Raw genomic sequence first — 67,783 nt, 5'->3', positions numbered from 1 at the left:
ATGGTGTAGGACTTGTGATGTGAGTGATGCATGTTGCATTGCCTCATCTTCCAGTGCCTGTCCTTTCTTTTTTTTCTTACAGTGATGATTGGCGCGTGTTCCGTCTTGTTCTTCGACAGTCCGTTGTAGATCAGCCATTATTCAGTCTTCTGCTGTGCCATTTAGGTTCAGTCCAATACAGATCAGCACGTGTTGAGAGATGGTGTCGGGTTCTTCCATATTGGCGTGGTTGTCGTTGTGAATCTTGGATGACTTGTGGGTGCCTTCTCTGTCACCTATAGCAATCTTGGATGTGCATCCTTCCTTTGGAGAAAAGTACGTCCGAGTTGTTTTATCCTGCCTAGCAATATCGAATCTTGGTTCGAGGGTTGCAACCTCGAGTTCCACTGGGTTCTTTGCTGTCGTGCTGAATGATTTCCTTTGCTATCTTTGTCGAATTCATCAGATCTTGTATTCTATTGTAATCTCAATGTACTTTTGATGAAATGAAAAAATAGTCCTTTCTGCTCTGTGACCGAGTTGTTTATTGATGTGGCTGAGCTCTTTTGTATGTTTGTACTGTGGTGTATTGTCATGACTGACTTGTTGCATCCTTCTTCCCTGGTTGCTTTCTTGTGAATGTGTTAATTCGTCATGTATCCGTTATAGTCTGAATGGACCGTTGCCTTTTCGTTTTGTGTGCACGGTAATTGTGGAACGGTAACTTTGAAGGGCCTCTTCAGGCAATCCGCGTGATTTTGGGCCTCGGGGGCCGCGTATTTTTCTTGTATAAAGATAACTGCTCTGTTACTGTTGGCTTAACTTGCCTTTGCAGTAAAAAATTCCCCAATCTCAGCCAAAACCCTAGCTCCACTGTGCCTTCGATCTCCTGCTATTTCCGTCCAAATCTTGTCTTTATTTTTCTGAGATGGTGGTGAAGAACAAGAGCAAGAATAAGGGCAAGTCTATCGACGAGGAGGCGGTGCTCAAGGTGATCGAGAACACCGAATTTGTTGCGATGCGGAAAATGCAGAGGCAACTCCCCAAGCCGTCAACTTCGGAGGTGGAGTTGGATCTGCTTGTTGCTCATGGCCTTCTTCAGGTGAAATGTCTCTCTAATTTCTCTGGTCCTGGTGAGCACGATGTCCCTTCTCCCACTCTGAATCAATCTGTTCTTTTTGTTCCTATTGTGCGGGCGGGGCTCTGTTATCCCCCGTCCGATTTCTTGCTTGAGTTTCTTGGATCCTATGGGATTCAAATCCATCATCTTACCCCTAACGGGGTTCTTTTTCTTTCTACCTTCATGCATTTTTGCGAGGTTTTCGTTGGAATTCCTCCAAATCTTCTTCTTTTTCGTCATTTTTTCCGTGTGCATTTGTCAGATGGAAAGAATACTCCTTTTCTCGGCTGCTGCCTTATCCAATCCCGTCAGGGAGTTTCTTTCCCTTCTCTTACCCTTTCTGATTCTGTCAAGAATTGGGCGAAGAAGTGGTTTTATATTTCAAAACCTGCTCTTTCCTTTTCTCATGATCTTTCTATTCTTGCCGTTCCCCTCTCTATCTGGAAAGATAAAATCTCTTCTGCTAAGCGTGCTGCTTTGAAGCCTGTACTCGCTCGGGTTGCAGTGCTTAAACAGGCAAGCTTAAATGGTAATTGTATAGTTGCCAGTTTCTTGCGTCGTCGGGTGCAACCTCTTATGCAGAGGGTGCATTACGGCTTTGAATATACTGGGCCCTCAGATCCTTCCTGACTTGTTCCTGATGTTGAGTTGCCTGAGGAGGTCATTCTTGAATGCCTGGGGCGTATTCTGGGTGGTGTCTCTGTGATGCCTGCTCATGTTGAAGAATATGATGCTGCTCATCCTCCTCCTAAGGTAAGTGGTAAGCTCCTCCGAGTTCTTTTGGGTTCTTGTGATTCGTATTCTGTTTTTGACTTCTTTCTTCTTCTCTTGCAGGGTTTTGGTCGGGCTTTTAAGCTTGAGATAGCTGTTGCTGGTGGTGGCGGGGCTGTTGTTGAAGAGCCCGCTAAAGAAGGAGATGAAGATGATGATGCTGCTGCCGGTCCTGTGGTAGTTGCTGCCACCGGGCCAGGTTCTTCTTCTGCCAGGTTGATTACTGGCTTGTTTCAAGGTCACCACTCCTACGTTGAGTATGTTCCTGATCCTCGAATTGCTCAATATATCTTGTCATCTCGGAAGCGGAAGTCAGAGGTTGCTGCTAAGCATATTTTACCCAAGAGGCAACGTTCAATTCGTCAGATTGCCTCAACAGGTAATGTTCTCGTAGGTGAGCTTGTGCTTTCTCCTGTGTTGTTTTTGCCAGTTTCTTTTGGTTTGCTTTGTTTTACTGATCCTAGCTTTTGTTGTCTTGATAGAAGGCCGGTCTGTTGTCTTGAACGAGGTGGAGACTGAGGATGAGGTCCCCTTGATCACTCGACCGTAAGTCTTCTGCTATAAATTTTCTTGTGCTTGTCTTTTTGCTCTTTTCCTAAATAACTGAATTGCTTTTTTCAATATAGTCATAAACCGGCACCTTGTGCCCCTTCTGTGACAGTTGTATCTGCTTCTGTCCTGGAGGCCCTCCTAATCCCCTCCTTTGAGGTGGTTGAGGATGATTTGTTCGATGTGCCTCTCCCGAATCTTGGCTTCTCAGGGGTAGCTAGAAACTTTAAGAAGGTTATCAAGTAAGTATATTTATCTTGTCTTCTGATTCGCCATTTTTGCTTTTGTCTCTGACTGGTCCGAGCTCTTTTTTCAAATGTAGGCCTTCGGAGGATACTTCTTCTTCCCTGGCTCTTGATGCTGGTGGACCTCTACAAGAGTTTACTGCTGGTAAGTTATTTTCCCGTTTATGCTTGCTTTCTTGGTTTTTTCTTTTCTGTCTGACGGGTTGTTTTCTTTGTAGCTTCTCTTCCACGTGTTGCCTCTCCTGCTCCGCGTGTTGAGGAGGAGGCTATTGGAACTCCGGTGCCTCCTCCAATGGAGCACCGAGTTGAAGTGAACTTAGGTAGCCCTTTTGCTGCTCCTATTCTGCCGACCGGGTTGTCCCTGTTGGACAACCTCGAAGCAGCTGCTTGGGAGGATGCAGTGAATGGGGAGCCGGCTGATAATAATCCTTCGTCTGCTGCTGCTGGTGCTTCTAGTGCCGGCCAGCCTTCGACTTCTACTCCAAGTACTCTCTTGTTAACTCAGGGTGGGGAGGAGTTGGTCCAACTCGGTTGTGTTGAGCGGCTGTCCGAGTTGGTTTCTTTGTGGGAGAATTTCTCGGGCGCGTATGGCGCCAAACTCAAGGTATTCGAGTTCTTTTTGACTTTCGATATTGGTTTTTTCTGCTGCTGTCTCACATATTTTTGCTTTGCAGTCTTTATTTCAAGATTAGGATGTCTTGTTCGGTCCTCATGAGGCGCAATTTACTGCCATTGCTGAAGCCAATTTGAAAAGAAAGGAAGATGAGCTGGCTCGGACTGAAGTTGTCCTGACTTATGAGAAGGCGCAGCGTGCTCTGATGGAGTCCACCCTCAATGCTAAGGTGCTTGATGCTGAGAAGGTGCGCGACTCATCTTTGCAGGCTGTTGCTGCTGCTCAGAATGAGGTCTCCGCATTGAAGAAAGAGAAAGCTGGTGGGTTCTCCTTTCTTTGCATACTTGCTTTTTCTGCCTTGTTTTTTCTTTCTTTCTTTGAGTTCGTTGCTTTCTTTTCAGCTCTTGTTAAGGATAAGGAGAGTTGGCAAAAAGAACGAGAGGAGATGGTCAATACCCTCCGTACTTCTCAAAATCAAGCCGAGTCTGTAAGTTCTTCTTCTGATATCAAATTGAAAGAGGCCCAAGATTTATTTGCTCAGGCCAAGCTAATTAGATCTGGAGCTGACCGTGACCTTGTTTAGGCTTTGAAGTCAGTGCAAGATTTGCAGGAGAAGTTAACAGCTGCCCATGATCAATTCTGGGCTCTCCAAACTAAGCTGACAGGTGCCTAAGATCAATTCCAGGCTCTTTATGAAGCTGTGAAGCCTATTATTGCTGCGGTTTGTCGCCAAGAGGACTTCGCTCAAGGGTTGAGAGGCATTATCCTGGTGTTGTCAACTCGATTTTTTGAGTTTGTCAAGGGTGGTTTTTACCGTTGTGTAAACAATGTTATATCCTTCATCCGGGTTGCCACTCCTGATGCTCCGCTTCAGCAGATTGTAGATCCTTCCATGACTGCAGAGTTTGCACAACGATGGGATGAGGCGAAGGTAGAGCTTGGTGGTCTTACAGACCAAATCTTGGAACAGATGGATGTGCTTCCTGCTGTGCCTCCATCTCCTTAGATGTTTTGTGTAATGAACTTGTGGTTTCTTGTAATATATACTTGTCTCTGAAAATATGATCAGGCTTTGCCCTGCTTTTGAATTTGTCTTTGACTGCAATGAGCAGGCTTCGTCTTGTCTTTCTTTTTCTTCTGAGATGTCTTTGAATAATATGGAAAAGTTTTGCCCTGTCTTTCCTTATGGCTTTTTCGTGCTTTGCCATAGCTTGTTTCTTCTTGGTGATGTAGTAGAGTTGAAGGAATTGATTATATTTTTCTTGGGGTAATCAACCGATTTGTACTGTAGATCTGCGTCATTCGCTCTTGGGGTAGGCGACCAAGTTGTTGGAGTGTTTGTGCCCCTCCTTGGGCGACGTAGTCCATCGTACCGCTCTTGTTGTAGGCGATCAAGTTGTTGGAGTGTTTGTGCCGCTCCTTGGGTGAGGTATTCGATCTTACCACTCTTGGGGTAGGTGACCGAGTTGTTGGAGTGCTTGTGCCCCTCTCTGGTCGAAGTAGTCGATCGTACCGCTCTTGGGGTAGGCGACCGAGTTGTTGGAGTGATTGTGCCGCTCTTTTGGCGAAGTAGTCGATTGTACCGCTCTTGGGGTAGACGATCGAGTTGTTGGAATGTTTGTGCCACTCCTTGGGCGAAGTATTCAATCGTACCACTCTTGGGGTAGGCGACCGGACCCGTATAGCACAACCGTTTCCGGGTTGGCTGTTTGTAGGGTAAGTAATCAATCGTACCAGCTCTTGGGGTAAGCGATTGCGCCCGTATAGCAACAACCGTTTCCGGGTTGAGCTATTTGCAGGGCTGCCCCTTTTTCCCCAACCTAATTATAGGTTGGTTCTGTCCGTTGGACAGGGCTGTCAGTCGTTCCATCTCATTTATGGTAGAGTGACAAATGCTAGCTTGGGTCTCCTTACCCAAGAAGCTATTTGGCCATTGGCCGTCAGTCAGACCATCTCCATATGGTTGAGTGACAAGATTGCCCATGTAGCGCAACCGTTTCCGGGTTGGCTGTTAACAGGGAAGCCCCTTTTTCCCCAACCTGATTACGGGTTGGTTCTGTCCGTTGGATAGGGCTCATATTTGAAGTTGTTCTTCTTGAATAATCTCTATTTTATTTCTCTTGAAACTTGAGTACAATCTGTTGTACTTAATTGTAGAATCTTTTGAGTTGGCTGATATGCCAAGTGTTCTTTACAGGTATTTCATCTGGAGTCATCAACTCGTATGTGCCGGGTCCTGTTGCTATCTTCACGATGAAGGGTCCTTCCCATGGACTGAGTAGTTTGTGTCGTCCATCTTTCTTCTGGATTAGTCGTAGTACTGAGTCCCCTGGCTTTAGTGATCGGGGTTGAGTACTTTTGTCATAATGTCTTCGTAACCCTTGCTGATATCTTGCATTTTGTATGATTGCACTGTCTCTTATTTCTTCTATTGAATCAATTTCTAACCGCCTTGTTTCTTCTGCTTTGCCTTCTTCATATTGTTCTATTTTTTGGAGATAGCCATATCAAGTCGGCTGGTAGTACTGCCTCTGATCCGTAGACCAGAAAGAACGGTGAGTATCCAGTTGCTCTGCTGATCTGGGTTCTTAGACCCCATACTACTTTTGGTAATTCGTCGATCCATTTTCCACCATAATCTTTCAAATCTTCATATAATCTTGGTTTTAAACCTTGTAATATGAGTCCATTTGCTCTTTCGACTTGTCCATTGGCCTACGGGTGTGCTACTGATGCAAAGTCGATTTCTATCCCACAATCTCTTGCATAGTATTGGAATTCTCTTGCTATAAATGGTGAACCAAGATCTGTGATTAATCTGTTGGGCATGCCGAACCTATGCATGATGTCTTGTATGCATTCCACTGCCTTTTCTGCGCTGTATTTGACCAAAGGTTTGTATTCAATCCACTTTGTAAATTTGTCGATTGCCACAAATATGTATTCGAAGCCTCCTTTTGCTTTTTTGAGTAGTCCGACTTGATCCAGCCCCCAGCATGAGAACGGCCAAGCCGGTGGTATGCATATTAAGTTGTGAGCCGGCACATGTGATTGCCTAGCAAACATTTGGCAATTCTTGCATGTTCTGACGAGTTCTTCTGCATCTTTGAGTGCTGTTGGCCAATAAAAACCGGTTCTGAATGCTTTGCCAACTAGTGTCCTAGAGGCTGCATGATTTCCACAGCATCCTAAGTGGATTTCGTCCAAGATTTCCTTTCCTTTATCTGTTGGAACACATTTAAGCAGTACTCCTGATGATGCTGCTCTTTTGTATAGTTTATCCCCCACCAGAATGTAGTTTTTGCTTCTTCGTACAACCCGGGTTGCTTCTGCTTTGTCTTCGGGTAGTTTCTTCTCTTTGATAAAATCAATGTATGTTTGTCTCCAATCACTTTGTATGACCATGATTTGTCTTGACTGGTCTGGTTCTTCTGCTTGATCTATTTCCATTGGATCTGTTGTCGCCTTCTCTTTTTCTATGTTTCTGAGTTGTTTGATGGATGGGGCTGTGAGTTCTTCCACAAATATACTGGGTGGTACTTTTGCTCTATCTGATCCTAATTTGGCTAGCACATCTGGTGCAACGTTGGAATCTCTTAGTACATGATGGATTTCGAGCCCTTGGAAAATTTTCTCCAATTTTCTGACTTCTGCACATTACGCGTCCATATTATCTTTTGTACAATCCCAATCCTTATTGACTTGATTGATTACTACAGCTGAATCACCGTAGACAAGTAGTCTTTTGATCCCAAGCGAGCTTGCAACTCTTAGACCGTGTATTAATGCTTCGTATTCTGCCTCATTGTTAGTTGCCTGCCAAAGTATTTGTAGCACATATTTTAACTGTCTCCCTTCTGGTGATATGAATAGTACTCCTGCTCCAGCTCCTCCTAACTTTAGGGAACCGTTAAAATACATTTTCCAATGATCAAGTATTGGTTCGGGTTCTTTTTGACTAATTTCTGTCCATTCAACAATGAAGTCGGATAATGCTTGAGACTTGATTGCTGTTCTTGGTTTGAAGTCTAGGTTGAGAGCACCGAGTTCTACTACCCATTTTGATATCCGACCTATTGCATCTTTGTTGCGTAGAATGTCTTGAAGTGGAAAATTGGTTACCACTGTAATCTTGTGTTCATGGAAATAATGTCTCAGCTTTCTTGATGATATCAACACTGCATAAAGTAGTTTTTGCACGTGTGGGTATCTCACTTTTGATTCTGTTAGTACTTCCCTTATGTAATAGACTGGTCTTTGCATTTTGTATGCGTGTCCAGGTTCTTCTCTCTCAACCACAATTGCTGTGCTGACAACGTTCTTGGTTGCTGTACTGTATAGCATCATGTCCTCTTTGTCTTTTGGTGGTGTCATTACTGGTGATGATGCCAAGTATTCTTTTAATTTTTGGAATGCTTCTTTTGCCTCTTCTGTCCATTCAAAATTTCCTGCCTTTTTCAATAATTTGAAAAAAGGTAGCCCTTTTTCTCCTAGTCGGGAGATGAATCTGTTGAGTGCTGCCATGCATCCTGTAAGTTTCTGTATGTCTTTAACTTTCTTTGGAGGTTTCATATCCATGATGGCTTTAACCTGCTTTGTACTTGCTTCAATTCCTCGGTTGCTGACTAGAAATCCGAGTAGTTGTCCTGATGGGACCCTAAAAACACACTTTGTGGGGTTTAGCTTCCACTGCCATGCTTTTAGATTCTTGAAAGTCTCCTCGAGGTCTTCTATCAATGATCTGGGTTCTTTTGTCTTGATTACTACATCATCAATGTATGCTTCTGCATTTCTTCCGACTTGACTCCCCAAACAAGTTTGAATTGCTCTTTGATATGTTGCCCCTGCATTTTTTAGCCCAAAAGGCATTGATTTATAGCAATATGCCCCAAAGGGTGTAATGAACGATGTCTTGCTTTGGTCTTCTTCTCTTAACGATATTTGATGATAGCCTGAATAGCAATCTAGAAAGGATAACAGAGCTGATCCTGCTGTTGAGTCGATGATTTGATCAATCCTTGGTGGGACATATGGATCTTTTGAGCAATGTTTGTTGAGGTCTGTGTAGTCGATGCACATGCGCCATTCTTTTGAATTCTTCTTCTCTACTAGGACCGGGTTGGCAAGCCAATCCGGGTTGACTATTTCTCTGATGAATCCTGCTGCCCTGAGTTTGGTGATCTCTTTTTTGATTGCTGCTTTTCTGTCTGGAGCGAATCTTCGTAGCTTCTGCTTAACGGGTTTGGACCCTTTGTTCACATCAATTATGTGCTCAGCCAACTCTCTTGGGACCCCTGGCATGTCAGCTGGCTTCCAAGCAAAAATATCTTGAGACTTTTCCCTGTGTGCCATTATAAAAGATCACAATTCCCTGTGTGCCCCTAAAAAGTTCAGCGGTCTTCAGCGCCACTACTCCAACTTTTTCGGGTCCTCCATGCCACTTCCGTCAGTTTAGGCTTTAACGCCGTCAAACTGCAGGTGTGAAAAGACGAAAATACCCTTAAGTCTAAATATGTTATTAATTTTTTGAGCATCTTAACGACTTCTAATGAAAAAACTCAAAACTAGAAAGTTGTAGATCTCGTCGAGATCTATAATTTTCATATAAAAATTATTTTTCATTTAATTCCGCAAAAAAATATGATTTGATATGATAAATATATCTTAGAAAATTCATCATTTTTTTGTGGAATTAAATGAAAAATAATTTTTATATGAAAATTATAGATCTCGACGAGATCTACAACTTTCTAGTTTTGAGTTTTTTCATTTGAAGTCGTTAAGATGCTTAAAAAAATTAATAACATATTTAGACTTAAGGGTATTTTCGTCTTTTCACACCTGCAGTTTGACGGCGTTAGAGTCTAAACTGATGGAAGTGGCATGGAGGACCCGAAAAAGTTGGAGTAGTGGCGCTGAAGACCGCTGAACTTTTTCAGGGGCACATAGGGAATTACGATCTTTTATAAGGGCACATAGGGAAAAGTCTCAAATCTTTGTTGTCCTGAAGCAAGTTGGTGAGCGCGAGTTCCTATTTGGGGTCGAGATTTGCATTGATGATTGCCGTCTTGTCCGGGTCACCAGTTAATAAGTCAATAGTCTTGGTAGCGGCTTCTTTTGGTGGTGTGAAGTTGCTTGGCTTCTTAGCCGGTATCTGAATCTCATCTGGGTTCATTTCGTTGGCTAGCGTTGCAATCTCCTTTCCTTCATTTATGTCTTGTAATCTTTCGGATATTTGTACTGCTTGTATGTCGCAATCATGTGCTTTCTTTAGATCTCCTTTCAATGATAATACGCCCTTTGTTGTTGGCATCTTGAGTAGTAGGTATGGATAATGTGGTATTGCCATGTATTTTGTTAAAGCTGGTCTCCCAAGTATTGCGTGGTAGCATGATTCAAAGTCTGCAACTTTGAATTTCATGAACTCCGTCCGGTATTTGTCTGGTGTGCCAAAGGTGACGGGTAGGGTTATCTATCCGAGGGGCATAGCTGCTCTGCCGGGTACTATTCCATAGAATGGTGTGCTTGTGGGTGTCATTAGACCTTCACAATCCAGATTCATCCTTTTAAGAGTATCTGTGAAAATTATGTTAAGCCCGGCTCCTCCATCGATGAGTACTTTAGTTACTGCCACTCCTGCGATAGTTGGACCTAGTACCAGCGGGTAGCATCCTGTGTTTGATGTACTGGTCCATTGGTCTTCTCTTGTGAAGTGGATGGGGTACTCTGACCAATCTAAATACTTTGGGATGGCTGGTTCAGCTGCCATGATGGCTCTGTGAGCTAGTTTCTCTTGCCTTTTGCTTCGTGTGTTATGAACACCTGAAAATATCACCGCTAATTGGCGTTGGGGTTCTTGATAATCTCCTTCAGCTCTCTTTTCCTCCTTCTTGGATTCTTCTTGCTTTGGCTTCGAGTTGTTTTGATTCTTGTTTTCTCTCTTCATGAACTACTGCTGAAAAGTGTTGCATTCAACTAACTTGTGTCTGGCCCCTGGGTGTATGTGACACGGCATGTTTTCTATGTTTTCCGACGCTCTTCCTCGGTAGTTGTTACTCTGATAGTTGCTATTACTGTTGTAACCGCTGTTGTTACGGTTGTTGCTATTGTTGTAGTTGCCATTGTGATTGCTACCATTGCTATCATTGTCGTTGCCATTGTATCTTCTTTTGTTGTCTGTGGTTGCCACCATATTGTCCTGCCTTGGTCTTTTGTCTTGCTGTCTGTAATCGGGTCTTCTATTCTCTGGGTTGTCCCTAGCAAATCGGTGCCGGGTTCTTTCTTCTGACGAAATTAGCTTTTCAACAACTCTCTTGAAGTCTTCATTTGTTCTTGGGTTTTCATTGAAATAGTCCTTGTATTGCCAATTTGCCCAGATTCCTTCCGCAAAGGCCTCTATTACCTCCCTATCAGTAATGTCGTGGACTTGAGCCCTGAATTCTCCAAATCTCCTATAGTATTCCCTTAGACTTTCTCCTCTTTTTTGCTTTACTCCTTTCAACTCGGCTGCAGTCATTGGATGGGTAATAATGCCTGCGAAGTTGTTGCATAAAGCTTCTTGCAAGTCTTCCCAATACCTGATTGATCTTGGCCTCAATTTGTCAAACCATTGTAGCGGCATTGCTTCGAGGGCCATTGGGAAGAATAGAGCCTTGATGTCGTCGTCTCCTCCAGCTAATTCAATAGATTGGGAGTAAACCCTTAGCCATTGTCTTGGTTCGACTTTGCCGTCATACTTGGAATGATTTGCTGATTTAAATTTGTGCGGTAGCTTCAATGTTTGTAGTCTTCCTACGAAACAAGGGAATCTGTCGTATGGTTCCGTTCTTCCGTAATCTGGCGATCTTGCCCTTCTGTAATAAGACCTGTCTTCTTTTAACTCGGACTCTCCATAGTCATCTTCTTTGTCAAATCTTCTTGATATTTCCTGGTAGCATTGGCTCAATTCTGGTTTGCCCCTTTCTTGTTGCTTTGAGTAGTGTTCAACACTCTCTACTAGTCCTATCCTTTGAAAAATTGATTTTTTGGGTGGTTGCTCCCCTTGTGGCTCCTGCGGAACTTCTTTGCCGGGTTGTTTTTCTGATCCCCTGACTTCTTTCCTCTGGTCTTCCTTTGCTTTCCCGTTATTCGTGAGAGTGTACAACTCCTTTGTTAATTCTTCAATTCTTTCCCTTTTTGTACTTTTTGCGGCTTCTCTTTCTGCCTTCTTTCTGTTGTATTCCGTTAGCTCCGCTTTGTATTTATTCTAGATTTGCTTCCTTTGTTTAGAATGGTTCCTCCTTCTAGCTTTCAGTTTGTTCTTCTTTAGTCTTGCTAGTCTTTGCTCATCATTTTCGTTAATGTCGCTTTTCTCATCTTGCGAGATGTTGCCTTCTGATTCGTCTGAAGATTTTATATCTGGTATCTGTGGTGGTTCCAAAGGTTGTTCTAACTGCTCCGCCATGTATACAGTATACCTCTTCTGAGCTCTTCTTGTACGGTATTCCATCCTTCGTTTGGTTGAGCTGTCTGTGGCTTTTGAGCTGGATCCGAGTTCTTTTCCCTCTTGATAAGGTAGTTCTTCAACGTTTGTGCCAGTCTGGGCTCTGCTCGAGGTGAAAGAACCTAGCCAATGCACCACACAATCTCGTGGGGTAACTGTCATGATCATCCCTTCTTGTGCTCCCTCTAGGAGTATTCTTCTTGCTGAGTTCATCTTGTCTTGGGTAAAGTGTTGATAGATTGACGCCGTGTTACATAGTCCGTAAGTTCCCAAGTTCTTCTTTGAGTTGTACGGGTCGTATTCCTTCACGATCGTTGTTGTGTCTCCGAGTCCAATTAGGCTTGGCTCTCGTGTTGCGAAGATTGTCTTGGAATCGGGTTGTATTTCTTTCTCAGAGTCAGTTTCGTATCCATCGGATCCAAAGTTGAAAATTTCGTCATCTTCTTAGCGAGTTCGTTTTTAACTTCGTCATCGAATTCTTTTTCTTCTCGGAGACGGGTACGAAGCTTGCCGTCGCCGTCAGCCTTGCAGATCCAGGATCCGAAGACGAAGGTTGTTCCCGCCGAAAAGGTCATCTTGAGGTTGAGGTCCGCCGAACTCTCGAGAAAAAAATTCGTCGAAAGCCCCTACCTGGCACGCCAGCTGTCGATGTTTTACCACCGATAGCCTGCCACGGGGGTACCCGGGACAGTTGTTCGGGCTTCGGTGAATAGCGGAATTCGGCGGTTATGCAAAGAGACTCACGATTTATACTGGTTCAGGCCCTCGACTTGGTCGAGTAATAACCTTACGTCCAGTTTTGGCGTTAGCCAGTTTGCGTTGTATTGCTTTCAGTATCGAGTATGCGTTCTTCTTCTCTTTACAATGGGTACCCTCACCAGCCCTTTATAGTCTAGATGCTGAGAGGCGTTGTTTGTGTCTTACTCGGATACAAGGTCAGAGTCCTAAGCTACGCTTCGGGCGCCTTTCCTTATATAGTTTGAGTTGGAGTTTCGGTCTTGCACGTTGCTTTGCTCTATGTTCTTCTTGGCGATTGGGCTGTGGGCCTTGTTATCAAGACCCACCACCCTGTAGTATGGTCTATGGGGGGGCCGTAGGGTTCCCCATCGACAGCAACCAAAAATACTTCAGTCTAACAGCAAATCGTCACTATTGTTCGTATCGCAGCTGATGGCTTATTTGAACAACAAACCAGATGATAATCCATATTGACAGAACAAAGAAATGAGGGAAAGAAGTCAGGTACCTACGGCATCGAGCTTGCAGTAGTGGCGGAGGCAGTGGCACTGGCGTTGGTGCCTAGCAGCGGCAACCCTAGCCCGGTAGCGGCGAGCCTGGAGCGGTGGCGGGGCACCCAACAGTGGCATCCCAGTAGGCGAAGAGGTCGTGGTCGGGAGGGCTTGAGGAGGGGACGCTGGACCTCCACCGGTCGGGTCAGTTCACCTCCTCACTAGGTCAGGTCACCTCCTCGCCAGATCTGACCTCCTCGGTAGACGGCGTCGGAGACTGAGGCTAGAGGATGGCGGCGGATGGCATTGGAGACGGAGGCGGGCGGATGGTGGCACGTGGATGCGGCGGCAGCTTGAAACCCTAGAATGGTGATGGCGGTGGTGGGATGTGGCGACGACGGCGGTGAACGGCGGGCGAAGGTGGATGCGGCGGATACGGGGCAGCGGTGGAACCCTAGAATCGCCCTCAGTGGCTGGTCAGGTCGCCTCCTCGCCAGATCTAACCTCCTCGGTGCACGGCGTCAGAGACTGTGGCTGGAGGATGGTGGCGGATGGCGTTGGAGACGGAGGCGGGCTGATGGTGGCGCGCAGATGTGGCAGTGGCTTCAAACCCTAGAATGGTGATGGCGGTGGTGGGATGCGGCGACGGCGGTGAACGGTGGGCAGCGGTGGATGCGGGGCAGCGGTGGAATCCAAGAATCACCCTCGGCGGTGGATGCGTGGACTTGGCAAAAAAATGTGGACGGTTGTCAGTCAGGCCTTACGAAAAAGGGTGCGCAAAAAGAAAAAGGATGAAGACGCGTCTATAATAAGAAAAAAATGAGCAAAAAAATTGTCCCACCGTATGATTGAACCTGAGACCTCCATCTTAGCAAATTCCTTTATTACCATTGCGCTAAGTTCATGAGTTCGAACAAGGCGCCGATTAAATTGATTAAATTGAACACGTTCGGAATCGTGCCTCCCCTGCCCGTTTCTGTTGAAAGGGAGCCAGCTCCCGCCCCTCCCGCTTGACGTCGGCTCGTCCTCCCCCTCTGCCCCGGCCAGAACTTTCTATGTCGCAGTCGCAGTGGGCCGAGTCCTCTCGTGGGAGCAGGTCAACGAGGATGCTGCAACAAGGGCGAAGCTCCATGGTCACGGATCTCGAGCCGGTTCCAGTGGGGAAAGAAACGGGCTTTCCTTTGATCCCGTGTCAGGATTGTGGATTGGCCTGTGTCATCGAGCTACGGTCGAAGAAGGAGATGTTCTCGAGGGAGACTAGCAACCTGGGTCGGGTTTTCTTCAAGTGCCCTAGAAATGGGGTTAGTGCTTTTGAGTTGTTCGAGTTTCATGTTCTTGGCATTTTAGGGTTTAACATTGTGTGCATTTGTTGTAGTTTCCGAAGTTGTGTCATTACTACAGATTCCGGAGGGAGTATTTTGAGGAATTGAAGAGCAAGAACATCATCTAGGTGAGGATTGAGCAGCTTCTGGATATGGAGGAAGAAGGGGAAGAAGCAATGATGGCCACCAACATCCCTAGCAGAGATGAGGGGAAGAATGAGTTGGAACTGAAGATGGAGAAGCTGATGTGGAAATTGAACTTGTTCATTGTGTGTTTTGCAACTCTTGTATTTGGAATTGTAGTGAGATATGCTGTAATGCATTGATGTAAGAATGTGTTACATGTAGCAATGAACTTGATGTCTTTTGCAATGAAACTGTGTACTGTAATTTTCTTGGTGCAATGAAAATGATGGATGTTGCAGAGATGTTGCAATCACAGGACAATGACAGAAATGCTCAGATTTGACAGAAACATATAAGGGCTGATTGTGGCCATAATTTATCACATAAACATAATATTGCCAGTACATAAGGTAGTTTTTGACAGAAACATCCAAGGGCTAATTCTGGCCATAGTTTTGACCATTAGTACACACAGAAGTTCATAAATTAGGCCACAACAGTTACAAAATAAAGTTTTTGGCCACTGCATTCCATAGCTAGGCCTATTCCACAGAAATAATCAAAAGCGGCTTCCAATAGTTGGCACTTGCATCAGTTGCCCTTTCCTCCTTTTGTTTTCTTCACTTTGCTTGCCGGTTGTTTCTTCCTCGGTGTCATATTCTTGGCAGGCTGCACAACACTTGCCTGTGCATCTTCAGGCACCACAAATAAGGTCCTGTGGAACATGAACAAGGCATCAGTCATCATTTTTGGCACATTTTGTGAAGAAATGAATGATGAAACAACCACATATCCAGATTACCTTCTAGCAGGTGTGGTTGGTTCTGAGAGCTGCACCTCCAGAGCCATTATATCCAGGACATCATCCTGTGTGCTGCTACCTGCCATCTGGACCAACTCATTTCCTGCAGCCTCCCTTGCTGCTGCCTATAGAGCTTCCCTAGCTGCTTGTGCCTTCTGCTCAGCTTCTTCAGCTTCCCTCCTTGCCTTTGCTGCTACTTCCCTTGCCAAATCTGCCTTGGATCTAGGAGTTGAAGTTTTAGCTTCAGTTCCCTTGGACTTCTTTCTTCCAACCATCACATTGTTCTTCTTGGTCCTCTTCCTGTACCAGTTATGGAATTAGTTCACATATTATGCAATAAAATATAGCAATGGTAAAACAAAAAAATATTTGAGTACTTACCTTTTCTTAGTTCCAGTGAGGGAACATTTCTAGGTACCTTGACAAAAGCTGGAGGTTCTGGTCTTGGCATGTCTGAAATTGGCCAATTTGCTGCACCTTTAATTGGTTGTAACACATTCTGTGCTTTGCCTTGGGCACCAACTCCTTGACTGCCTTCAGCAAACCCTGCATAAATTCATCAGTACATGTTAGTCACAATTAACACAAGTTATCAGTAAGAGATGAGCAACCATCTGTGTGATGATCAACCAGACCTGACATGAAGCATCATCTAATAGCAGCACCAGTACATCCCTAATTCCATCCTAGGCTTCAACCAATACAGCCGCAAGATACTTTGAGATAAAATGATCACGTAGATATGACAACTTATCCATATCAAAATATGACAACTTGTCCACAAACAACAGAATCATATATTAAACATAATCATACAACACAATCATATGTCCATACAATTTACATGGTCCATACACAACATTAAACACAATCATGCAACACAGTCATACACATCCATTTATTCGAAAGGGAGGTTTAAGCATTGAATATCTATGACCTATTAAACAAACCATTAGCTATTTCATCACGGAGTGCATTCATGTCATGATCTTCCTCCTCTTCTTGGGCATTCGCCACATTCCATTGAGAAGTCGATGGTTCGTACATTGGAGCGAAGTTTTCATCATGATTACCATCTCAAAGTCTCTATCCCCAAGAGCACTCTCTCGAATGAACTTATGAAGTTCCATGCATGCCAGAATTATTAAGCTTTGCTTTGGCATCGGATAACTTGGCAATTCCAACAAAATCCTCCACTTCATCTTCAATACTCCAAAGCACCGCTTGATGATATTTCTAAGGGAAGAATGTGCGAAATTAAATGTCTCTTTTTTACCATTTTGCCATTGGGCCGTTTTGAAACTTCGGGAGATAGTACTTTGTACCCTTGTATGGTGCAAGATAACCTGGATGGTTAGGGTACCCCGAGTTGACTAGGTAAAACTTCCCTACAAATTAAGAAATTTTTGTCAAATACATGACTTGGTACATATAAGTGCAAACAATGAACATAGAGAGAGTAGTGTACCTGGAGGTGGATGTGGAAACTTATCACCATATTTCCATAGATCATCTTTGAACACCCTCATATCATGTACCGATCCAGACCATCCCGCAATAGCAAAAGTAATCCTCATGTCGAAGTCACAAATAACCATCACATTTTGAGTGGTATATCCATGTCTCCCCGTATGTTGTACCACATTTGTAGCTGGCACCACAACTGGTATATGCGTCCCGTCTATTGCTCCAATGCAATTGTTGAAGAATGGAGAAAACCGAGGACCTTGTACTCTTTGGTGCACCGTCCTAAATTCAGGATCTAGTGGCCTAATGATATATGCTGCTAGCTTGTTCAAAGCAGCCAAAACTATGTCAAATTTGTGACTGACTGTCTCTTTTGATCTCACTAAACGATCTTTAGCTTGTCGACAAGACTGGGGTGCACCAACTATCCACAGAAACATCCCTAAAGCCTTTACTGATGACATTTTGCTTGTTGACTTCAACCCATAGGACTCCACCAGCAAATTATGAAGTCAATCAAACAATGGTCTACTCATCCGAAACATGTTATAGCAAGATGTTCTATTTGCAAGTGTTTTTTGTACCCATTCTAAGCCACTCTCTGTGGGTTTCCTCCTCTTAGCTTTGTGAAAGAAAGAGTCATAGTAGTACATACCAAACATCATTGTCATATTAATAAACTCCTCATTCCACCTCTGATGAGCCAATATCATATCCAGTGTTTCATCCTCCTCACTTGATGAATTTTCAGCCTAAAAAACAAGTAGAATTCATGTCAACATCATAAATTAATTAGGATCACATCACAAACATTAGATAACTAGGATCACATCACCAACATTAATTACCTAGGATCACATCATCACATCACCAACCTCAATTAACTAGGATCACTAGGATCACATCACCAACATAAATTAACTAGGATCACATCATAAACATAAATTAACTAGGATCACATCACAAACATCAGATAACTATGATCTCATCAGAAACATCGTTGCAGTAGGATCACATCACAAACATAAATTAACTAGGTTCACATCAAAGTAGATACAAAGGTTCACATCACAAACATAAATTAACTAGGTTCACATCAAAGTAGATACAAAGGTTCACATCACAAACTACAGCCAAAGTAGCCTTGCACTACATTGACATCACAAACTATACATAATTTTCATCTGGCACCATCTATTCAACCAAACTAGCCTTGCTTCATGTGTGGGGATGTTACAGAAGAACACCCAGTTTTAGCTTTTTTAAACATCATTCCACCAACAAAGTACTCAACGCTGTCCGGAGCTGCATCCTCTGAGTGGCTTCATTGCTAGCAGTCCATCTCTCCAAGATTGACTCCATTATCTTAACCATTGGGCTTAGTGGCGAAGCTACGTTCACGCGTCGGGGTCTGGCGACACCGACGACTTTGCCGTTTCACCTTATACAGAGTAATTTTGACAGGCTTGGACCCCAGCAAAATTTACGTGAGACCCCAATGGCCCTGCAGGTGGCAGCCTAACAGCAACAGTCCAAAGCCCATCAATCTGCTTCTGCTCGGCCCATCCGATCCATCAATCCCATATGCCCACAACTCCACATACGTGAGTCGGTGAATGCTAACATGCTGCAGATACGGAGAGTACTTGATAGCCCAGAAGACCGAACGTCGCTTAGCTTCGTACCCGACGCATCCCAAATCTTCCTGGCGGGCGTCGCCCCTGCCCGGCGGCCGGCGCTCAGCAGCCGCTCCTCATGGCTCAGTTCGTTCTCAATCTGACGATCTTGTGTTCTCCTGCTGTCAACTCTCAATCTAGATGAGGTACAGCCGTACAGGTACCCCACACAGCAAATACCCAATTATGCAATTTGTCATTAAATTAACGATCATCTGAACATTGAGGTCTCAGGGTTTTTATTTTTTTCCAGCTATACAATCTGAAATCAGATTCTCAGAAAGAAGTATGTAACTTGCGTTCAAGCAATGAAGTGAAGAACATTCTCTTTCATTCCATCCAGCAAGATGCCAGGTATCGATCTAGTAGTGACTTCTATGAGGATGATCTCAACCAGTTGGCTCAACGGTCAATTGGGCCCTTGATCCGCGCCCTGACCGGGGGTGCTCAGCCGGTTCTCCTGGCTGATGAGCCATCGTCGCGCAGCGCCATAAAAGGACGGTGGGGGCTGAGGCACAAGACAAGAGGTTCACAGCAGCCGCCAGCGTCTCACCGAAGTTCCTAGCCCTAGTCCGATCTAGAAGGACGCGCTGTAAGCGACGGGAAGCCCACACCGTCTTCACCATCGCCATTGGTCTGCGCCTACACTGCCGCTACAGTCGACGACCTAGCGGGCGACTGCACGGCTTCTCCTACTTCGACACGTCGCGGCCACCGTGTCGGCGACACTATGGCAGCGACTGCATGTGGCGAGGTATATCACCAAGCCTATCTAAGTTAAGCAATTTACCCATTGATCTGCACCTAGAGGTTCCAGTAAATTCTATCAACTTTTACATTATACGCATAGTTGCTATCTACTTTAGTTTTTTAACCACAATTCCAATGAAACAAGTGATAATTCGCTTTCATAAGATGGAGGATCATAGTCGTAGAGAGAAAATGTAAGAGGTAACTACTGTTGCGAAACCTTATTTTGTCATAATATGCCGTTGCTATTTTATCAATGTCAAGTTATGCATGGTAGTATATTATCGGGGTCTATAAATCAGCAATTAATACTGCTGGGCAAAGCCTGCTATAAATTTATGGTGGTACACTACTAAGAGGACATACTCCTACATAATTTGGTAGAAATACATGGTGAAAGTTTGTCTAGTTAGTGGAATTCTTTCCCCTTGCCGTGGTGCATTGGCATCAGGCAAGCTCAATGTAGCTTCGCTCCTGGTACTCTGAGTACCGACCCCGACAACCATTTCTCCTGGCTTCGCCCCTGCATTGGGCTCTTGGTCTTCCTTTCTGGACTTGTAGCTGTGGTACTCGTACTACTTGCCCTCTTGTGGCTGTTGGTACTCATGGGGCTTTGACCAATGTCATCATCTTCCTGTTCAAAAGCACTTTCCTCTTCCTCTGGTTCAGCTTCTCCAGGGATACAGGAGGATCCATCCACAGCCACACCTTGAAACATTTCTTCAAGTTGATCTAGATACTCTGGAGGACCATGCTAAAGTTTCCTTAATTCAGGTTTGCCCTGTAAGGAACAAAAAAAATTGAAATTAGACATATCAAAAGGGCAAACAGTCCGGCAAACATTAATAATTTACATAATAAACAAGACATAGAAATAGTGTACTTCTGTGTGCTTGTCCCAGAATGCAGGAGAGGCAACAACTGTCCCATTAGCACGGCCTAAACCAGCATGAAGCCCGAAGAGGACGGCGGCGGCCACGGATGCGCCGGGCGGCAGCAGCAGCAGCAGGTGGAGCCATTCGCGCTGCACCACCACCACGAGGCGTCCACCCTGTTCGAGGCCTTGCCGGCGCCGTCGCTCTCCGACATCCTCGGTCCGTCGCCGTCCGCGTCGCCGCACGGGACCGGTTCCAGCGCCTCGGGCCTCCCGGGCGCCTAGGAGGAGGACCTCGCGCGCCGCACGCTGCGGGGCAGGGAGCGCTGGGTGTGCTGCTCCTCTCCGGCGGCTACAGCCACCGCCACCGCCACCACGTCGTCGTCGTCGCCGTGCTCGTCCGCCGCCAGCACGGGCGCGTCGGCGCGCTCGCTGCTGCTCAAGCTCGACTACGAGGAGATCCTCGCGGCCTGGGCGGACCGGGGGTCGCTCTACATCGGCGCCGGCGCCGCCGCGGGCGGCGGCGACTCGTCGGACCTGCAGCTCGACGCCGTAAGCCACATCCGCTCCCCGTAGAGGTTCTTGGTCCGCGCGAGTCTTGGTGACACGGCTGTGACCACGGTGCCGCCGCCGTCTGTGCATGTGCATGTGCATGTGCAGGTGTTGGTGGAGGTGGAGCCGTCCGAGCACGCCGTGGCCGCTGTTCAAGGTGACGAATTGACAACATCACTTTTTCTGTTGATATGATGCTATCGCTGATGTCTCAAGTTGGCACGACAATATGACATGAGCTGCTCTGATCTCATTCATACATCTCCTTATTAATTACTGATGGGCCAAGGCATGAATTTGTTATGATCCTAGTACTACAAACACTGCTCTGAATCCATACTCTGAACTACAAATTGATTTGGTTTGGAGTTTTTGGGATTTTGGATGCATTATTATGTCTTTATGCATGCATGCATGCATATATCTGCAGCTCTAACCTGATGCTTGACATTTTGCTATTTCGTTAAACAACTGCATAACTCTGGGTTTTTCTTGCAAATTACCAGTTTACCACATAAATTCACTGTGCCCAAAGCATTTGAGTTGCTGGTACCTTTTATCCAAATTTCCTGAACAGAGCATCTGTTTGTTTGCAAATGAATACTCAAATCATGTTCCACTTTGTCTGTCAGGAGAAAAAAAGAAAAGATTGTCCATCATTGACATTCCAGATGTGTGATGACCGAACCCACAAACATAATAATCCTGCCCAGTTCTAATGCTGAATATGTTCTCGCATACATGAACCAGATGAAAACTCTCACCTTCCTCTAAGAAGAACCTCAGCATGCCCTACGTTGTCTCTATCTCACCGACCAACGCCACTTATTTTATATTGGATCTGTTATGCTTAGGGAATCATATGTTGTCGGTAAGGAGAATTCATGAACTAGTGTAAATCCTCCTTCATCCAAGAAATGAAAATCGATCAGAAATACTTGTCTACTGCCCTGCAAATACACCAGTAATGTCTGTTATTGGAGCATACTATTTTGGACCACATGCTTCACCTTTTGTTACTAGTTATGTTGTCATCAAACCTTGCATCACTTTACCACAAATGCAGCCCCGTTTTTAGGGTCAACCCACTGGGGATTGGGGGCTGGGGGCTGGGGTCTGGATATCCCCACCTGAGTAGATTGCATTAGGATTTTTGAAAGATCTTTTTTTTTTAAAGATCAACATTAGACTTTTTGGCAAGATGGAAAAAGTAGCTGTGACAAATGTGGGTTCAGTAACTTTGAAAAGCAAAGCAAAATATTTTCTGATCATGCTTTACACTCAATGCAGGGCCGCTTCATAAAGGAGCACGAGGAAAGCGAGCTCCGGCCTACATAGCCTCCTTTGCTTCTTCCATCGCCACAAGGATAGCCCGTGTATATATACGGTTAGTCGCCTTGCTGCCTCATCCCAGTTCAGTCGCTGTACCATCTACCCAGGGCAAGTTCCAAGCTTCAGGTGTAGAATCAGTAGATGCAAAGTTATGTTTCGTAGGATGGAAATAATAGAACATGGAGTGAAAAAAAAGGCAGGTGATGAATTTTGAACTGTTGTGGTTTCAAGATCCATTGGTTCGGACTTGCTAGTTTGCAAACTGTGCACAAGGGCAATGTTCAGTTAGCAACAATTCGACTCAGGGAGGACTTGAGAATTTTTCTGGCTTCACCGGCTTTGGCTTCACCGGTGAAGCCGTTTTGGATGAGCCGTGCCAAAGGGGCCTCCGCCTCTCCTCCCCGCGGAGCGGCACCTCGGCCTGGGCGGCCGCCACGCCGACCTAGGGTTTCGGCGCGGAACCGGCCTTGGCCCGGGCTCAGCGGCGCACCGACGCGGGTGGGGCCTGCTCGAGGAGGTGGAGTGCCGCGAACACGCCGAGGAGGTGAGTTCATCTGTAGATCGATCTCGTCTCCCCGTCCCACTGCTACCGGCTCCCAACTCCAGGGACGTCTCTACCTCTCCTCTTCCTGCTCCTCAATCCTCTTCTTGATCCAGGCGTGGAGGACCGGAGGTCGATTCCGGCGAGTGGAAGATCAGCTCGGTGATGGAGGTGCCGATTAGGGTGGCCATCAGTGTGATGCGTCCCACTTAATCGAGGTATTCCTTGATTTCTATACAACTCTTCTTATAGAATAAGTATCTGTTATTATGTTTTTAAATAATGAGTTACGAGTCATGTTTCGTTCTTTATTCCAAATCTTGTAGACTATTTCTTAAGAATGATCCCATCAGAGAAAAAGGCAGATGAACACGCAGAGCAATAATCTTACAATGGCTGCGAGGCGCTTGACTACATCACCAGGTAGTGGATACTAATAGAATAATGCAATAGTTATTTTCCAATCATTGTTTTCATTTGATTAGTGACTTAGTCTATTGAGGATGCATGTACTAAAACCGTCTACAGATTTTGCAGGCTCTTAGACGAGATTGAAATTTCAAAGATAAAGCACGTAATGGCGAGCACAGAAATTGATGCTCCTATTATAGCCTCGATAGATTCCAGGTTTCTTACATGTACACCTTTCCGCTGTTTGCTTCTTTGGTACATAGTTCTAATTGTAGAATTGGTTCTCTTGCCATTTCCTGAATAGGTTTCAGGTTTTTACATGCTCTCCATTTTTTGGTTCAGCAATATATATTTGACCGTGACTCATGGACACAAGAGAAAGATATGTCATTTTGGGACTGCCAAAGTGTTCGGTGAGTAAATTCTTTCAGCTACAGATTATCAGAGTGGTCCTAACTTCCTATTTAAATTTCAGCTTCATCTTATAAATTTTACAGGTTTATATGAGTGGTCCATCACACATATTTAGGTATCTCCTGAGTGGATTCTATATTTTATACACATTCAAGCTTCTGCAAAGGAAAGGTGTGTTTTCATAGTGCTATGGTAACCTCCCTATTATTATGTTATCCAGGGCTTTATATTTACCACATAGATTATGCAGGGTGATGCAATTAACCTTTTCCCGCTCAGTCATGCCAGAAAATATAACATTCAATAGTAGAATTGGTGTCAATTTTTCAGCCTTTGCCTTCTTGAGTCATAGAGTCAGGATGATGATAAGGATATTGAAAATTGCCTGCTGCAGTCTAGGCTGTGTACCAACATGGAAAAACTTAATTAGTTAGCCTTCAAATTACTTAGCTAGATGCTGCACATGCATACACATGTAGAAGGAACTTGGTGGCCCCATTTTACAATATGTACAAATGATCCTAGCTTATCCAAAAATATAAACTGCTACACGTAACAAATTCTATTATCAATGTTTATCCATGGTTCCTGTTTGATACATGTCACATGCATGGACTCACTACCGTATGATATTAATTTTTTCCTAAGTGTAGTCATGGTTCCAAGTTGCATCATTTTTCTTCCTTCAAGAATTCTAGCTATAGCCCCTGCTCCCAGCCTCCTTAATGGTAAATAATTATTGGAATGCGTGGACCTCCATCGTTTATGTTTCGACCATCACAATTCTTCTGAAATATTAGAGGGAGCTCCACCATTAAAGTTTCGTATGTTATTGTTCCTAAACATCGCCTTTTCTGTCAAAATTATTAAATCCTAATGACTTATCGTTACATGCAGCCCTAAAATCTGTAGCCAATTTCATTTTAAAATAGCTTTTGTGGGGTGTTATTACAGCTGTATCTTTTTTTTACACGTTGGAGTCTGCTGCAGCTTTGTTAAGTCTACTTGCTGTCAAAGCACTAATCAGCGTGCTACGTTTCATAATAGTTCTGTTAACAGCCAGGATTTCATGTTTCTGCTGTTGTTTAGATCAGCAGCTCGTGCTTTCACCCTCCTTCATATTTTTCTGGTCTTTATTCACTACAGGAACCGCTGGATTCCCCGAGTGCCGGTTGCACTCGGGGAAGGCCCGGTTGCACTCGGGGAAGCCTTCCCCGAGTGCAACACTCGGGGAAGAGCCTCCGGCTAATCCTCTCACGGGAAAGTCGCCTTCCCCGAGTGTCAAAAATCGTGCACTCGGGGAAGGCTTTGCCGAGTGCCGTGCTGGCACTCGGGGAAGACTTGACGCCGTTGGCCGGCGGCCGACGTTGTTTTTTTTTTTGATTTTCTTCCCCGAGTGCAACACTCGGGAAAGATTTTTGAATTTTTTTTTTTAAAATACTCTTTGCCGAGTGCCGAAGTTCAGGCACTCGGGGAAGAAATTTGTTTTTTTTTATAAAAATCCCTCTTCCCCGAGTGCCACAGCACAGGCACTCGGGGAAGCCACCTCTAAAATTCTTTTTTTTTTGTTTTTTGCTTTTCCATGTAAACAACAAAGCATATATATATATATATATATATATATATATATCACAAACCAAACCACAAATCAACAACAATATGTCACAAACCACATTTATATATCACAAACGACCAAATTTGTCCGAAATCCACAATATATTACAAACCACACGTTCAAAAGTACACACTATTCCAAGTTCACAAGTTCAATACAAAAAAACGACTCCGAAGGCGGCTCACGGCGACTGTGAGGGGTGGGACGCCCCAGCGTGCGATCCCGGCGACGGTCCAGGTGGGGATGGCCCGACGTGCGATGCCGGCGACCCTTCGACATGGTTCGACGCCCCACCCGATTGATGCTGCAAAAAAGAGAGGAGATTGCACGTGAGTGACAAGATAAAAATATAAGGAGTGTAAAGAAAAGTTGAAAATCTCGGCAGCACCTCCCCTGCACGGGGAGGTTTCCAAAACCTGCAAGAAAAACGTCGGCACGAAGGCCGACAACCACATTTCCAGCACGAAGGCCGACACATCAACAAATCCGGCACGAATGCCGACACATCAACAAATCCGGCACGAAGGCCATCACTAGGTTTGACACTAAGCATGAGCAAAGAAAGTAAAACATCCGTACTCATACTCACCGGAGTAGACTCTCGACGATATGGTGGTGGTGGTGGTGCAAGCAGCTCTGCTGGGATCTCCCAACCTTGTTTCTGCCCAAGTTGTTGCACGAACTTGAGCAAACCATCTTGCTGGGCCTCCAAAGCTTGTACCCTCTGACGCTCGGACTCCCGCTCGGCCCGCTCAGCCTCCCTCTCAACCAGCAAACTCGTCTGCTGAGCCCGAAGTTGCTGCAGCTCGGCCTGCAACATTTGACCCCAATGTTTCAATAATGCAGAGCTAAGGAACGTAAAAGTGAAAGAACGACGAATGAAACTGGAATACTTACCTGGATTGAAGCCACCGCTGTCGGCCGTTGGCTTATGGGCACGCTAGAGCTCGTGCTCGCTGCTCGTAGGCGGTTGAGAGGAGGAGTACAGCCCGTCTCGAGGATGCCGTCGCCCATGTAAAACCGCCCATGCTTCTTGCCTTGCCCAATCCTCATCACTAGCTCAGGATCAAGGCGCTCCTCGGTCCTCGGATCGTAGTCCGACCCGTGGACTAACCTTGATGCCTCCGTGTACGAACTGAGGCGGGTGTGGATGCTGGAGTTGGTGTACGCCTCTGGGCCTGCATCCGGGTTGTACTCGATGTTGGACTTTGCCGGGCCCATGTGGGCCAGAGCATACGCCGTGAGTTGGCCAATTGGCTGGCCACCGTGCGCCGCCTCCTGCGAGAAAGACAACAACATGTGGTTAGGAATCATGCAGAATTGAGCGCGGCTAGATTAGACAAGTGGTGGAGACTTACATATGTCTTTTTGTATTTGCTGAGGGTGGCGCTGCCCTGATGGTGAGGTACACCTGGCATCAGCATACGGTGCTCGCTTTTCTCTTGGTGCGCCTTCTGCCAGTCCGCGCCCAACCATCTGTCCACTATAGCAGCCCAGCAATCGGGAAAGGTGGCGCACCAGCTCGGAATCACCTACAAGCCATCAAAAGATCAAATTAGGCATAGTTAATCTAAAAAGAGATCAATAGGAGATGTTTTCTATTTACCTGTAGGTACTGCTCCCTTGTCAGAATCTCTATCTCTCTTCTTGCCTGAGTTCTGTTCATTCTTCTATTACGGTAGGTGACGTTGTAGTCAATGTGCGCCTGGAGGCGGGACTCGTGATACAAGTCCGAGACACACCTTCTACAGGAAGCGGCAGCCACCTCATGCGCCCTTAACTCCTGTCCCGGCTGGCATCTGAAGAAGTCCTGCATAAAGACACGAGGTATCCATTATTTTATTTCAAGAATGTCCAATGAATGCAATGAATTGAGGGTCGTAGAGCGAGAAAGGCTTACCCACAACTCTGTAAGCACCTGATCTGCCAAGTTTAGGTGCCCAGCGGCGGGGAAGAGGGCGTAGTGGTCGAACGAGGGTATCTCTGGGTCCTCATCCTCCGACGTCCACACCAGGCCAGGGAAGTGTTCCCTGCACAGAAGTCCTAGGATCCCATTGACATTGCGAGCCGGGACCCCCTCCTCCACAAGCATCCAGTTCCTGCACAAGTGGTTAACAATAGTTATTATTAGCTCTTATTATGATTTTTCAACATATCAAATGAAGAACATATGAAGTTACTTACCTATCCCCCTCGGGTGCAATCAGTGTGCGGCGGTCAACAAGAATCGGTCGCTTCGGGAGCTGGCTGGGACCTCGCTTATAGGGTTTCGAGGCTGCAGAGGAAGTCGAACCCCCTGCCCCCTCCTCGGACGTGTGCGGAACCCCCTCCTCGGACGTGTGCGGAATAGCGTCGTCGTACATCTGTGGAATGGCGTCCTCACCCACCGTGGGTAGAGGTACGTCGTCAGCCCTAGCAGAGCGCGAGGAGCCGAGGTCGTGGTCAGTCGGCGGCGGGGCCCCCCGCCTGGGCCTGCCCCTCGGACGCCTCTGCCTCTCTGACGGCTCCATCTCCGTCTCCTCAGCCGCTGACGTGTCCCTCGGTCTCGAGTAAGTCGAGGGACAGCTCCTCCTAGTGGGTCCCATCACCTGCAATTAAAAAGAATAAACCATTATTAGTCATGATAAACGAGAAATACTTAGCAAGGGATGCAAAATAAAGAAAATGTAATTACAAAATAACATAGTATTACATGTATTTCTAATATTCTTCATGATCGGGATTATCTGGACGATAGGTATCGTCATCACTATCAAGAGCCTCCAAATCGTCAACAGCCTCATCCTCATCGCTGTCTAGTTGTAGTCCGTCAAGCATTTTCAAGTCTCTCGGATCATGCACCTCATCTGTAGCTTGCTCGTCAACAACCCATTCCTCGTCTACTTCCATTTCAATCTCCCCGGTTAAGTCTATCTCAAGCATCCCTGGTAGTCCCTCGTCTTGTTGATAGAACTCCCCGTCATGCGTGGGTGGGTTCAAGTTGTAATCATCATCGTTTGGGCGAGGTAATTTACCATGTGGTGATACCTTGTGCACAATATACCAACCCTGAAGACGTGGGTCGGTTTTGCACGCATATGGACAATAATAAACTTGCCTAGCTTGTTGAGCCACAATATAGACATCATCTCCTTCATAGAAGGAATCCTGTCTAGTTTCTACTATTCCAAGTTTAGGGGACTTTCTCTATACTGCAGGTTTAAACCACTGGCATTTGAATACGACAAGCTTAGGTGCATTTTCACCATGGTATTCGAGCTCGTATATTTCTTCAACTGTGCCATAATAGTCCTCCTGATCAGCGTCGGGCGTAACTACTCTGGGCATAAATACTCCGGTTTTCGTGGTCCTTGCATTGGCCCGATTCTTCTCGTAGCCTGTTGTGTGAAAGCGATATCCATTCACGTCATAAGCGTTAAATGACGAGACCTTACAGTAAAAGCCTTTGGCCACTTGTTGTAATTCGGCACTTATAGACAAATCACTTTGGCACTACAAGATCAAGCAGGAGAGAAATGAAATTAGGCAACTAGGAACGCCAAACTTGGAACGAGCTAAGTTGGTCAGAAGGTACCTTTCTTTGGAACCATGTAATGAAATCAACCTTGAAATCAGGCGAACCATGTTGAAGAAGGGTATCTCATTCATGGTCAGAAGGTGGACTTGGATGATGCCAGTATTGATTAAAAAATTCTCTGCACCGACAAGCAACAAGGTTGTTGGATGCAGAAAATTTACGGAGTATGTAACAAGTTCGTTGAGAACTTACCCCTGATACTTGTCGACTTCCTCAAGGTTCGTCAACACGTAGAGCATGATCTTGCGCCACTCTTCATTGGTCAATATCTTTTTGGACGCTCCACTTGATCTCCCACGTTGCCCTTTGAATAGGCTGAGGGTCGATTCATTTTCGTCCTCGTTGTAACGAGGGGGTGGATTATGCACGCTTGGAAGGTTCTCACTATAGTATGATGTTGTGAAGTTTGACACCTCCTCACGAATGAATGCCTCTGCTATGGAAGCCTCAATCCTGCCTTTGTTTCCACATTTCTGGCGAACAGTCTTTAGACATCTCTCTATTGGATAGCACCAACGGTTCTGCACGGGCCCCCCATTCGTACCTCATTTGGGAGGTGCAAAATCAAATGTTGCATCGACAAGAAAAAGCCAGGTGGAAAAATCTTCTCCAACTTACAGAGCAACTCGGGTGCCATTTTTTCCAACTCCTCAACCACTCTCAGAGATATCTCCTTGGCACAGAGCTGGCGGAAGAAAAAGCTCAACTCTGCCAGCACCTTCCAGACATGCTCAGGGACGTAGCCTCGAACCATCGACAGAAGAAGCCGCTCAATCCATATGTGAAAGTCATGACTCTTCATCCCTAAGACTTTGCCAGTTTCTGGGTTCGCTCCCCTCCTCAGATTCGCTGCAAACCCATCAGGGAAACTTAACGTCTGCATCCATTCTATCACTTCCGTCCTGTGCTTCTTTTCCAAGATGTAATCAGCCTTAGGCCTTTTCCATGGTTTGTTGTCTCTTGGAGGCAACATCTGTAGCTTAGGTCTATCGCATAGTGTTGCCATGTCTACTCTAGCCTTAGGGTTGTCCTTTGTCTTGTCAGGAATGTCCATGAGTGTTGCCCAAAGTGCTTCGGCGACATTCTTCTCAGTGTGCATTACATCTATGTTATGTGGAAGGAGAAGGTCATCAAAATAGGGAAGCCTCTCCAATCCTGGCTTATGAGTCCACATATGTTCCACACCATAGCCCACAAAGCGATCTTTCTTTGGCTTATCTTTCTTTGGATTACCTTTCTTTCTTTTACCCTTCTTTGGATTATCTTCCTGCGCTGGGACCACGAGAGCATCTATCTGAGCATGAACCTAGGCACTAGTCATCTTCTGAGGTGCACTAGTCATCACAGTGGCACCTTTCGTGAAGTTCTTGGTGTCTCTTCTGAATGCATGGTCAAGAGGGAGAAACTGTCGATGCTTGTCGAATGACGAGAACTTGCCACCCTTCTTCAACCAAATGAACTGTAGAGCTGCCTTGCATACTGGGCATGGATACTTCCCATGGACACACCAGCCGGCGAATATCCCATACGCCAGAAAGTCATGCATGGAGTATTGGTACCAAACATACATTTTGAAGTTCCTCCTTGTAGCTCGATCGTAAGTCAATACGCCTTCATTCCAAGCCTCGATCAATTCATCATAAACAGGCTCCATGTACACACCCATTTTGTCTCCCGGGTGTCCAGGAATTATCAACGTCAAGAATATGTTTTGCCGTTGAAGTAGGTCCCCGGGGGGGAGATTAAGGGGATAGCGAACATGGGCCAACAAGTGTATGGGGCCGACATCATTCCATAAGGATTGAACCCATCCGTTGCCAGCGCAACACGTACATTACGAGCCTCTTCATCTTTGCCACGATGCTTGGCATTAAAGCTTTTCCATGCTTCACCATCTGCTGGATGTATCATCTTGTCTTTATTGTATCGAACACCATTCTTGTGCCATCTCATCTGTTTCGCGGACTCCTCTTTCATGAATAGCTGTTGGAGCCTCGGTATGATTGGAAGGTGTCGTAGGACTTTCATGGGGATCCTCTCATTCTGCTCCTTCTTGCCATCACCTTTGTCTACCTCCACATATCTAGAGGATTTACACTTTGGACAGTACTTTGCATCCTTATGTTCTTTCCTAAATAGGACGCACCCCTTTGGACAACAATGTATCTGCTCATACGGCATCTTCAGTGCCCGAAGGAGTTTCGTTGACTCGTACAAGTTTGGAGGCAGCTGATGACCCGCCGGAAGCAGATCCCCAATAATTGCCACCATATCATAGAAGCATTTTCGAGTCATGTTGTGCTGTGACTTCAACCCCAATAGGCGCCCAATGGCATCCAGTTGAGAAATCGATGTCTTCTCATGTAGGAACTTCTGTGCCGATTCCAACATGTCCAAGAACACCTTAGCGCTTGGCTCTGGCTCCTCCTCCCCATCCTCCTGCTCGTCCTCCGTATGTCCTTCAGCGAACATCACATCCGCATAGTCACCTAACCATCCTGCTACCCCGCCATCACCATCAAATGCCTCCAAGCCTCGTCTCACGACCTCCTCTCTAGGACGGTAGGGTTCACCATGGTGCACCCACCGGGTATAGTTTGGCATAAATCCATACTTGCAAAGATGCTTCATCATGACTTCCCTTGTTCTTCTTTTCTTGTTTTCACATTCGCTGTAGGGACAGAACGTGTCTCTCGCTCCCTTAGCTGCCTTAAATGCATGGTCCAAGAATTTCTCGGTCTTATCCATCCATTCACGGGTGATTTGAGACTGACTTGGGCGTCCCATGTACATCCACTCACGGGTATCCATCCTCTAGCATATACACATAACGGAGTAAAGTAACCATAAGTCGCATCTGCACGGCGTGCCTACTGTCTAATAGGTGAGGATAGGTCCTAATCCCACCCGTGGATGCGTAGATGAGGTTAGTTTCCATGCTCTACTCCGATCCGATACAGAATTTCGGCAGCACCTACCCGCTGCTCTCCCGATACACGTCCTGGAAGGGAGAGTGTGTATCTAGAGAACAACAGGGAGGTGGTGCCGAAACTCAGTCTCGGATCCCTGCAGAACATGGAAACTAACCCATCTACCCATCCGCGGGCTGTCCAATTACACCTGGACAATCCGAAATAGATACGGTCATAGATATGCGGAGATCCGCATACCTCCAATCGTATCTGTTTCGGACGGGAGACACCTAACTGGGCTACACCGATCTACGTACGACAACGGTAAGGAAAAGAGCTTAATTATACCTAGGGTGGCGGTGGAGAAAGGCTAGCGACGCAGTGGCGAGTCGGTGCAGTGGCGAGTCGGCGCTGTGCAGGTAGGACCACAGCGCCGACGAAGATGATCGGGGTCGCTTAGGTGCTCCGATTCCCCTGCGACAGGTCCTGCTCTGCAAAAGAAGAAAAACAGCACTATAAGTACAAAATTTTGGCAGAACCTCCCCTGGATGGGGAGGTTTCGATAACCTGCAAGAAAAATCGTCGACACGATGGCCGACGTCCACACTTGGGGCACGATGGGCCACACATCCACAATTCCGGCACGAAGGCCGTCAACACATAAACGGCGCGATGGCCGACAACCAGAACGGGACGGTTCGTATACCTTGGGCGTTGGCGGGACGTGCACGCGGAGAAGAAGACGCCGACAACGGGACAGGACGTGGCGACGGAGGCACCTCCTCCCCTTCTTTCTCCTTCTCCTCCCCTTCCCCTTCTTCTTCTCCTTCTTCTTCCTCCCTCCTCCTTCCTCCACCTACCTCCTCCTTCTCTGCTCCCTGACCAGCGCCAGGGGCCGGGCTCCACACGGACAGACGGACGGACAGGGGCCAGGTGGCTTGCCTCGGGGCCGGGGAGGGGGCACGCCGGCCGGACGGGCCCCGACGCGCAGGGACAGGGGCGCGCCAGTGGGGCCGCGCCGCCGTCTCGGGCTACGGGGGCGCACCGGCAGGGCCTGCGGGGCCGCGGGGGCGCGCGACGCGGGGGCTGCAGGGGCGCGCCGGCGGGGCCTGCTGGGGCGCGCGGCGCGGGGGCTGCGGCGGCGCGCGGCGCTACGGGGGCTGCGGGTGGCGCGCGGCGCTGCGGGGGCGGCGGGGGCGCGTGGCGAGGGCTGTGGGGACGCGGTGGCGATGGCCGGCGAGCGCTGTGGGGGCGCGCGGCGAGCGGCAGCGGCAGAGGGAGCTGGCGGCGGCGGGGTAGCGCACGGGTGGGGCGGGCTGGCCGGTTTGGGGTGGGGTGGCCGATTAGGTTTAGATAAGGCCTGCTGGGCCTTTTTTTTAAGTCTTCCCCGAGTGCCCTGTCCTGGCACTCGGTAAAGAGCCTCTTCCCCGAGTGCCAGGGAAGGCACTCGGGGAAGAATTTTTGTTTTTTTTGTTTTTTTACCTCATTTTTTTTGTGAGGCCTTCCCACATTGTTTAAAACTGCATGTTCATATTTGGGACAATTTTCACTTATTTTGTTATATTTCGTTAGTTTTTTTCGTTTCGTTGAATTTTTTTGCATACTTCGAATTTGAACTGCAGGTGCATGAAATAATGGAATTTGGTGATTCAAAAAATTATATTAATGATATTTGGTGTATGTTGATGCCTTATCCAGGAACTCGCATGAAATGTCGACCATCTTGTTGACGTAACATGACGAACAACTTGTGGGAAAAGTGTATTTAAATTATATAAAATCCGAACGAAGCCCAAAAATCACGAAACTTGTCTGGGCGTCGTGTTATCGCATGTAGAGGCTATGATAAAAAATCGAGAAGGTTTTGACGAAGTTGCAACGTCGGATGCCTAAAACCCAGACATCTCCGGATCACATGCAACCCAGACATTAGCGGAGATGTCTGGGTTTTAGGCATCCGATGTTGCAACTTCGTCGAAACCTTCTCGATTTTTTATCATAGCCTCTACATGCGATAACACGACGCCCAGACAAGTTTCGTGATTTTTGGACTTCGTTCGGATTTTATATAATTTAAATACACTTTTCCCACAAGTTGTTCGTCATGTTACGTCAACAAGATGGTCGACATTTCATGCGAGTTCCTGGATAAGGCATCAACATACACCAAATATCATTAATATAATTTTTTGAATCACCAAATTCTATTATTTCATGCACCTGCAGTTCAAATTCGAAGTATGAAAAAAAATTCAACGAAACGAAAAAAACTAACGAAATATAACAAAATAAGTGAAAATTGTCCCAAATATGAACATGCAGTTTTAAACAATGTGGGAAGGCCTCACAAAAAAAATGAGGTAAAAAAAACAAAAAAAAACAAAAATTCTTCCCCGAGTGCCTTCCCTGGCACTCGGGGAAGAGGCCCTTTCCCGAGTGCCAGGACAGGGCACTCGGGGAAGGAAGCCTCTTCCCCGAGTGTCCTGTTCTGACACTCGGGAAAGGGCCTCTTCCCCGAGTGCTAGGGAAGGCACTCGGGGAAGAATTTTTGTTTTTTTAAGTTTTAACGGTGTGGGCGGGGTGAACCGTCAAGTAGCATGTTTCTTTGCCGAGTGCCGATCTTCCCCGAGTGTTGCACTCGGGGAAGAGTGCCTTTGCCGAGTGCTGCTCTTTACCGAGTGCCAGGTTCTCTGCGGCACTCGGGAAAGCCTCTCTTCCCCGAGTGCAATTCTTCCCCGAGTACAACACTCGGGGAAGATCCTCTTTCCCGAGTGTCCGATTTTTGGCACTCGGGGAAGCTAGCGACACTCGGGGAATTTTGTCTCTCCCGTAGTGATTGCAGCCTCAGTAAATAACTGTAAAATTAGTTTCCGAATTTGCGGTACCTGCTTATTCAGATAAATATGACAACTCCATTCTGTTCTTTCGTTTATTGCTACTTAGTTCACTTCTGTGTGCCTAAGCATGGCACAGTTAGAAAAACAACCACATGCTTACCCTTAATTTGTGCTACCAGAATATTGTTTTGTCCTGTTTAATGTACTCTTTCATTGGAAGTTGTTATTATATGAACATAAATTGTTCAAACAAATGGTGAGAGCAAATCTGAACGGTGGGAAGTTATTTTAAATTTGCCATGTACATTCATTCTAAATTTCCTTCTTTTTCTCTCCATGGTACAGTCAATAGGTCTGGATCATAAAGTTTTCTCAAGTTTGGACATCTTTTCCTCCTTTATATGCTGCAGAGATAGATGAGTATCTCAATGATGGACAAATGATGGGAGCAAGGACAGCAAGTTAGGACAATAGATGTTGAGTTCTTGTTGAACCCAACCACTTCGATTGCACAGTTCTTATTCAAAACATGATAACCTGGTGCGTCTGGAGTTAATTTTTCCTTCATTTTGGTGTGTTTTGCATTAGCAAATACTTTGATTGCTCAGACACAAATGGTGTGGTCTATTGGGTTGTGATTGTTGTTGTGCTTTTGTAATATATGCCAATGCCTTTGTCGTGCTAATTTTGTAGATATCAAGTAATAGGATGCATGAAGATCGGCTTCTCTTTTTGCCTAGCTGCACTACTGCTCCAAGTGTCTTCTGTGTTCCCATACCATGTGTCCGACGAGTCACTATCAGAGCCATGTCAATGTAAAAGGTATCCCCCCTTCTTGCTTTGGTCCTTTTTTTTTCCCCTGATTGGGCCACACTGACTGCTATTATATTGCGATTGGATTTTTGTTTCGATTCAATCCTGAGGGCATGCCTAGAGTTTGGGTTCTATGTTGCTAGCTACTGTTTTGGTTGTCATAGCTACTGACAAGTTTTTGGAATTTTTTTTGTGCAGCTTCATTGATCAGGGCCCTTCTCTGCAGGTCCTTTTCCTAATACATAGCCTTGCTCTTTGCTTTGTCGTTTGAATGGAGTAAAAGCCGGATCTGACAATAGAATACACAGCCTGTTTGAGAGAGCTCTACCTGATGATTGGTTGCAAAATCTGTTCTGCTGTAACGCTGTTATTTAGCCTATGAGGCAGAAATACCCTGCAACTCTTCTACAGCACGGCGTGTGTTCTTCCGAGCTATACATGCCTGTCCATGATATGATGCGGACATGTACCATTTTCTAATTTGATGTTCCTGTGGTTTTTTGTCTGCCTTGCAAAGCCTTGTCCTAAACATTGTTATGTACTCAACTGAATAAAAACAAGTTATTTAATTGCTATAGCATTTCATCTGCAGTTTCTCCTGATACTGCGCCATGAATGTAAGAGTTGGGCTTAGTTCTACCACTGAAGGAGTTCTCAAATCTCCAGGAAGTTGATCATTTGTCAGTGTCTTTGACTTCAATATGCATGCCGTGTGAGCTCTGATTCAGAATACATCGGCTTATGTAGCCTATTCTCTTTCGCTTCAATACTGTAATTTGGCTCAATTTTTTTTGTTAGGACCGTGATGCTGCCTAGAGGCTCTACTTAGCCAAATAAAAGATTGACATCCTATTACTATGCTAGGTTTAGATTACTATGCTATCCTCAACTTTACTTGCCTGGTAACTTTTTATAATGGTCTAATTGAAACTCTATTCTACAGAGAATGTGCATGCTCTCTTTTATTCGTCCAAGTCTGAGACTTGATCTGGAGTGCTCATAACGATGGACCGATAAGGGACTCATGCATGGGCGAAATGGTTGCAGATCTCAGACTGGGGACATGGATGTAGATCTCAAACTGGTTATCAAGCAATGGGAGGTAAACAAAAAGCAATCATTTTCTACATGATCTAATGTACATATTATGCCTTCATCTTTGACAAAAAAGATAAACTGAAGAAAAAGCATTGGCTGAAAATTCACATGTCCACTACTACAAAACAAGGATATTGTATCACTTTCTTGTAACATATTCATCAATGTGTTCCAGTAAAATTTCATAGTAACATAAAATAGTGTGTTACAGACTTCGGTTGTAACACAAAACACTTTTTTTATAAAAATGTGTTACTGGTAATAATTATAGTAACACAATTAATGTTACAAGCAAAATGTTACAAAAGTGTACTATGTTGTAACACATAAATGGAACATATAAAATGTGTTACAAATATATACCTTGTAGTAACACAAAATAATGTTACAGTCCAAGTGTTACAAAGAAACATATACATGTGGACCTTCCTATTTATAGGCGACACGAACATCGCACCTAGTTGTCGTCAAGGCTGTTAGGCAATCACGTTGTGGTCATCACATGTGAACCAAGTAACACTGAGTATGAGGGTGTTCGGCAGGGCTCCTCCTGAGGGGCTTCTTCGGAGGAGTCGGAGCCATTTTGGAGGAGCTTCTATGACCACCAGAGGACATTTTGATTAATACAGTGACAATAGTTCTACTGTCAATAATTCGTGACAAGACAAAACTCATCACAACATATTGAATAGAATACTGCCACGTGTATGGTGACATGGCACATATGACATGGCAGAGGACGTGGTGGGTGATGTGGCATTTAACATTTGGCCCATATAGCATGTGTTTTTTCATTATTATTTTCATTTACAATCTGCCCAATTGGCCCAAAAATTTTTTTGGCCCAGCTACAAATTAGCAACATTATAGTCCAGTCCCATATTGTGGGCTAACCCAATTCTTCCACGTATTTCATCAGTTTTTTAATAGACCACCTAGTTCTTCCACGTGTTGCGTTCTTATTAGTCTAGATTTCAGCTTTTATTTTTTTATTAGTCCACGTCATAATAAACGGGAACAACTCAATAAAAATCCGTACATATAATTCAAGTTTACAGGCACATAACCACTCAAGTTACGAACACATAATGAGATAATTTATCAAGTCACAACCATGACGAGCATCCTAGTACGAGTATAATCTTTTTTTTTTTTGAACTGAGCATTTTATTACTCATTGACTCCGGCCAAATCGCTGGTTACCACACACTCAAACTCCTGAGGTGCACCATCCCAAGTGTTACTAATGCCACTGGAAAACTTACACCCGGCTGCTGCTAAAGCATGAGCCACCCTATTACAGTCATGTTTGCACACACTAAGATTACATGATCTAAGCTCTGCACTAATAAAAAATTTCATCTCTGTGACTAGACCCCCAACTGTGGACAGCCTGTAGTTGTCACCTGAGAGAGCATCTCTGACAAGCATGGTGTCGGTCTCCACAATGATCTCCTGCACTCCCATGCTGATTGCCACCAGAAGTCCTGCATAACAAACCATCAGTTCTCTGCAGTTACTAATTGGCAAATGCAAGATAAAACTTAACAACAATGGCAAACCATGACTGCACTTTGCTCTCTGCAGTTACTATAGCAGCTGCACAATAGCAGGTGCAGGAAGCTTTAGTGAACACTCCCTTTAACATTTGGCAGCAATGGAACTGAAGAATTACTCTAGAGAGTCTATAGCTCTTGTGTCAGAAATATGGTAGTTCACATTTTTCAATTATATCTTAGCTCATGTTACGAGTATCATGTTGCATAAGTCATCCATCAACAACTGAGAGATGTAAGAACAGAACCATTTAAAAAAAGAAGAAAATGCACACAATAATTTGACTAGTTGCAAAACTGTAAACAAGCACAGCTACTAAAGTTGCTAAGCAAGCATCAACATTCCAATAGAATGCCTAGTCATTCATACAGGTATAACATATATTGTTACAATCATACCATTGACCACCCCAATAAAGTTCACATATATAAATTATCATTATAGTAAAAATTCAATAAATATGAGAAGAACTCGTGCAATTACACAATAAAGAAAAAGGAGAAACACAAACCATTGAAGAAATGAGCTTGCACAATAAAGAGTCAGGTACTGCACCTCATGAACTATGATTGGTCATTCAATCCATTGCCACTAGCATCCACCGTGGTTCCCTCAATGTCTGTTCTAGCCCATTGATGTCTTACATTTGCATTATTGAACATATCTCCAAGGTGTGTGACATGGAATGGCTCATTTTCTACATCATCTTCCCATTCATCACAACCTGTGTAATATATATCTCTTGGTTTCATCTTAATGACTACAGACCACCCAAGGTTTTCTTTGTCTTCAGCATAAAACACCTGGTCAGCTTGGTTAGGAAAAATATATGGTTCATGAACAATCTTTTCTCCTGTATGTATTAGGTGTGAGAAATTGACAAGTGTGTAGCCATACTTGTCCTTCTTTATTCCTCTTTTAGAAAGAACATCAACCCATTCACATTTGAAAAGTACCACAGAAAAATTCCCAGAGTAGTTTAGCTCAATAATATCAATTATCCTCCCATAGTAAGTCACATCACCTAAAACTGGCCTGCCATCACTTGCACTGGCATAACTTGACGTTTTTGCAGTTAGCACTACACCACTATTTTGTGTCACCCTATCCAACCGTTTGGGCCTAAAACGGAAACCTCGACTGTTGAAAGCACGGTACCTTTTTGCAGCATCAACTGGGCCACGAGCTAGCCATCTAATGTCATCTTTAACACCATGAATGCCATTTTCCCTCTCTAACTGCATTATCTGTACAATTATACAAGTTTAGTCCTGCACATTAGTGCTACATAAGCATTTTGAGTTAAGGTACTTACATGACCTCTAAACCATTGATGGAACTTCTCATTTTGGATTTTCTCAACATCTCTATGACTGGCTCTACGTCCAATACCTTTTTCAATGATCTCTTCAGCATGAGCTCTACAATTTACATGTAAGAAAATTTATGGGAGGCAAAAAAATAAATTTATGTTTACAATTTTGAGATATTACCTAAGGTATGGATCGACATCGGAACAATTGAATAGCACATATCTATGTGCTTGTACTTTAGCCAAACCTCTCAGGACATAACTACTTGGCTTCCCAAGTGGTTTCCCAGATCGAGGAAAAAGAGTTGATGCATGTCTAGTAGAGCATCCAAGTGACTCCTCATTATCATCATTCCGCGAAAGCCTATTAGACAATGTCTGAAAACCATCAAGAAATGTTGAACAAAAGTGCATAGCCTCTTTTGCCAGAACTGATTCTACAATGCAGCCCTCTGGACGAGCTTTATTTCTCACGTTTGACTTCAAATCACCAAGGTACCTACACAAACTAGTATAAATTAATAAAAACTATAATTTAGCATGCAAAGCAAAGGTACCAAACATGGCTCTTAATTTTTTATAAGAAAAACGTACCTTTCCACAAAATACATTGATCGATAACATACAGGACCACCTATTTTTGCCTCTATTGCTAAGTGAAGAACTAGATGCACCATGATAGTGAAAAACCCAGGAGGGAATATCATCTCCATCCGACATAACGTCATTATGATTCGGTCCTCTAACTTCTCAAGTTCATTCATGTGGAGAACTTTTGCATTCAGTTCTCTAAAATATCCACATAGATCAAATAAGACAGATGTAACTTCATCTGGGAGAAGACCTCTCAGAGCAAGTGGCATAAGTTGTTGAATTAGTATGTGGCAGTCATGACTTTTGAGGCCTGAAATTTTTGCTTGACCAACATTTACACATCTAGAGATGTTACTAGAATAACCATCTGGAACTTTTATGTCACGAAGGACTTTACAGAATTGTTGCTTCTCCTCTTTAGACATGTTATACAAAGCAGGAGGCAAGTAATACTTACCATTAGCCTTTTTTGTGGATGTAGATCTGACCTGATGTTCATTTCTTGCAAGTCTTTCCTTGCCTGTAGATTGTCCTTTGATTTGGCATCCATTTCTAAAAGTGTCCCAAATATATTTTCACACACATTCTTCTCTATATGCATAAAGTCAAGATTGTGTTGTAGCAAATTATACTTCTAGTAAGACAAACAAAATAGGCCACTAACACCCTTCCATGTTTTGGACTTCTCAAAGTCTTTAATTGATTTTATCCTTTCCAAAAGAGATACTCCAGAATAAGAAATAGGTCTCAATCGATGCTCTTCGGTTCCGTCAAATGAATTGGCATCATAACGAAACTCATGGCTAGTGGGTAGAAATCGTCGGTGTCCCATGAAACATTGCTTGAGGCCATGCTTCAAGCGTATTGAACTTGTTTCATCTTCACAAGACACACAACCCAACTGTCCCATAACACTGTACTGTGCCAGTATCCCTGTCCCAAGGTAGTCACTCACAGTATGCAATATTGTAGCATAAAGTTGAAATCTCTCATCTCGAGATGCATCATATGTAGACATACCAGTGTCAAACAACTCATTTAGCTCATCATAAACTGGCTGCATAAATGTATGGAAGTCCTTTCCAGGGTAACCAGGAATTATTAGAGTGAGCATAAGAGAAGAAGCTTTCATGCATAACCATGGTGGAAGGTTGTATGGTACTAATACAACTGGCCAACAACTATGGGTAGAATTACACTTCCCATATGGGTTAAAACCATCTGTTGCTATTCCAAACCTCATGTTTTGAGAATCTGATGCAATATGAGGGTGCTGGGAATCAGTGATTTTCCAAACCTCTGAATCAGCAGGATGGCGCAAAGCACCATCCTTTGTACGCTCCTCATCATGCCATCTAGTTAACTTGGTTGTTTCCTTGTTCATGAAAAGCCTTTGAAGTCTAGGTTTGATTGGAAAGTAACGCAATACCTTATTTGGGGTTGCCTTTCTTCTTTCCTTTTTTGTTAATGATGTTTTATCTGGCTTATTTTTCCATCTTGAAGCTCCACATTTTGAACAGAAGTCATCATATTTCTTGTCTTTCCGATAGAGCTGACAATTATTTGGGCACACATGAATCTTCTCATATCTAAGACCAAGCTTCGCAATGGTCTTCCGAGCCTCCACAAATGTTCTAGGTATATTTGAACCATTTGGGAGAGCTAGCTGTAAAATTTGAAGTAGATCATTAATTGATTTATTGCTCCACTTGTTGGTCGACTTCACATGAAACAATAGGACTAGGAAAGAAAGTTTTGATAGCTCACATCCTTCCCATAAAGGTTCATCAGCAGCCCTAAGCAAACAAAGAAATCTTGTGTTTCCGCATCTGGTCCATCTTCAGATAAACCTGATGCGTGAGGTCCATTTGTGTGATGTTCATCGTCTATATATCCAAAGGCTTCTTGGAGTACTTGGCGCATATTAGTGTTTAAACTTGGATGCGGTGACTCTGAATCTTTGTTAGCAGAGATATAAGATGCTGTTTCCCCATGACAGCCCCATATAGTGTATCCACGCAGCATTCCATCACACACTAAGTGCTCATACACTATTTCTTGCATTTGTAACTGCCTATTGACACATTTCACACAAGGGCATTGAATCTTTGCATCGGACTTTTTCCCACTGTAGGCAAACTTAAGAAAACCATGTACCCCAGCTATGTACTCATCACTTGGTCTTTTGGATTGCAACAACCTCTTAATAGCACTTAAGTCCATTAATTCACTGAAATCAAGAGATACTATCACTGCATCAGTTATGTGGTACTTCAATAGCTGAGACAAAATGTTGGAAATACATAAAAAGCTATGAATTATATAAAGTGGACTCAAACAGTTTGTCTTGTAATAAAATATTAGTCTTTTCAAACATGGCAAGCAAGGCTGCACTAATGACTGGTGGCGATTACTGATTATCTGATTAATAGATGGACTCTAGTAATGCTCACTTGTAGGACAACTACAGTTGCTTAACTGACTAATGGGTGCCTCTCCTGCAGGTACCGGTGCACAACATGCCCAAAATTAGTTGATGAGAAGAGAAATGCAATGATGGTGGAACAGAGTAAGCCAAACGGCAAACATGGAGTAGCAAGCAAAGGCGGTAGCGTGGTCTGCCCCTGCTATAATTTTTTTCGTTTTTTCTTTTGTGGAGTGTATCTCTCCATTCCATGACTTTTTATTTTTTTTCTTGTTTGGAGTATCCCGTTTTTCTCTATAAACATAAAAATAAATAATAAATATAGTATTATGGCCTTTGAAACTTTGATCCTTCCTTAACAAATAAATCATGGTTATCAAAATAAATAAATAAATCGTGAACTGAAATATTCATTAATAATAATAATTTTCTTTATGTACATGTGTTAAATACTTATGTCATAATTCCTATTTGTATAATGACAATGCTCTACTAAAACCAAAAAAATATTCTATTTCGATTTCATGCTATCCGGATTTGAAGTGAGTATTTGGGACACAAAACAAATTCAAACGAAAACGGTGTCAACTACAAAGTTTTAAAACTTTTCAAGATCTACAACTTTGGTTTTGGTCATTTCTCCATCCGAGGCCGTTTATAAATTTTGAATTTCAAATATGAGGAAATTTGGCCATAATTTTCCTTAGATAAGTAATTTCAAATGAAAAAGTTGTCAACTACAAAGTTGCATAAGTTTTCAAGATCTATGACTTTAGTTTTGGTGGTTTCTTCATACGAGATCATTTGAAAAATTCGAATTTCAAATGTGAAAATTCAAATATAATTTTCGTTAGATAGACGATTTCAAACAAAAAAGTTGTCAACTACAATATTGCATAACTTTTTGATATCTATAAGACTATCTCCAACCGAACGTACCCAAATCGAAGACCCATTCGATATTTTGAGTCATTCGGTTTGGGTTCGGGACCTTTTCACTGTGCATGACTCAAAATATCGAATGGGTCTTCGATTTGGGTACGTTCGGTTGGAGATAGTCTTATAGATATCAAAAAGTTATGCAATATTGTAGTTGACAACTTTTTTGTTTGAAATCGTCTATCTAACGAAAATTATATTTGAATTTTCACATTTGAAATTCGAATTTTTCAAATGATCTCGTATGAAGAAACCACCAAAACTAAAGTCGTAGATCTTGAAAACTTATGCAACTTTGTAGTTGACAACTTTTTCATTGGAAATTACTTATCCAAGGAAAATTATGGCCAAATTTCCTCATATTTGAAATTCAAAATTTATAAACAGCCTCGGATGGAGAAATGACCAAAACAAAAGTTGTAGATCTTGAAAAGTTTTAAAACTTTGTAGTTGACACCATTTTCGTTTGAATTTGTTTTGTGTCCCAAATACTCACTTCAAATCCAGATAGCATGAAATCGAAATAGAATATATTTTTGGTTTTAGTAGAGCATTTGTCATTATACAAATAGGAATTATGACATAAGTATTTAACACATGTACATAAAGACAATTATTATTAATAATGAATATTTCAGTTCATGATTTATTTATTTATTTTGATAACCACGATTTATTTGTTAAGGAAGGATCAAAGTTTCAAAGGCCATAATACTATATTTATTATTTATTTTTATGTTTATGTTTATAGAGAAAAACGGGATACTCCAAACAAGAAAAAAATAAATAAAAAAGTCATGGAACGGAGAGATACACTCCACAAAAGAAAAAACGAAAAAAATTATAGCAGGGGCTGATCACGCAGACCATTGACGTATGAAAAGGCAAAAAAAAAACGGAAAGAAACTGAACGCGGGAAAAAAAATCAAGGAAATTCTTTTTTTAGATAAAAAACAAAAAACGTCTTCGCATCACCGCGAATAGAACGAGAGATCCAATTTTCAACGCCGAGCGCGCGTCTGTTCTTCTCTCCCGCCCGCCGCCGCCGCACGTCGCGCTCATCTCGGGCCGCGGGAGCTGCTTCCTCATCTGCCCTCGCCTCGGCGCTTGGAACACGGGTAACCTCCACCGGTCTTGCCGACCCCAAAATTGTCTTCCCTCCCGCTTCTCTCATTCCCACGATCCGCATTGCCGCTCCTACGGTTCTTCTCTCCCTCCGTCAGGACTCAAATCTCCTCTTCCCTCACACAGCGTTGTACTTGCCGTGGCCAAGGGCAGGAGCCTGCACACCATTCATACCACGTTCCACGAGATCAAGTTCTTGCAGGTAACGCCGAGCTCTTTCCACCCTCTCCTTTTCTGCATGCGACTTTGAGTTCCTGCGAATCCTGCCATCCTGTCAAATGTGGGTTTTCTACCGGTAGATCTGTCAACAAGAATCTCCAAATTTCAGAGCTAATTTTTGTGGAATTTTCGTTCTTCCTTTTTGTGTGCGATTTAGGGCGAATCTAGGCGTTCTGATGGTAGGATATGTGAGAAGATATCTTTGTCATCAATCAATTTGATCCCCTAACAGCAACCTTCAATTTTAGATTTTGGTGAAGGTTTCCCCTTTTCTACGGTTCCCAGAAACTGCAGATGAATTCTCAATCTTTGTTAGTGTTAATGGTTAGAGTAGAACACCCACGACATATGAGATGGTGGTGCCGTGGTTTGGATTTCTTTTCCATCGGTCTTTTGGTTTGTTTCATGAGGCTTGAAGCAGCTCTGCTTCAGTTGCATACTGTGCCATTTCTGAAAACGTCTTCTCCAGAAGATGAAATAGTTTGCCTGCTCTTGCTTTCATTGCTCGCCATGCTATTTCCATCTGATCTTAGTTCCCTACAGATGTGCTCCATCCTAGCAGCGGCCACTCCAACATTCCAAGGAGCAGGACACGGACAGCTCATCTCAGTTGTATAGTGCTGCTGCATATCGCTGTCTAGGTGATTTATTTACATTTTTTTCTCATGGAAACACTTTTGTGGAGGGGGATTTAGAATTCAGCAGAGGAGAAAGAGGATTAAAAACATTGTAATTTCAGGTCGCTGGAGGAGCTGAGCTGCTGCACTTCGACAATTAGGTAAGCTGGTAGCAGTGCATCGGTAGCTTATTTGCTCATGGAGTTGCAGCTTTCATTTGCTCGCACAGGCAAGGGCAAAGTGCTAGCATTTTGTCATTCATGTTACAGAATACTCCGAGCAGCAGTTTAGTATGCTTTTGTGAAATGTCCTATCATGATGTAGTGGATCCATCTTTTAATAATTTCTGCTTTCATGCTTTTAGTAATTATTTATTCAATACTTGCTAGCTTCTTAGGTTAGCTTTTTGTGCATGGTTGAAATGGGACAAAACAAAGGGCAGACTTTTCACATTTTATTTATGACCTCTGTTTAAGTTCTACTCAGTCTGTGTATACGACTTAGTGCTTGATTGTTTCACTAGTGTCATGGTATGTCAGCCCGTTTATTTAATTCAAGCTATCTGGACACTACTATATATAAAGTTAATTTTCAATCAAGCAAAACAATAACAATGATTTTTCCCTCTAAATGTTAGGAAAAATAAATTATCATACATGTTAATTTTATATCTTATTTAATGTAAAGAACCTTTTGGACTATTTTTGTTCGTATATATGTGTCATGCTCTAGACCATCCTATCTGAACCATAGCACTTTACTTGTTCTCAAGCTCCAAGTTCAAATAACATTACAAATATGCACTTTAGTCAAATTGTTACTATTTGGTTATACTTGATTCTTATTTGTGAATTATCCTATGATTTATTCTTATTTTCCTATTGGTGCTATATTTTATTTAGATTGTGCTACCATGGCGTTGGATAATTGGACCATAAATTTGGAATGCGATGGGAAAGCTGAAGGACATAAACATGTGCAAAGGGAAATGGATAGAGATGAGATATGTTTTTTTGACTTGATTGATCTGATCGAGGGTTCTGGGTACACATCAGTCGACTATCTATACTACAAGAGAAAAGATAGCTTGGTTGTAATACAACAAGATTCTGATGTGATGGAAATGATCAATGAGTGTGAGAGCGAAAAGACGGTTAATTTGTTTGTGACGAGGCAGAGACTGGCCACTTTAGCGCCTACCAAGTCCAACAAAGAACCATCCAAATCTAAACCAAAAAAAAATAAAGGTATTAGAATGAACATATAATTTACTTTTCTATGTATATTTGATTATTCAAGGACAACCATTCCAAGTCATGTTAGTTATCAATGATTTATTTTCATCCAAGATTAGCATATCCAACCCCACTGTGGTATGTGACTTAATAAATACAATCTTGATAGTCTAATACAAATATCTAGTTGTTTAATAAAAAGATTACATATTGTTTATTATATTTACTATAAACACGTGTTCATGTCCCCAACATTTGTTTAGCAGGAAGAGGAGGTACAAAGAAAAAGAAAGGATTAAATGTAATGCATACTGAAGCACTATATGCTAACGAGGTTGAGCAGCATGATGATGAGAACCAGAACACATCAGGTACAAATGTAGTTAGATCAATCTCATTCATATGGACCGCATCTTAACCAATTACTATCACTATCACTATCATTCTGTTTTTAATAGGTGATGGCGATGAAGTACCTGGTAAACGAAAGGGGACCGTTTTAACACATGTTTGGGATCTACTTGGAGGAGATCGGATAGTAGTAAGATGTAATATGCTTGGACAACCCATTGGAAAAGAAGGTGGCCTTTTAGGACAATTTTTGGGCACCATAGCAAGAAATGGTGGTTACTGTCCTGTTGGTGCCAAAGATTGGAGAGAAGTTAAGAAAAACAATGCAAAACCATAATTCAATTCATCCAGGTTAGCTAAATTTTACAAGACATAATGTTTTTATTAGATTAAGTATATATATGCTTGTTATCATGTCATGAAGTCAAATTCATTCATTAGTGACTTTCTTTTTTTAGACAAAGTTCTTATATCCTCATTCATGTGAGAAATGGATATTGAAATCAATTGGAAGAGATTGGAGAAAATACAAGGCAACATTAAAAAAGTCACTATTTAATCCAAAGAAGAAAAAGTCTGTTTTAAACAAGCGTTGTCCAGATGATATCGATGAAGATCAATGGAAGGCCCTAGTAAAATATTGGAAGTCCAGCGAAGGACAAGTAAGGCACCATTATTGACGCTATTTGGCTTTTTTACTATCACTATCTATACCATTATTGATTTTTATATGTATAATGGTTCATTATCTATTAATTTACTTTTCTTGTAGACCCTAAGTGAGAAGAACAAAATAAGTTGTCAAATGAAGAAGACAACACACACAGCCGGTACAAAGAGTTATGCTCGTTGGTCTGAGGACATGGTGAGTCATCTTCTGTTTAAAAAAATTATATATGATTCTTCTTACTTTTCCTTTACTGCTATTTTTTCAGAGGCAAACTGATCCTGAAAAAAAACAGCCACATAGAGCAAAGGTTTACCTCGCAACTCACAGGAAAAGGGGAAAAGGGATAAATGAACCAGTGGTATGCTACATGCACATGAGAATTTTTGCAAATATAAAATTATTTCTGTTTTCTAATGTGCGGATTTCTTGCTTGTAGGTTGAACTGGAAAATCTCCTAGACACACAACCAGAGTTAGCACAAAATAGCGAGGGAGGAGTTGCATGGGAAGGTGATGCATTACATCGGGTGTTGGGAGAAGAGAAAGCTGGACAAGTGCACGGCATGGGATTGCTTCCAGTTCCTAAACAAGTTTATGGTCGAAGAACACACCATTTTAAGGACATTAATATAGTTTCACTAGATGGCTCATCATCTGATGTAGAGACTCACATGTTGGAGGAAATAAGGCAACTCAAAGAGCATTCTAGAATGCAAGACAAAGTTATTGAAGAACTAAAAAACAATCAAAGGCACCATGAGAACCAAGAAGCAACAATGGTAACAATGTACATTTTAATTTATAACTTCGTATTGCAATGTGATACTCAAACTTTATTTCTTTTCCAAGGAAATTGTGCTAGGAGTGATCATAACAATTCTCAGAATCAAGCGGTGCTTTCTAAAAGAAAGGTATTTGCTCTATTTTCCATGTTTTCACCTAATTTAGTCTTTTGGCTTTAATATTGTTTCAAATTTTTAGAGAGTTCACTGTGTTGCACCCAACCAGAATGATGGATTCCTTGAACACATGGATGAATTGGTAAAGTCACTTTCTTGTGAATTTAATACTATTTTATTCACAAAGGATTTTTTTTATATTAACTCATGCTACTGTCTTTTTTCTCTTTACTAGAATAAAGAAACATGTGAGTCTGAATATAGTGATGATGACAGTCTACTTTTATCCACCACAAGTAAAACAACAAAGAAACAAAAGGTATCTATGAACCACACTTTGCAGTATTTATAGAGGAATTTTTGTCTTAATATTTCATACTTCATTTTATATGTGTAAGGGTCATCATGGAGGGCCTAGAGAGACTACGACCATTGCACACCAGGAGGTGGCTCATGACAAGGTTACATGCAACAAGCGTCAAGCACCTAAACAACTTCCTATAATGAAGGTAGATGAACATAATACACTTGTTCTAATTGCATGATCTTGATGTACAACTAAGGGTTGTTGGTCACTAAGAGATTATGTCAAATTAATGTAGGTTGGGTCCATGGTGCTACTAATGACTTCAAAATATCCTAATAAGGCTAATGTGGCCTATGCAACTCTCTTGAGCACTGATCCAGAAGCCATTGTTGGTGGAGTTAAGACAGGCAGTCAATTCTACAAAGTGCGTATCGATCATGCTATAGCAAAAGATGAGCCATTAGTGAGGCCTAGGCCTGGGTGCAACAATATTGGTGATGCTCAAGCCAAAGGAGTCTCAATTGCTTGGCCTTCAATGTTTGTATGTTCAAACTAGCTTTCTTAACTTACATCATTGTACATATGTGGCCTAATTTGTAATCTTACAACTTACATTTTCTTTGCAGGTTCAAATGATTAATGGTTGAATTCCTACATCGATGTGTACAAAGAATAATGGAAGAAGAAGCAATGGACTTTATGAATCATAGCTAGTTCTTGAATTTTTCTTTCTAGTATGGACTATGTGTGTTTGCTCTCTAGAGCCATATCGTTATGTACAAATACTATGATTTAATCTGAACAAGCACTATGTTTGAAATCATCCTACTATATGTGGATCTTGTTATGATTATTGAAATTTGTGGTTTATGTGATTTTACAATGTGTCATGTTTGTGTGATTCTATAATAATCCGTGTGCCACATATATAAGCGAAACAAATATTTGTTTCCTAATCTGAATATGTTACAATAGATATAAACAAGTGTTACAAATCATGTGTTCCTTTGTTCCATACTGGGCTCTACCATAATGTAGAAGTGTTACTAGAACTAAAAAAAAGTGTTACAGCAGACAATCACTATAACACTAGGCAAATGTTCCCATAGAAAAATAAATGTGTTACAAACTATGTATTACACCATAATGTGAAGTGTTACTATAGAAAAAAAAAGTGTTACAGCAAAAATCATTGTAACACTAGACAAATGTTCCTATAGACAAGTAGATGTGTTACAATAAACCAGTCTATAGTAACATGGCCAATTGGAACACACACAAAAATGTGTTACTAAGAGAGCTAGTAACACTTTTTTCAACCTACAGTAACACAAGTTGGTGTTACTGTATCCCTGTGCTGGTGTAGTGGTCATAGGAATTTAGGTGTGCTGCAGCCCTCACATTTCCTAATTAACTACTTCAGTTATTGCCATTTAATGTTTCGAGACATGTGAGTAGCTTCATGGATAGCTAATAATCTTATTCAACTGAAACGACGTTAGAACTTCCCTACTGAGACCACTCAAATATTTATGCACATGGTAATTTTAAAAGCCTCCGAAAAATGGATGCCATATTGGAATTACTCTTTTTTTGAAGGGATATATATTTATAATGCATTGTGTAACACTATTTCCTGTTCTGTTGAACGTTGGTCCTTTACAGCGGCAAGGGCAATACAGGCGAACCTATTGGCATTTTCTGAAGAATTTGATCTGGAGCATCAGGTGATCTCTAGATTCATTGAAAAAATAGTTTCTCCATGTGACCTTGTTTGTCTATGACTGCATAGATAGTGGTGGCAAGCAAATGAGGTCCTATCAGGAATTGAGAGCACTAAAATGAATAATTAAGAGACAGTAACCTCCTCAAAGTGTTAATAAATATGTTACAATTGTTCTACGTGATTGGGTTGTTGTGGAGCTTCCTCCAGTACCAAGTTATGAAGAAGTGGTTTGCATATGTGTTTCAGTTTCATGCTCAAGTTATTTACGGTCATTTTCCACTAGGGCCTCTGTGTGTTAGTTTTCCCTTTATCTTTTCTTTGCATTACCTGTTATATGCTACATAATTTAACGTAAGACCAAGGCCAATATGGAGAGACATCCAGGCTGTATATATAACCCCTTTTATTAGGATGGCAAAAGAGAACACAGTTGGAATTGGGTTTCAATTTTATGCAGTTTTACCTTCTGTACAAATTTACAAGAACAAAGAACCGTACATATTGAAAATAATATCATCCCCATAACCGAGTATCTTATTGTATTTCTTAACTTTAATGCATTATGATCTTTGGTTGGGTTAATGATAGATATCGATCTTCCCCTTGACTGTGCCGATAATAATTGTACATTACTTCCTCACAAGAATATTTTTTTGGGTGGTGTTTGCAAATTGATGGGAGTATAAGAAGGCTTATGCCAATGTACCATTATAAGTAATCTATAATCAAAACATATATATATATATATATATATATATATATATATATAGAAGTAATCTGTACGATTATAAGCAATATGTCTTTTAACAGATTTCTTTCCTTTCACTACTGGAGACGCGCTCTTTGCCGAGTGCCTGGGGCACTCGGCAAAGGCCCTATTGCACTCGGCAAAGGCTTTGCCGAGTGCCACACTCGGCAAAGAGCAAACGGCAAAGCCGCATCCGGCGAAGGGTTCTTTGCCGAGTGCCGTTTGTCGGGCACTCGGCAAAGGCTCTGCCGAGTGCCAGGACGGCACTCGGCAAAGAAAATTGGTCGTCAGCCGTTGACGGCGTCTTTGCCGAGTGCCGGGTCAGGAAGGCACTCGGCAAAGCTTTTCCCTTTTTTTTTTGAAAAATCCTTTGCCGAGTGCCTTCCTGACCCGGCACTCGGCAAAGAAAAAAATATTTTTTTTTGAAAAAACCTTTGCCGAGTGCCTTCCTGACCCAGCACTCGGCAAAGAAAAAAATATTTTTTTTTGAAAAATCCTTTGCCGCTCGGCAAAGAAAAAATATTTTTTTTTGGAAAATTCTTTGTCGAGTGCCAGAGTCCTGGCACTCGGCAAAGCTGGGAAACACATGGCCACAGCTTTGCCGAGTGCCAGGGTACTGGCACTCGGCAAAGAGACCTGGTAGCGTATTTTTTGGCAGCTTTGCCGAGTGCCAGGGCAAAAGGCGCTCGGCAAAGGCTCTTTGCCGAGTGTTACACTCGGCAAAGTGACCAAAATTTTTTGTTTTTTTTTGTTTTTTGCTTTCGATCACTGCAAACACAACATATGGCATATATATCACATCCATCACATATATACCACATCCAGCACCTTATATGTCACAATCCATCACACATACCACATGAATCACATCCGTTCACCACATGTCACAGTAATTCCATCCATTATTCGACAGGATTCCACATCATTCAACAAGTAGTTCAAATCCATCACCACATGTCACAATAACACATGCATGACAACAACATTGTCTCGGATAGAAATCCATTGCGAAGAGAACAAGACATGAAACTACAAGCGCTACTCACTGAAGCGGCCCTTGATGTGGCCATCCTGCTGACGACGGGGAAGGAAACATCTGCTGGTTCGGAGTGCCCTGAGCTGGGTTGTTCGAACCCGCCGACTGAGGCTGCACACAGGAGAAGAGATTGCATGAGACAAGATTAGTTGAATAGCGATTGTAGCAATTCCTTGCATGTGTGACATTACTCACTGGAGTAGCGGAGTGAGGAGGCTGAGGTGGACCCATTAACCCAGGAGGCATAGCAGCACCCGTCGTAGTTTGCATCCAGGCAATAATGTTCGCCAACCTTTTCTCCTGGGCGAGTTTGTCGGCCTCCCGCTCGGCCGCCAACCCCAGCTCCAGCTCCTGGGCCCTCCTGTTTGCTTCTTCCACCTGGGCCTACAAATTGTTGCAAAGCTAATGTTACAATAATGCAAAGGAAATAGAGTTGTGTAAAGATCAATGTACGATGAGTAAAACATGAATAACCTGGAGTGTGTCGACCCGGTGCTGTGAAATGCTCGGCCGTGAGCGTATCGCCGGGAGTGAGGAGGCGGTCGTGCTCTGTGCTCGGATCTGGGAGAGAGTGGGAGTAGAGGCCGTGTCGATCACGCTGTCGCCAATCTAGTAGCGGCCATGCTTCTTGCCTTGTCCAATCCTCATGACGGTGTTTGCATCAATGTTGTCAGTCCATGGATCGTACTCCGGCCCATGAATCGACCTTGCCGCCGCCGTGTACTCCGTGATTTTCTCGTAGGCGCTTGAGTTTGTGTACGCCTCGGCCAGGTCGTCTGGGTTGAAGGAGACGTCGGACGACGCCTTGCCCATGTGTGCCATGGCAAATGCGGCAAAGTTGGAGCACTCTTGGCCTTGATGTGCCACCGACTGCAAGAACGAAAACAAGAAGATTAGAATTCTTTGCCGAGTTCAACGAAAGCAAGAAGAATAGAAACATGACCACATACCCATGCTCGGGCGTATCCAGAGAGGTTGCGGTTGCCTTGATGGTGTGATACACCTGGCATGAACAAACGTCGCTGCTGGGCAGCCGCGTGCTGAGCGGCCCACTCCGCGCTTAACCACCTGTCCACCATCTTCGCCCAAGCCACGGGGCACCCGTTGCACCACCAAGGAATCACCTACACGTCATCAAGTAGTTGACATATTAGAAAAACAAGTGATTTGCACATTACTCAAAAGGAACCAATTTTAATGTTCTTTAGCTACCTCAAGGAACTGGGGTTTGGTCAGCGTCAAGTCTTGTTCTCAGATGTCCTTCTTGGTGACCTTCTGTCCGAGCTTCGTCCCATAGTAATCTATGATGGCCTGGAGTCACGCCTCATGATGGACGTCGATGACGCGTTTCCTGCAAGCTCGCTTAGCCACTGCCTCCGCCGTGCCCTCGAATCTGTCGTCAAGTTTGAAGTACTCCTGCATATACAGACACGATGTATGCATTAGTTATTTCAAGTAGAGTCCAATGAGTGCGTTGTATTGAGCCATGTAGTGTGAGGAAGAGTTACCCAGAACTCCCGAATGACGAGCGCAGCCACGATGCCTGCTTCCACGTGGGGGGCGGACTCGTAGTGGGCAAACGTGAAGGCGGGCTCAAGGTTCCTGACATGCATGACCATGCCAGGGAAGTGTCTCCTGCACAGGAGACCGAGGATGCCATTGACATGGCGGGAGGCAGTGTTCCCTGACACAATCTCCACCCCCTGCAGAAGTGATTAAGAAAACATATTAGTCTCTATTTCGATATCAAACATAGCATATGAAGTAAAAGTGATAACATGCAAAGGCACTTACCTTTGCCCCTCTGGGCGAATCACTGGGCATAGACGAGTATGCGGTCGGTCAGGGAGGGTGGAGGGTCCTCGCAAGTAGACACCTGATGAACTAGAGGAAGCGGTAGCTCCCGTCCCGCCCCCGTCCTCGTCCTCATCCTCGTCCTCGTCTGCCTCCTCCTGGACCGGCGTCTCCTCCTCCTCGCCCGCCTCTTGCTGCACCTGCTCCTCCTCCTCCTGCTGCTGCTGCTGCTGTTGGACCACGGGTGTGGACCTCCTGTTCCTCCTGGTCGTGGTCCTCGTGCTCCTCTGCCTCGTCGAAGACGTCCCCTGCTGCTCCTCGCCCCCTCCGCTGGAGGCTCCTACACCGGAGGCTCCATGGTAGAATGAGCTCAGGTTCCTCTGCCGGCCGCCTGGAATTTTTGTTCAGTCACCTGCAATTAAAAAGAAGAAAGAAGTAATTAGAAATAGATGCAAAATAAACAAAACAAAACAAAATTACAAAATTACAAAGTATTACATGTATGTTACAAATAATCTTCATGATCGGGATTAGCTAGATCGTAAGTCTCATCATCACTATCAACCATGTCGAAATAATCAACACTATCCGATGGAGGAATGTTGTCTTCATTGTCATTGCCTACACGTAATCGCTCAAGCATTTGTAAGTCCTTTGCATTTCGCACTTCATCTCCATCGTCATCATCATCAACCATTACATTGTCTACATCCATTCCTATCTCACCGGTTAAGTCTATCTCAAACCTCCCTTGTAGCCCATCTTCTTGATAGAACTCTCCGTCATACGTGCTTGGGTTGAAGTTGTAATCTTCATCGTTTGGGACAGGTAGTCGGTCGTGTGGCGAGACCTTGTGCACAACAAACCAACCACTAAGATCCGGTCTAGTCTTGCAAGCATATGACGTATAATAAACATGTGTGGCCTGTTGCGCCACAATGTACACATCGTCTCTTGGATAGACGGAATCCTATCGAATTTTGACTAGACCAAGATGAGGGGTCTTCCTCATTACTCCCGGATCAAACCAATGGCATCTGAATACGACAGGATAAAGATTTGTGCTACCATGGAATGAAAGTTCGTATATTTCTTCAATTCTTCCATAATAGTCTACGCCATCAGTGCCGGGCGTAAAAACCCCGCTATTTGTGGATCTTCGATTGGGCCGCCTCCGCTCGTAGCTTCCTGTGTGAAATCGATATCCATTCACGTCATAGGCGTCCGATGACTTGACCCTTTGGTCACAGCCGTTGGCAACCTGTCTCAACTCGGCACTGATAGACACATCAGTTTGGGCCTACAAGCTCAAGCAGGATACATCGTTATATTAATCGGACGTACGAGCAACAACAAATCGGGGCTCAATTGGACGGTACCTTGGTTTTGAACCAGGAAATAAAATCGGGGCTCCCTTGTCCCGCACCCTTGGAAAGAAGGGTATCACATTCCGGCGGGGTTGGTTCCCTTGAATGGGGCCAGTATTCATGAATGAATTCCCTGTAACGACAAACAAGGGGGTTGGATGTAGAATAGTGCGGGATTATTGAAACAAGTCCGTTGAGAACTTACGCAATATATGGGTCCACCTCTTCAAGGTTGGTCAGCACATATAACATGATTTTGTGCCACTCCACATTTGTCAGGGGCTTATTGGTCGATGCACCTGCTCTTCCAAGTTGCCCTCGGAAAAGGCTGAGGCTCGAGGCATTTTCGTCAGCATTGTAACAAGGAGGTGGATTATGCACACTTGGAAGGTTGTCAGAATAATACAATGTTGTGAAGTTTGACACCTCCTCCATAGTGAATGCACTTGCAATGGAAGCCTCAATTTTGCCTTTGTTTTTACACTTTTTCCGAAGTGTCTTTAGGCATCTCTCAATTGGATAGCACCAACGGGCCTGCACGGGCCCCCCCATTCGTGCCTCATACAGGAGGTGCAATATCAGATGCTGCATCGGATTGAAGAAGCCGGGTGGAAAGATCTTCTCCAACTTGTAAAGCAAGACAGGTGCCACTTTTTCCAAGTCAGCAATCACGGTCCGAGATAACTCCTTGGCACAGAGCTGGCGGAAGAAGTAGCTCAACTCTGCCAGCACTGTCCATATGTGCTCAGGGACAAAGCCTCGAACCATCGTCGGAAGAAGCCGCTCAATCCATATGTGGTAGTCGTGACTCTTCATCCCGTTCACTCGGAGAGTAGTTAAGTTCACTCCCCTCCTCAGATTCGCTGCATACCCATCAGGGAACACTAACGTCTGGATCCATTGGAGTACTTCCCTCCTTTGTCTGGGGGTCAAGACAAAATCTGCCTTAGGCCTTTTCCATGTCTTGCCGCCTCCAGGAGCACGCATCTCTTGATGTGGTCTATCACACAACTCTGCCAGGTCCACTCTAGCCTTAGGGTTGTCCTTTGACTTTTCAGTTTCCATGATTGTTCCCCAGAGTGCCTCGGCGACATTCTTTTCTGTGTGCATGACATCAATGTAATGTGGCATAAGAAGGTCATCAAAAGAGTGCCTCCAGGAATTATCAATGACAAGTATACGTTCTGACGTTCAAAGGCGACGCCGGGGGGGAGATTGAGGGGGATGACGAACACGGACCAACATGTGTAGGGGGCAGCCATCAAACCATAAGGATTGAACCCATCTGTTGCCAGCGCAACACGTACGTTACGAGGCTCTGATGCTTTCTCATGATGAATGCCATCAAAGTGGTTCCATGCTTCACCATCGGACGGATGTACCATCTTGTCAGGATTGTATCGTGTGCCCTGTTTGTGCCACGTCATCTGCTTAGCGGATTCCTCGCTCATGTATAGCCGTTGGATCCTCGGCACGAACGGGAGGTACCGTAAGATTTTCATCGGGACGGTAAGCTGCTTCTTGTGGCCATCCCCAGAGTCTACCTCCAGGTACCTGGAGGATTTGCACTTCGGACAGTACTTTTCATGCTCATGTTCTTTCCTAAAGAGGACACACCCATTCGGACAAGCATGTATCTGCTCGTAAGGCATCTTGAGTCCATCAAGGAGTTTCTGGCACTCGTATAGGCTCTTTGGCAGAACGTGGCCCTCCGGAAGCATGCTAGCAATCAAGGCCAACATACCATCGAAGTGTTGTCGACCCATGTTGATCTCGGCCTTGAACCCCATCACGCGTCCAATGGCATCGAGTTGACAAACCGTTGTCCGGTCATGAAGGGGTTTCTGTGCCGAAGACATCATGTCATAGAACGCCTTTGCGGATGCCTCCGTCTCCTCCGCACGTCCATCAGGGATCTGTGCTTGTTGATAGTCATCTAACATGTCTGCAACCCCGCCATCATCATCAACATGCTCGAGGCGTGGTCTCACCACTTCCTCTCTCATCCGATGGGCTTCACCGTGGTGGATCCACCGGGTATAGTCCGGCATAAAGCCATGCTTCTGAAGATGTATACCCATGTTGTCCTTCTTTTGCCATTTTCTGTTTGCACTCAATCTGCCACAAAACCATTTTTGTCCTCAGAACCAAGGTGTGGGAATTCTCGCTCAAACGAGATGACACCATTGTCTTTTTTAGATACATTACCATTGTCTAAACTTACTCCTACTGCCCGATTTGATATGGCCACCTTTGAATGAGTACGGTTAAGCCTGTCCTTTTCAGATCTGCATGAGCTAAAGGACTCAAAGCCATCACGTAAAGGATCATCAGGCTAAACCAACCTACTCTCCCGATCACGAAAATCCAGGTCCTTCTCTTGTATCCTTTCCTTGTTGTGCTTTCCAAAATTACCATAGCGTCTTGATTTCCCTGAACCATCTCGATCATTCCGCCTTGAACCACTAGAACTTGAACCTCTCCGAGACGAGGACTGTTGGGAGCTCCGATCACGATCTCGCCCTGACGAACGGTTTCTTGATGAAGCACCCCTGCCGTGATCATCTGAAATCATCCAATAAAGAGCTTCTTAGTACATAATGCCAAAGAGAAGTATCAAGATGCGAATTAGTGTCACTGACAAATAAAGAACAATTCATGCACATAGATGTAAATTGTGAACTGAGTATCAATAAACTACTAAATAGTTTACATGGTAAGACAGCATTGTCACATTGAAAACAATACTTGGTAAGAACAAGTATGGATGAAAACGGTCGGAAAACCTCTAAAAACTTTTTTCATTCCGATTTCGAATTTGGTGTTCCGTATTTCGAACCAAATTCGAATTTGTCCGAAAATACGAATTCGATCGGATTAAATGTAGAAAACGATGCGGTTTGGTACTAGATATTTCCGTACCGTTTTCATCCCTAAGAACAAGACATGTCGTGAAGTCGTAAACTACATAAAGAGTTTTCCTTATGCACAAGGACAAGAGATTCCATAAGCATATAAGCAGAATTACTTTTTAATCAGTACAAAAATATAAAGATATGATCCTTATACTATGATCATCAATAAGCAGCCAAGTCACAAGAAGCTAAATAAAATGTACAGGCACATGAGGATAGAGCTCAAACAACACGCTAGTTATAACTGAAAGTGCATGCACTCAATCTGCCACAAAACCAATTATTTCACCTTGTGCATGCACTCACGTGAGATGTCTAGGTTTCTAACCATCCTACGTGACAACATGCGCGAAATGTTCTCAAATTTTTACCATAGCCTCCACATATGATGTAAAGACGAGTCACCAAGTTTCATGATTTTCGAACTTCGTTTGCATTTTATATAATTAAAAAACACTTCACCTGCAATTTTTATGTCATGTTTCGTGCGTGAGATGTTTGAAACTTCGGGCGTGCTCCTGGAAACGGCCTCAAAATACAATAAGTAACGCGAATATCATTTTTCCACTAGTCGAATTCCATGATTCGATGCACCTGCAGTTCAAACTTACATTTCCCAGAAAAATGCAATTAAATGAAATAAATTAAGGATATATAGCAAAAAGATCGAGAAATGTGCCAAATTTGAGGATGTACTTCAACTTAATGTGTAAGGGCTGAAGAAAAAGTTTGGAGGCAAAAAACAAAAAAAAAATTATGCTTTGCCGAGTGCCCAACTCTGGCACTCGGCAAAGACTCTTTGCCGAGTGCCTAACGGGGGGCACTCGGCAAAGGTGACGGAAGTACCGCTGTCAACTCTTTGCCGAGGGCCGTCCTTTGCCGAGTGCCCGGCACTCGGCAAAGAGGCTCTTTGCCGAGCGCCGGTCTTCGCCGAGCGCCGGGCACTCGGCAAAGGGAGCTTTGCCGAGTGCCAGTCTTCGCCGAGTGCCTGGTACTCGGCAAAGAGCTCTTTGCCGAGTGCCCGACATTTAGCACTCGGCAAAGCCAGGGTCTCCCGTAGTGTTTTACTGTTCCATCTCTATCAAAAAATTAGATCTCCCAAAAAAAACAGGCAATCCTCTGTGCACAAAAGTCTATTTCATGGCAACATTACAAATTTATGCTTTATTTTACACGGTGTCCACTGTTTTTGTGGCTCCAGTCCTTGTTCTTCTTTAACATAGTACATTTACATATGAATTCTATAGGATGAACCAGAACGGACCAACATCATTGAAAAAAAAAGGAAAGCACAGATCTTACTCAGACAGAGGCCCTCACTACCGGAGACTGTGTAGTTACCGAGTGCCCAGACAATTACCGAGTGTCAAAAGTCGGGGCACTCGGAAAACATTTATTACCGAGTGTCAACACTCGGAAAACATAAACACCCGGTAGTAGACCGCTTTACCGAGTCCGAACACTCGGTAACTTTAGACACTCGGTAGAACTACAATTTTACCGAAGGGGCGCACTCGGTAAAAACAGACACTCGGTATTGAGTTGCCACGTCACCTAGTATACCAACCGTGCGCCAAACGGCGTCACGGCATGACATGTTTGCCGAGTGTAGAAGTATTTGCACTCGGTAATAATAAAGTTTTACCGAGTGTAAGTTCACAACACTCGGTAAACACTATCTTTTACCGAGTGTATTGGCGCAACACTCGGTAAAATTCAACCAAATTTCTTGTTTTTCCCTTCATTCTTTTTCCTCTATCCACATATGATATTTAGTACTCCATTCCAAAATATGGTGTTTATTTCGATTTATTTACTATATTTCACAAAAATTTCATTCTTTATGATAATTAGATACATATCGTGTAAATTTAATTGTAATAATTAAAATCGAACTCGATAAATCACGAGATTGAAAGAATTAACATTGAAGCATACATCTATATTATAGAAAAATTTTCATAACGTTTCGGAAGTATTTTTACATTCGTCGCTGCCGAACCGGTACATCTCCCAAAGAGACGCTAAACATTCACAATGACGAGTAGGATTTCTATTAAGAGTGAAATTCAATATTATGATTTGAACTTGGAATTTTTTAGATAGTAAATAGATGACATGAAATAGTTCATGTGAAAGTTTGGTAAATTTTAGGATTAAATTGGCATTTTTTCATTTTTGTTTTGCATGAAATAATGGAGACTTTTACCGAGTGTGACCTCAAACACTCGGTAAAGGTTAGCCACGGCCCACCTGTCTGTTTACCGAGTGCCGTAGATCTGGGCACTCGGTAAACATGTACCAGGCCCACATGTTATTGGGCTGCGGTGCTTCTGTTTACCGAGTGCCGTAGATCTGGGCACTCGGTAAACATGTACCAGGCCCACATGTAATTGGGCTGCGGTGCTTGAGTTTACCGAGTGCCGTATATCTAGGCACTCGGTAAACAGAGGCATTCACTTAGTCGTTTCTCCCTCAAATCGTGCAGACACACACACACACACCGCACGCCCGCGCATCCCCGCCGCACCGCCGCCGTACCCCGCGCCGGCGCCTCCCCGCCGTCCCCCGCACTTGCGCCCGCGCCTCCCTGCGCCCGCGCGCTCCACGCCGACGCCGGCGCCTCCCCGCCGTCGCCGGCGCCTCCCCACCGCCGCGGCTGCCTCCTCCCCTCCACGCCATCGCAGAACCGGCGCGCGCGGTGGAAGACGAAGCAGCTGGAGAAGGACTACGACGCGTTGAAGCGCCAGCTCGACGCCGTCAAGGCCGACAACGACTCCCTCCTCTCCCACAACAAGAAGCTCCACCGCCGCGGCCGCCTCCTCCCCTCCACCACCGCCGCCACCGGGCGGTCCCCCACAGCCGCCGCCACCGGGAAAGGAAGGGCTGCAACCTCATCCATTGCCGAGGTTTGTTGCTAATCTATCTTCTCAGATTGCAATTTCAGTTTCAAACTTCAGTGCAAAAAAACGATATGAATTCGTCTTGTAAGAGATAAAGCTGTTTCTTTTATTTCTTTAGTGCAAAAAACGATATGCATGACTTATTCTGATGCTCACAGCCATAGGATTCTAGACCTTATCATTTTCGTTTTTTTCCGTCACAGAAAAGACATGATTGTGGTAGAGGAACTATATATATGCAGACTAAATTAATCCGACATGGACTTGTTTGAATGTATTTAATCCAGTGTTAGTTCAAGAAAAAAGAGGCACACAATTCCAACCAGATGAGAACTTTTGATGCCAATGAGCGTCCAGCATTAGGCTGGAAACGACATCTTTTATTTATCATAAACAAAAAAATAAAACTCACCTTGTCATTGATACTTGTCGCTATAGCCTTTTACGGTCTTCGAAATCTAATTTTGACTAGTACTTTTTATTATTAGAATATAGTTATAATGTAACAGACCAAATAATTCTAAACATGTCATAAATCATACATGTGCATCATCCTTGCATTAACAAACAATTAAGCTCGTTTTGAATGCTTTTGAATTTAATTTCAAATTAAAGCGTTATTTTTTGTATGTGCTTGAGAAGAAATTTTGGATTTGATCGTACATATGCATTTTAATTCAAGAACACCAAGCCATTGCCAAGTTGATCCATCAACGAAACGTTCTTTTGTCAAATGAATTAACCTGGAATATCGGAGGCCTGAGGGGCTCATTGCATTCGCCGCAACAGAATGCCGCCTCCTCTATGCTGCACTTGATCCTCTTGGCGCTGCTCTCTCCTTGTTCCTGAACATCTCCCATATACCCTTGCTGCTGCTGCTGCTGCCGTCGTTCTTCTCCATCTCGACGACCCAAAAAAGGAGAGAGAGAAAAAAAAAACAATCCAGCCCACTACTACTAGCAATAATAATAGGCTATTATCTCGCCACTCGTTCCAGTCTTCCAGATATACTTTTATAAGTAACTGAGATGTGCATGCGCGCGGTAGATGGAAAGGTTACATCAAATTAAGTGCATGCATGCATGATTACTGGGCTAATTACTGCTCGTCAAACTGAAAGAATATGAGAAGGTGTTCTAGTATCAATCAATTTATAGGCTCTCGTTCTCGTGTAAGGCAATTTATCTGTCGGATCTTTGAAAAAATAAAAGAAAAAAAGGAGTCCTACATGAGTACATTTAATTTGCAGACTGGAATTTTGCTTTGGTAGTAAAGCTGGAAGATATGTATTTTAGCAAGATTACTTGCACCGGAATCTTAGTTGAAATAAAGTAAACAAGTTACATAGTTGGCGAAGCCAGCTTGCCTGCTTCAGACAACAATGCACGGCGGCATGCATGCCAATGTGCTTAGCTGTGCCTCCATCTACAAGTGACATAGCGGCCTTTCAACCTTAGGTAAAATCTCATCATCCAATCTAGCAAACATCTTCTATGTGAATCGACCAAGAACATGAATGTCTCTTTATCATCTCATATGGTTTTTCTCTAGCACTACTACTCTATTGCTCTAAACTGCAATATCGTCTATATGTTAGGATGGATGACCGTCAATGGATGTACACGGGCTATCAGAAGAGGGGTCAATACACAAATGAATGGATTGAGAAGGCCAATGATTTCATGACGAAGGCATTTGCAAACGGACGGCGACATGCCTGGTGTCCCTGTAGGAAGTGTAAGAACAAGGCAATGAAAACATATGAGGAGATGAGTAAAGATCTTGTCAACAATGGATTTGTAGAGAACTATACCCGGTGGACCATGCATGGTGAATGCCATCGTGCGAGAGAAGAGGTCGTGAGACAACGGATCGAGGAGTTTGATTCTGAAGCCGGGGTGGAAGAAATGTTAAATGACCATGACATGGCTTTCGATGAAGGAAGTGCAGAGCAGGAGCCAGAGCAAACTGCAAAGGCGTTTTACGCCATGTTGGATGCGGCACAACAACCCCTTCACGGGCGCACCAATGTTTCTAAACTGGATGCCATTGCACGTCTAATGGCTGTGAAGTCCCAGTTTAGCTGGAGTAGAGAATCCTTCGATCAACTGTTGACAGTAGTTGGCACCCTACTTCCGGATGATCACGTTCTGCCAAAGAACACGTATGAGTCAAATAAAATCCTTCGTGCACTCAAGATGTCGTACGAGCAGATACATGCTTGTCCGAACGGATGCATCTTATTCAGGGGAGAACATGCTGACGATAAGTACTGTCCGAAGTGTAAGGCATCTAGGTACATTGAGTTAGAATCTGGTGATGGTCGGAAGACGCAAACAAAAGTCGGCGCAAAGATCCTGAGGTACCTTCCTTTCATACCGAGGATCCAACGCCTTTTCATGAGCGAGGAATCCGCAAAACAGATGACGTGGCACAAAACTGGACGCCGATACACTGACAAGATGATACATCCGTTCGATGGTGAATCATGGAAAAGCTTCGATCGGAAGCATACCGACAAAGCTGACGAGGCTCGTAATGTACGCATTGCACTGGCAACTGATGGGTTCAATCCTTATGGTATGGGTTCTTCACCATACACATGTTGGCCCGTATTCGTCATCCCTCTCAACCTCCCACCTGGCATCGCCTTTCAACGGCAAAATATTTTCTTGTCACTTATAATTCCAGGACACCCGGCGGCTAATATGAGTGTGTACATGGAGCCTTTGATAGACGATTTGGTCCGTGCATGGGACGAAGGGGTAGTGACATACGACCGATTCACAAAGACAAACTTCAGAATGCATATTTGGTACCATTATTCCATGCATGACTTCCTGGCTTATGGGTTATTTTGTGGCTGGTGTGTTCACACGAAGATGCCATGCCCGATATGCAAGTCAGCTGTGGAGTTCTTTCGGTTGGAGAAGGGGGGCAAGTTTTCTTCGTTTGACAAACATCGACAATTCCTCCCTCTTGACCACCCATTCAGGAGAGACAAGAAGAACTTTCGAAAAGGTGTCACAGTGGAAGACTCTGCACCGGAAATGATGACAGGTGCCCAGGTTCTTGAGATGTTAGATGGTCTTGTGGTCGACAATGAAAAGGGGGGCTTCGTGGGATACGGAAAAGAGCATGCCTGGACACACAAGTCGTGCTTGTGGAAGCTTCCTTACTTTAAGGACCTCCTTCTTCCACATAACATTGATGTAATGCACACTGAAAAGAATTTCGCCGAGGCGGTCCTTCACACAATCATGGACTGGGAAAAGTCAAAGGACAATGTCAAGGCTAGATTGGATCAAGCAACGCTGTGCGATAGACCAAAGCTAAACATGTTGCCTCCCTTACGCGGGAAGTCATGGAAGAAGCCTAAGGCCGACTTCGTCCTAACGAGGGCCCAAAAGAAAGAAGTTCTTCAATGGTTCCAATCGTTGATGTTCCCTGACGGGTATGCAGCGAATTGGAGGAGGGGTGTGAACTTAAGTACCATGCGAATCACAGGGCTCAAGAGTCATGATTACCACATATGGATTGAACGCCTTCTTCCGGTGATGGTTCGTGGCTATTTTCCTGATCACATCTGGCGAGTGATGGCAGAGTTGAGCATGTTCTTCCGCAAGCTATGTGCTAAGGAGATATCTCGGACCGAGATTGAAGAAATGGAAAGAATGGCCCCGGTGTTGCTCTGCAAGTTGGAGAAGATCTTTCCCCCCGGCTTCTTCAATCCGATGCAACATTTGCTCTTGCACCTACCATACGAGGCAAAAATGGGGGGCCCTGTGCATGCCTGTTGGTGCTATCCAATTGAGCGATGCCTAAAGGTTCTTAGAACAAAATGCAAAAATAAATGCAAAATTGAAGCTTCCTGTGCAGAGGCATCCATTGTGGAGGAGGTGTCATACTTCACAACAAGATACTATGCCGACAACCTTCCTAACGTGCATAATCCACCCACTCGTTACAATGCTGCCGACAATCAGTCGACCCTCAGCCTTTTCCGAGGGCAACTCGGAAGTGCAAGTGAACCTACCTTGAAGATGTTGAGCCTAGAAGAGTGGCGCTCTATCTAGCTATATGTGTTGCGGAACCTTGAAGAGGTTGGCCCGTACATTGCGTAAGTTTTACACAAACTTGTTTCTTTTCTTGTCAATATTTCGCATGCACCCATCCAACCCTCTTGTTAACGGCCGTTACAGCAAATTTGTTCTCCTCTACCATCGTCCATCACGGAGGGAACCCACCGAAGCGGAAGTTGAAACCCTTCTAAGACATGGCGCGGGAGAACGAAATCCCACTTTTATTTGTTGGTTCAAGGAGGAGGTACTGTTCAATTTCATTGGTTGTTTGTACTTAACTCTCAACTCGACAAATATATAACGAATCATCCTACTTGAACTAGCAGGACAAAACTGACGTGTCTATGAGTGCCGAGTTGAGGCAAGTTGCCAATGGATTTGAATTTAGGGTCAAGTCATTCTCTGTGTACGATGTCAATGGATATCGCTTTCACACAACTCGGCACGAGCAGAGTCGGCCGAATCGAAGAACCACAAATACTGGTGTTTTCACGCCAGGCACAGATGGGTTGGACTACTATGGAATAATTGAAGAAATATACGAACTCAAGTTTCCTGGTTGTGTACCTCTTCGTCCTGTCATATTCAAATGCTATTGGTTTGATCCCAAAGAAGTGATAAAGACCCCTGAGCTTGGGTTAGTCGAAGTTCTAAAGTCATCCGTCTTGCTAGGAGACGACGTGTACATTGTGGCCCAACAGGCCACGCAAGTTTATTATCTCTCATACCCGTGCCAAACCAAAGACCGTCTTAAGGCGTATGATGTTGTGTACAAGGTATCGCCGCATGGTAAAGTACCCGTCCCAAACGATGATGATTATAACATCGATGCAAACACATATGACTGAGAGTTCTTTCAAGAAGAAGGATTAGAAGGGAGTTTTGAGATTGTCTTAGATGTAGATCTCGCAATGGAAGTAGACAATGATACGGTCATTGTTGACGGGGATGATGGAGAGGAGGTTCACAACGCGAAGGACTTGTTATTACTTGAGCAACACCATTCAGGCAGTGTCGCTAGTGATGAGACTTTGAGAGACGATCATAATTACGTCGACAATAGCGATGATGAGATTTTTGGCCCACCTATCGATGATCTTGATGATTATTTCTAGTACATGTAAGATCTATAGTACTTATGGCAATTTTATACATGTATGATACATTTACTTATTTTGCATCTCTTTTATACATGTATGATACATTTACTTATTTTGCATCTCTTTTATACATGTATGATACATTTACTTATTTTGCATCTCTTTTGTACATGTATGATACATTTACTTTTGTATATGCGTACTGATAGTTTATTCCTTTTGTTGCAGGTGATTGATGGTGGGCGGTGGAATCAGGAAGATTAGGTCGGTTATGACCTTACTGGCTGGTGGCGAGGGGTCCAGCCAGGGTGGAGGAGGAGGGCGTGCACAGACTGAGGGTGGACGACGACGAGGGCGTGCCCAGGGAGGTGGAGCCCAGGGTGGAGGTGGAGCCCAGGGTGGAGGAGGAGCCCAGGGTGGAGGAGGACGGCGACGACGAGGGCGTCGAGAGCCGACACCTCCTCCACAGGACGACGACGACGAGTTTGTAGCGGCCACGGAGGAGGATGAGGAGGAGGAGGAGACCAGGGAGGAGATAGCGGAGGCGGTGGAGGAGGCACGGAGGGAGGATGAGGCCGAGTGGGCTGAGCGCGAGGAGGATGCCGACTTGCTGGCAGAGGAAAATGGGGTGCCTACGGTTTGGCAGCGAGGGTCGTCGCGCCTCCCAGACTTACCCATACAGAGACGGCCAGTGATTCGACCCTCCGGAACTAAGTAAGTAATTTTTGCATGTTAACACTACTTCACAGGTTTTTAAGTTATAACAGAAACTAATATTCAATCTCAATAACTTTGTGGAGGGATTGGGAAATGGTGATCCCAGGGAGTCACTCTCGCCGAGTAAACGGGATCCTGGGTCTTCTGTGCAGGGCAAACTACCCCGGGATGGTGAGGATCGATGGTGTTGTGCAGCCCGCCATGAAGTGGTCCCACTGGCACGCCGCCAGCGATCAGACTGATCGAGCTGGCAGGTGTTATAACAGCAAGGCCGACCGGGTGATGAAAGAGCTGTGGGTACGTGTTCATCGCACTATGCTGATAATAACATCACATTAATTGTATATTACTGACTGTATTTGCTTGTAGGATTACTACACCTTGGCGGAGGGAGTACGTAGGGAGGACGCGGATGACGTGGTGAACAGAGTCTGTGTTCACCGAGTGCATGACCTCTTCTACGAGACAAAGCTCCTGTGCAGAAGAATTGACCATGGCCGCAGAGGACACAGAGTCACCAGAGCGCAGGCAGTGCACCTGCCCCTGACTAAGGAGCAATACTTGACGGTAAACATGAGATTACATCGTCTGCGATTAATTGCACTGAAATTGATTTATGATTTGTCATGTGCTCGTGTACGTGCAGGTGCCTCCTGCTTGGTGTGCGGGGATGGACAACTGCTGGGAGGCCATTGTGGACAAGTGGTTGAGTGAGGAGTACGAGCAATATCACGCCGTACGCTCACGTTGCCGTGCGATGATGCAGGGTTCCTCGCACAAACAAGGCCCCACTACCCTCAAGGAATATGCAGCCAGATATGTACGCGGATTTCATTTCGTTGTTGCTATGCTAACTTCTGAATGCATAATATCTTATTGTTGTGCTTCTTCCTGCAGACGCGGTTCCACCCCGGCCAGGAGTGCGCCTCGTTCAAGGCATATGCCTTGGCACACAAGGGCAAGGCAAAGGACCCCGACCTCGTCTACAACCCGGAGGACCCGCCCAAGGCATACAGCAACCCGAGCGTGCACAGACGCC

The 67,783-nt window shown here is 44.2% G+C and overlaps 2 protein-coding genes, 6 long non-coding RNA genes and 4 pseudogenes across 8 annotated transcripts; 8 read left to right on the top strand and 4 right to left on the bottom strand.

Annotated features, from left to right (window-relative positions):
- Positions 1 to 16,167: 16,167 nt before the first annotated feature.
- On the bottom strand, positions 16,168 to 17,250 carry LOC136500305 (protein ALP1-like; annotated as a pseudogene).
- A 2,830-nt stretch (positions 17,251 to 20,080) lies between these two features.
- On the top strand, positions 20,081 to 21,236 carry LOC136499365 (uncharacterized; annotated as a pseudogene).
- Positions 21,237 to 22,312: 1,076 nt separating this feature from the next.
- Positions 22,313 to 23,383, top strand: LOC136499187 (uncharacterized). The gene is made up of 4 exons (XR_010769934.1): positions 22,313 to 22,433; positions 22,547 to 22,648; positions 22,757 to 23,057; positions 23,184 to 23,383. It is a non-coding gene; the product is annotated as an uncharacterized lncRNA (long non-coding RNA).
- Positions 23,384 to 24,915: 1,532 nt separating this feature from the next.
- On the bottom strand, positions 24,916 to 25,564 carry LOC136499226 (uncharacterized). The gene is made up of 2 exons (XR_010769944.1): positions 25,460 to 25,564; positions 24,916 to 25,174 (listed from the first exon to the last, which is right to left on the bottom strand). It is a non-coding gene; the product is annotated as an uncharacterized lncRNA (long non-coding RNA).
- Positions 25,565 to 32,031: 6,467 nt separating this feature from the next.
- Positions 32,032 to 32,658, top strand: LOC136499363 (uncharacterized). The gene is made up of 2 exons (XM_066495048.1): positions 32,032 to 32,134; positions 32,246 to 32,658. The coding sequence occupies exons 1-2, from the start codon at positions 32,032 to 32,034 to the stop codon at positions 32,656 to 32,658; spliced, it is 516 nt and encodes a 171-aa protein (XP_066351145.1).
- A 3,388-nt stretch (positions 32,659 to 36,046) lies between these two features.
- On the top strand, positions 36,047 to 59,250 carry LOC136499089 (uncharacterized). The gene is made up of 3 exons (XR_010769892.1): positions 36,047 to 36,111; positions 50,022 to 50,083; positions 59,190 to 59,250. It is a non-coding gene; the product is annotated as an uncharacterized lncRNA (long non-coding RNA).
- On the bottom strand, positions 38,228 to 41,793 carry LOC136501840 (uncharacterized; annotated as a pseudogene).
- LOC136502105 (uncharacterized) lies at positions 46,039 to 46,790 on the top strand. The gene is made up of 3 exons (XR_010770422.1): positions 46,039 to 46,142; positions 46,397 to 46,501; positions 46,589 to 46,790. It is a non-coding gene; the product is annotated as an uncharacterized lncRNA (long non-coding RNA).
- Positions 46,992 to 47,927, top strand: LOC136502104 (uncharacterized). Its single transcript, XR_010770421.1, has 3 exons — positions 46,992 to 47,143; positions 47,254 to 47,509; positions 47,588 to 47,927. It is a non-coding gene; the product is annotated as an uncharacterized lncRNA (long non-coding RNA).
- On the top strand, positions 48,029 to 49,003 carry LOC136502103 (uncharacterized). The gene is made up of 6 exons (XM_066497584.1): positions 48,029 to 48,061; positions 48,132 to 48,191; positions 48,285 to 48,368; positions 48,448 to 48,558; positions 48,652 to 48,897; positions 48,983 to 49,003. Exons 2-6 carry the CDS (start codon positions 48,180 to 48,182, stop codon positions 49,001 to 49,003), a joined length of 474 nt encoding a protein of 157 aa, XP_066353681.1. The 5' UTR covers positions 48,029 to 48,061; positions 48,132 to 48,179.
- On the bottom strand, positions 51,873 to 52,876 carry LOC136501839 (uncharacterized; annotated as a pseudogene).
- A 7,440-nt stretch (positions 59,251 to 66,690) lies between the features above and the next one.
- Positions 66,691 to 67,204, top strand: LOC136500578 (uncharacterized). The gene is made up of 3 exons (XR_010770062.1): positions 66,691 to 66,741; positions 66,828 to 67,041; positions 67,114 to 67,204. It is a non-coding gene; the product is annotated as an uncharacterized lncRNA (long non-coding RNA).
- The last annotated feature ends 579 nt before the right edge of the window (positions 67,205 to 67,783 follow it).

The sequence above is a fragment of the Miscanthus floridulus genome, chromosome 13 (genome assembly GCF_019320115.1).
Source record: "Miscanthus floridulus cultivar M001 chromosome 13, ASM1932011v1, whole genome shotgun sequence".
NCBI lineage: Eukaryota > Viridiplantae > Streptophyta > Magnoliopsida > Poales > Poaceae > Miscanthus > Miscanthus floridulus.
The sequence above is the reverse complement of the archived record's forward strand: the minus strand, read 5'-3'. Positions and strand labels throughout refer to the sequence as shown.

Excerpts from the sequence above, each read along its gene's own strand:
- LOC136499363 (XM_066495048.1), top strand. The coding sequence starts at position 32,032 with ATGGCCGACAACCAGAACGGGACGGTTCGTATACCTTGGGCGTTGGCG. Across the intron at positions 32,135-32,245 it reads GACAGGACGTGGCGACGGAG|CGCCAGGGGCCGGGCTCCAC; the intron begins GCACCTCCTCCC and ends CTCCCTGACCAG.
- LOC136502103 (XM_066497584.1), top strand. Across the intron at positions 48,559-48,651 it reads AACAACTTCCTATAATGAAG|GTTGGGTCCATGGTGCTACT; the intron begins GTAGATGAACAT and ends AAATTAATGTAG. Across the intron at positions 48,898-48,982 it reads TTGCTTGGCCTTCAATGTTT|GTTCAAATGATTAATGGTTG; the intron begins GTATGTTCAAAC and ends TTTTCTTTGCAG.